The sequence below is a fragment of the Heteronotia binoei genome, chromosome 8 (genome assembly GCF_032191835.1).
Source record: "Heteronotia binoei isolate CCM8104 ecotype False Entrance Well chromosome 8, APGP_CSIRO_Hbin_v1, whole genome shotgun sequence".
Lineage (NCBI taxonomy): Eukaryota > Metazoa > Chordata > Lepidosauria > Squamata > Gekkonidae > Heteronotia > Heteronotia binoei.
The window spans coordinates 79,310,130-79,361,958 of NC_083230.1; the positions used below are offsets into that span (position 1 = coordinate 79,310,130).

General features: G+C 42.6%; 1 protein-coding gene across 1 annotated transcript; it reads right to left on the reverse strand.

The window, feature by feature from the left end:
* Positions 1-8,196: 8,196 nt before the first annotated feature.
* On the reverse strand, positions 8,197-28,055 carry LOC132576305 (cytochrome P450 2D14-like). The gene is made up of 9 exons (XM_060245332.1): positions 27,593-28,055; positions 27,105-27,276; positions 24,780-24,932; positions 21,251-21,411; positions 20,067-20,240; positions 19,675-19,816; positions 17,574-17,761; positions 16,622-16,763; positions 8,197-8,402 (listed from the first exon to the last, which is right to left on the reverse strand). The coding sequence occupies exons 1-9, from the start codon at positions 27,827-27,829 to the stop codon at positions 8,224-8,226; spliced, it is 1,548 nt and encodes a 515-aa protein (XP_060101315.1). The 5' UTR covers positions 27,830-28,055; the 3' UTR covers positions 8,197-8,223.
* Positions 28,056-51,829: the final 23,774 nt, after the last annotated feature.

Consider the following 51,829-nt stretch of genomic DNA (forward strand, 5'->3'; position numbering starts at 1 on the left):
GGGATATATTGACTTTCCTGTGATATCATCAGGTATTTTCATAACTGTTCATGTTGTATAGGCTTATTTTACTCCTTGAGGATGAAAGTTCTGAAGTGGTAGGGGAAGAACTGTGTCTCTTTTAGAGGCATTATGTCTAATATGAATTATCTCCAGAATTTCATATTTGCTTTTGAGACCAATGGCATTCTTCTGTTCGTAGAGAATTCACAAGTGCACATTGCCTACTTTGTTTATAGTCAAGGAATGTTCACATAGCTCTTGCTCCTGGGAATGGTACTGGCTTTTCAATACATCCAGTTCCTGTAGCCCATATGCACAGAGCATTATGGTGATAAGCATAGGGAAGGGATTCTTTTAAAAAGAAAACTTTTCCCATATCCACACAATCCATGAACTGTTATTTCCCCATTGCTGAAAGGTACAAGTAACAGAAGATGTATGCTTTCACATTCACAAATCACAAGCAAGCAGATTTTGAATACTGCTATATATTCATTGTTAAATATTCTGACCTTAAAAAGTTTACTGAATCAAAACCACTGCTTATGCACATTAAAATATTATCCACTGTGAAAAGACACAGAAAAGAAGCATTCGGAGTTAGAATAAGCATGCTGGTCAATGTAAATCAGCTTCTCATATATGCTAAGAGCACCTATAATCATCTTCATGAAAAGTTTCTGAGGACTGAACTATAGCCAATGTCAAAGATGTAAGATCAGAATCTCCTGTTTGTTTGTGGGTTTTTTCCCTGTTTAGGCCGAAAGCCCTGTTGCGTGGGGGGCTGTTTTATTATACAGATGGCCCAAGAGAATTTTGATTTAAAAAATCATTTATCTATCTCCCCTACTCTCAGCATTTCCATTCCAGCCTGGTGCATTAACAAAGAAAAAATGGTTCACATGCCAGAATAACAAATAGGATGGGGTAGGACTCAGTGCCGTGATCCCTGTATTATTTTTGTTTGTTTAATTGTAAGTATTTCTTTATGTAAAGAATTTTTAGGCTAACTCTGCGGAAATCTTGCCTGAAACAGTTTACAAAATAAAACATAAAACAAATTAAAAAATTAAAACTCGGTATGAAGAAACCAAACAGAGCATAAAAACATAGATAGAAACATAGATAATTATGGCTTGAAATGAATAAGTCCTCAGACTAACACACACTATTTAAATGGTGGTAAAACATTAGCCTCTTAATTAAAAGCCTGAGTAAACAAATGTTTTGGCCTAGTGCCTAAAAGAGAGTAGGCTAAGTGCCAAGTGAGCCTAAGGAGAAGAGCATTCCATACGTAAGGTGCTGCTGCTGAAAAAGCCATGTCTCTGGTTGCCACTCGCCTCAGTTCTAAAAGTGGAGGCACGAAGAGCAGGTCTTGTGAGATAGGTCAGAACTGGAGGGCAGGACGCTTTGACAGCAGGCAGTCCTTTAAGCATCCTGGCCTCAAGTCATTTAAATCAGCACTTTGTATTGAGCCAGGAAACAAATGGGTGGCGGTACAAATACAGTCCCAATATCCTGCAAATGGGAAGCAGCAGGGTGATACAGTCCCTGTATCCTGCCCCTAAGTAACCTGGCAGGCACACTGGAGTTTCAAAGATTGATCTATGCTCAGTGCATTACAGTAGTCTAACTTGGATGTAATCAGCATGGATCACCATGACCAGAGCATGCTATCTGAGGAACAGCTGAAGGTAATTAAAAAAAATCCCTCTCTATCACTTTCTCTACATGTGAGCAGGGCTTTTTTTGAGCAGGAACACACAGGAACGCAGTTCCAGCTGGCTTGGTGTCAGGGGGTGTGGTCTAATATGCAAATAAGTTCCTGCTGGGCTTTTTCTACACAACCCAGACTTACATCTTTCCAAGCCCTATTGACTTCAATGAACTAAGAAGGGTATAATTCTGCTTGAGATAGCACTGTTTTCCCCATACCTATATGGAGATGGAAAGGATTTTTTTTTTGCAAGAAAACGTGAGCACTACAACTTTTCTTTTGCTACTGAGGGATAAGATCATCATAATTATTACCAGTGAGGAATTTTAGAACTACATTTTAGACCAGTTGAAGTCTTCAGGCAGTCTTTCAACCATAGCCCCACAGCCCTGTAGTGTATTGCAGTGACTCAGGGCCAGCATCAGCATACGATGAAGTAGAGAGCACCCGGCAAGGCCCACTGCTACTGACCCCCACATGCATATCTCTGCCACCCACCTGTGCACCCTTCCCCTACCTGCTTCCTTGCAAGCACCCCACCTTCTGTGCTCCTAAATCTCTATGTTAGACAAGGGAAGGCTTGAACCATCAATAATAATATTATAATAATAATAAATTTTATTTATATCCCGCCCTCCCCACCTCGGCAGGCTCAGGGCGGCTAACAACATTTTATAAAAACATACAATAGTAGATAAAAACCTTTAGATTTAACAGTATAAAACATTAAAACATTAAACTTAATAACATTAAAACCAATTCAATAAGTACAGTTATTCAGCGGTATAGGTCTTCAAACCGCATTGGCGGATCTTTAATTACCGATCTTCTTAGCAGTCCAGGTGTGCAAGTTTAAAAAGGGTGGTCTTGCAGGCCCTGCGGAACTGATCAAGGTTCCGCAGGGCCCGCACCTCCTCGGGGAGTCGGTTCTATAGGGTAGGGGCCGCGATTGAAAATGCCCGTGCTCTAGTATTCTGGTATTTAATCTCCCTCCTCCTTAATCTCCATCAAGAAGCCATTTTTGGTAAAAACCACATTTCTAAAGAGACAAGAGTGAACATTTCCAATAAAATGTCAAAACTCAATTGCCAAGAGCAATATAAGTTATGTCCTGCATTCTAATCCCTATGTACAGCACAGCGCACGCTACAGGGGCGACCAGTGGAACCCCACTGGTCCCTGAATGTAGCTCGCTAATATGCACCGCCAATCAAGATCTGTGGCGGGAAGTTTAACTGACCAGGATTGGACCTGGCCTCACGGAGGGTTGTTCCGGGGCATGTATATAATCGGGACCCAGCCCGCCATTCTCCCTCTTGTGATGTACCCACTAATAAAGTATGTTGCCTTCAACACGTCTCGTCACTGAGTACATTACATAGGTATTGGCTGAGGTCCCAGATCAAGAAGACTGCTTGGACCAAAGTCTAGCTTTTGCAAATAAACCACTCAGAGCTATGCAAACAAATCAAATCACTGCCAAGATAGTAGTAAGATAAGTGGGGCTTTTTGAAACTGAAATGAGAGTGATAGTTTTATATACATATCTCTAATACATCTTAGGATTTCAACAAGCACCCTGAGGAAATGGACAGAGAAACAGAGGAAAGGAACCTCATCTCAGTCATCACAATTACTTAAGTATAATTTATAGCTTAATTTTCCTGACTTTAGAAGATAGACAGGCTCTTCAGGAAATAAAGACAGGTTAATGATTAGCAAGATGTGTGAAGATGAATTTACCTGAGTTGCAGGAATCAAGTCAAGAAAAGAAAACGTTGTTAGCTTAAACAGATTTCTAAATTTAAAAAGAGTTTTGAACAGGCACTTGGGAGGGCTTCTGTTCTCCATCCTGAAGTCCAAAAATTGTCCATCCCAAACATCTACAAGGCATTTTTGAACTAGAGCCTGCCCAGGGCTGGCCCTAGACTATCTGGCATCCTAGGCAAGACTAGCTTCTGGTGCCTCCCCTCCTGCTCTGATAGCACCACCAAGTCACATGGGAGCACCCAATTTGGCACCTTCAGGCCAGTTATAACTCTCTCAGAGCTGTTCTGCTCAAGAGCAGTTTCAGTTAGCTCTCTCTCAGCCCCATCTACCTCACTGGGTGTCTGTTGTGGAGAGGGGACGGGAAACGAGATCATATCTACTCTGAGACACCTTTGATTAGTGAAGGGTGGGGTATGAATCCAATATCTTCTTTTTCTCATCCTTCTCCATTGTTTCCAAAGGATTAAAGTCAAACCAGGGAATCTCTGCAGTAAAAACTGAAAGGGGCATTTTTCAGCCCAGCAGAACCAGTGCAATGTACAGAGTACCCAGCAGTTCCAGTGCGATCACAGAGTGCCCAGCAGAACTTAGTGTCATTGTGGCAATGCCAAATCAACAGGACTGATGCCAAGCATAGAATCACAGTCCTAGCAAGGTGGGGGGGATTGGAAGCCCAGCAGAACCAGTGCAATGTACAGTGCCCAACAAACCCAGTACCATTGTGGTAATGCTCGTTGATGTCAAGCACAGAATTGTAGTGTGGGATTATGTAGTAGGAATGATGTTTGCTTTGCTTGTACGCCACAAAGATAGGGGAAGATCATGTAATCAGCACACCAACCTGCCTCCCTATAATTCTGATGACAAAAGATCACAAGATCCTTACACCTGTGTTCAACCCGCATTTTTGCTTTCTTAGATAAATTTATTCTTGACAACTGCTGAGCTGGTATTAGACATGAGCTCATGGGCAGATGTCTTCCTGTTAGTGCTTTTGTCTGTTTGATGCTGTAAGCTGGTTTATTTTTGGCGCAACTGATGCAGAAATAAATAAACCCTTGCTCAGAGAGGCAAGGCAGACGCATTTTTCTCTGCAACACGCGTGTTGTGTGGTTCATTCCAACATTGTAGTCCACATGGCAGGGTGAAAGCCCAGCAGAACCAGTACACTGAACAGTACTCAGCAAACCCACGGCCACTGTGAATGCCAGATGATGCCAAGCACAGAATGACAGTCCAAGCAAGAGACGGGCTGGAAGCCCAGCAGAACCAGTGCAATGTACAGTGCCTATCAAACCCAGTGCCTTCTGTTCATAATATTAACAAAGGTTTGCTACTGTACTGCTCTTAAATATATTCTGTCACCAAGGAGGAAAGGGATGAACTTGGAAGGTGTTTTGAGGAGAGGTACTGGATATTATGCTGAAAATTTGGTGCCTCTACCTCAAAAAGCAGCCCCTCTAGAGCTCCAGATACCCACAGATCAATTCTTCATTGTACCTATGGGAACTTGTCTCCATAAGGAATAATGGAGTGCCCAGCAAGAAAGAAGACAGAAGGGGAAATCCTGCATGTGAAGGAGGGAAGAGGGTGAGATCACCATAGGTTCCCAGCCACATGGAGAGACTCCCTATGGGCAGACACTTGACTCCATATAGGCTGACGTGAATGTCCATAGGCTGGAGAGAAGCTTACAGCAGTGATCCCTCTTAGAATGATTACTCCCTTAGAAAACCAAAAAGGACTCTTGTTGCCCTTGTTCTTCTTGCTATGTCACCACTCTAGCAATTCTTCTCAGAAGTTACGTTCCTCATTTGACTTGATTTGAAGCCTGTCCACTTCTCCCATCCAATTTGGTGCAATTCTACCTCCATGTTTCTACCTTTAGAAGGCAGGAGCTAATGTTCTTGGTTTCTTATGACATTGACAATTATATAATTAGTAGGTCACAGCCAAAGTCAGCATCCTGTTTCAAAATCCTCCTTTTCAGTTTATCTTTGTGCAACATTTAGGACACAGTGGTGAAATGCTTGCATTCTTTTTGACTAATCTGTGTGTAATCTACACAGTCTCATAAACAACACCATGAGTAACATAATTTGCATTTTCTCTGTATAGATTATTTCGTCTTCTATGTTGTGGGTGAGGCAGATGATAATCTCCCACCAAAGAGGCATGGAAGCAGGACCATCTAGCTCTTATCTATCTGTTGCAGTTTTCTTCCACTGTTCCTCCAAGGAGCTTGGAACAGAGGATATGGAGTTCTCTCTCTGTTTAGCTTTTGCAACACCTCTGTGAGACAGTTCTGCTGAGAGAGTTATAGACCTCAGATCACTCACTGAGTTTTATGAATGAGTTGAAATTTGAATACCAGACTGTCTTTCCAAAAGATTCTTTCACTGAATTGACTGGAACAAATTGACCTTATGCTTTAAACCAGCATCCTGTTCAAAATACGCATAGTTCTATGCAATCATAATGTAGCCTAAAGCACATATGGGCTGGCTCCAAACTACATTTTCCATCGGTGAAATGATGCTCTCTGTTGTTGGAATTAAGGCAATTCCAAAAGAGGAGATACTCTTGCCAGACGTCCTAGGGGGCATGGAGCCAGAGAAAGGGGGCACAAAGATCCTGCCAAAAGTGAATTGGGAGGGAAACCAGAAGCTCCTTCTCCTCCCTTAGAATCATAGAGTTGGAAGGGATCACCAGGGTCATCTAGTCCAACCCCCTTCACCATGCAGAAAATTCACAAATACCTCCTCCCGTTGTGTCATTAAAGGTTACTGAAACTTGAATTGGAAATACCTCCTCCCACACAGTGACCCCTGCTCCATGCCCAGAAGATGGCAAACAAAGGATCCCTGGCCAAACTGGCCTGGAGAAAAATTGCTGCCTGACCTCAAAGCAGCGAACAGCATTTCCCTCGGTGTGTAAGAAAGGGCCACAAGAATGAAGCATTGATGCAACCCATCCTGCCCTCCTTCTCATGATCCGCCTAAATTCACAGAATCAGCAGTGATGTCAAATGGCCATCTAGCCTCTGGTTTTGTTGTTGTTCAGTCGCACAGTTGAGTCTGACTCTTTGCGGACCCATGGACCAAGTCACGCCAGGCCTCTTCCAAGCTTCTGTTTAAAAACCTCCAAAGAAGGAGAGCCCACCACCTCCCCAGGAAACTTGCTCCACTGAGGAACTGTCAGGAGGTTCTTCCTAATATTTAGTAAAAATTCTTATGATTTAATTTCAACCCATTGGTTCTTGTGTCACCTTCTGGGACCATAGAAAACAACTCTGCACTATCCTCTATATAACAGCCCTTCAAGTACTTGAAAAAAGTGATCATATCACCTCTCAGTTGTCTCACAGCACTCTTTCACATTGCCAAACAAACAAGAAGTTTTTAAGGTGCGTCCCCAATGAACATTTGTGAGTCTGGTTGTACACCCAAGTGGCAGTGGAGGGGAGGGGAGGGAATTAACAAACCATATAATTACATGTGGCACTATTTCACTTCCAGTAAAAAACAAACCCAAAAGTGACACTGGGTAAGTGATTGCTAGAATGTCTTTGGTTTTCCTAGAGCTACCCACACTTTCTGCCAATTGGCCAGCTTTTAGGCTCCACTTTTAGTATCTCATATTAAGACAGGATTGATTAAATGGAAATAAAACTTATCTCGACAAAAGTCAGTTTTCTATTTTTCTTTATTACACAATCTTGATCTCATCATGCCCACTGGAAGCTAAGATAGTGTCAGAGAAAAACCAGCCTTCAGCTGAGCCTTAGACTAATCATGACCTCTTTGAACTTAATCAAGATGAATTTGGAAACAAAAGATCCTGTTGTTTTCTACTAATACTCCTGGATCTTATATAGACAAGTGGAAATTCTTTGTATCCTCATAGAGGTTATAAATGAGCACAAAGAAATGCGTGCTCAGACTTTTGCAAGGGATTTGATTGATGTATTTCTGGATGAAGGAGAAAAGGTAGGAGGAGGGTTAAGAGAAACAGGAAAGATAGGAGAAGGTTTAGAGAATGCACACACATGTGACAGTTTTCCATCAAGAAGTAGTGATGTAAGAATCCCTGTCATCAGAAATCACACACAGAAACACACACACAAGCCCCCCCCCCCATATATTTTCAAGACATTTGGCTTATTGCTATACACAAAACAGTTATTTGGAACAAATTTCCAGACAAATGAAAGAGCACAGTATACAGGAAACAGAAACCAGCTGCTTGCTACTTATGACATATCATAGAAGTATATCTCCACCTGAGGGGTGAATCACACTCATCTCATTTCAAGTTTGGGGAGTTTCACTGTGCAATATTAGCAGCTAGGTTCAAAGACCTTATCTTCAATAAATTCTGTATCAAATTGCAACCACAGCTGCATTTTTAAGAGTATGTAATAAGAGTTCCTTTCATTTAGATGTCCTGATAATCTGAAATACTGGAAAGTAGTAAAAAAAATAATAATAACCATGCATGGTCTGAAACACAAGAGGGAAGGAGAATGGACTTTCATTCTTTCTCTAAAATTTGTGTTTCTTTCCATTCAGAAACTTATTAATGTTCTGGACATCCGTTTTATTCACTGATTAAATTTTCAGAATAAGAAAATTCAGACAAAATCTCATATAAATATTTTCCCCAAATTTCTCTGTTTTAGCAAGCTGCAGCTCATAGGCCAGAACACTGCGTAGCAGATATTGATGGAGATATTATCTGGGGATGGCACAAATGTGAAAAGGGGGTGGACTAACAGTGAGGGCAAAGAGCCTTTCTTCACTGGGCCTGGGATACTTCTCAGGGATGGAGAAAGTGAAATGTTGCATGAGGGTGGTGAAGAAGATGAAGAGCTCCATTCTAGCCATTGGTTCTCCAGGGCAGGAGTGGCGACCTGCAGGGAAGGGATACAGAGTAACTGTGAGACTTGGAGGAAGAGACCACAGAATCCAGCTCCACATATAATATTCAGTTCTCACTAGGGTTGCCTGTCTGAGCCAGGGGACTAGGGAAAAAGCATCCTTACTTCTCACACAGGTCTGATTCTTTTTTTTTTCTTTTAAAAATTCATTTATAACTCAAAATTACAATAATACAATTTCCGTCACAACACCATCATATTACGTAACTACAAATCTTTTCCCATTTGTCTCACACCCACTAAAAGAAGAAAAAGAGAAAAGAAAAGGAAAAAAGACAGAGAAGCGTAGGTGGATATAACACTTTTTAGCATATCAGCTAACTTACTTTATATATCATTATTTCATTTCAGATCTTAATTTCTTAAATTCCATTTAATCATTATTATTATTACCTATTACTCCCTTTTCTCCATCTTTATCAACTCTACTATTAATCCAGCTATAGAGCTTTTCCCATTTTTTATTTGCCTGTGCTTTAGATTTCCCGTTCATAATTGCAGTCAAAATATCAGCATCAGCTGCCTGAAATACCTTTTCTATCACTTCCTCCAGGCTTGGGCATTTCGTTTGCCTCCAGTATTTAGCATACAAGATTCTTGCAGCAGCAAGAGCATAACTTAACATATAAGTATCCTCTTTAGAGATCTCTTTTCTAACCATTGACAACAACATCACTTCCGGTTTGAAATAACAGTCAATTTTTCAAAACCCTTTCAAAAATTCATAAATTTCCACCCAATATTTTTTTGCCACTCTGCATGTCCACCATATATGAAAGAAAGAACCAATTTTTTGATCACACTTCCTGCATTTTGGAGAAAGACTAGGATTAATTTTTACCAGCTGGATGGGCATTATGTGCCATCTATGAAACATTTTAAAAAGATTCTCTCTAAAATTTACCACTTTAATTTTGTAATTTATTTGACAGATTCGTGACCACTGCTCTAACTCAATGGGCCTCCCCAAATTTTGTGCCCATTTTATCATCACTTCTTTGACAACCTCGTCCTCTAATTTCAACTGAATCAAATAATTATAAAAAATTTTAACTAACTTATTCTCTTTAGACATCAACAACTTGTCAAAATCAAAATTCCCTTTAGTGAAACCCTTACGTTTGTCTTTACTAAATTTTGCATTAATTTGCATATTTAACCACCAGTCCATTTTTTCCCCCAGTGACTCCATTTCCTCCTTTGTCCTTAAAGTATCATCCTCCTTCAGTAAATCTTGGTATCTCACAACTTTTGAGAAATCAAATAATTGTGGCTGCATGGAGGCTTTACCTGGATATATCCACCTAGGAGTCTTCTGGTATAACATTCTCTTAACTGTTAACCATGTGTAATAAATAGATTTACGAACTAGATGATTTGTAAAGTATTTTTGCTCTTTTTCAATGTACCACATGTTAGCATGCCATCCCGACTTAAGGTCATACCCTTCTAACACTAAGAGTCTTTTATTCTCTAAGCCTATCCAATCCTTCAACCATACCATAGCGTTAGCCATATAATATGTCTCCCAATCAGGGAGGGCCAGCCCACCATTTTCTTTTCTATCCCAAAGAATTTCCCATTTAATCCTTGGTTTCCTATCTAACCAGACAAAATGCATCACAATTTTATTCAGTTTGAGAAAGAAATCTTTTCTTAAACTTAAATTAACTGTCTGAAACAAAAACATAACTTTTGGGAGAACAGTCATCTTAATAACAGCTATCCATCCCATAAATGACAATTGCAGTCTTTCCCACTTTTTAAAGAGAATCTCAAGTTCTTTTAGCAATGTCTGATAACTATTTTCATAGATATCACTACATTTATTCGTTAAAGTTATCCCCAAATACTTTACTTTCTTTTCCCTTTTAAAACCAGCCTTTTTCCCCAAATCCTTTACCTCCTGTTCAGACATGTTCTTTGTCAATAATTTTGACTTCTGATCATTTATTTTCAAACCCGCTACCTGACCATATTCTCTTAAATCTTTTAAAACCTCTTCAGTGGATTCCATTGGATTTTGCAAAATCAATATCATGTCATCTGCATAGGCTAGTAACTTATAATCTTCTCCCCTTATTTTGAGACCTTTTATTTCTTGCTTCCCTCTTATAGTGTTATTCAGCATCTCTAATGATAAAATAAAGAGAAGCTGTGATAATGGACAACCTTGTCTGGTGCCTTTAAATAGATTGATTTCCTCTGTAGTTTCTCCATTTATTATTATTCTGGCTTTCTGATTTTTATATATTGCCTATATCATGCTTATAAATTCCTCTCCAAAATCCATTAACTTGAGTTGAAGTATCATAAAATTCCAACTCAAATTGTCGAAGGCCTTTTCGGCATCCAAAAGCACCAATGATAGTTGCTTGTCCGTGTTTACCTCAAAATATTCCAAAACGTCTATAATTGTTCTAATGTTATTTTTCATATGTCTTTTCGGTAAGAAGCCTGATTGGTCTGGATGAATCAGAACATTCAAGATCTTTTTCAATCTGTTAGCAAGAATGGCTGCGTAGATTTTATAGTCAACGTTAAGGAGGGATATAGGTTTCCTCCAGTTAAAACCTGGTATGCTAAAATCTGGGAGGTCTATGCTATGGACAAGATAGCAGATAGTTTATGCAATATAAACAATTCAGAAAGTAACGAATCTCTGATGTACAAGTGGCTTCCATTTCTTAAATTTTCTTTTGGTCCTGTAGATCAGATGCGTACATGTATACCTGGTAGATATTATGACATTATTAATTTGATGTAATTAATATATGGACAGAGTACTTATTTTTTAATTCAGCTGCCAATTATGTATGTGTGAGTGAATGTATGTATGTTTTGTTTTGTTTGTATTTTGTATATATATTTATATTTTGTTTTCTGTTGGTATGCTATACTTATACACAAAGAATGATTGCAGATACAGTCATTGATTGCTCTATTTGTATGTTTATTAAATTCAATAAAAAAGTTTTTGGACAAAAAAAAAATGGAGGGATATAGGTCTATAGTTCTTTATTTCTTCAGGATCACCATATTCTTTTAAGATAAGAGCTATGTTTGCTTGACTCCAGGATTCTGGAATCTCTGCAATAGACCAGACATGTTCTGCCATATTTTTAAATGGGCCTATTAAACAATCTTTTAAACCAATATAGTATTCTGCCGGGAGACCATCTGGTCCTGGCGACTTGTTTTTCTTTAGATTACTCCATACCTCGTTCAGCTCATACACTGTAATTGGACTATTCAAAATTTTCTTTTGATCCACGTTTAATGTTGGGAGAGCTCTTATTAATAAATACTCTTCTTGTTTCTTCTCCTCAATCTCCTGTTTATTATATAGTTGAGTATAAAAATCTTTAACTATTTGTTTCTTTTCAACCATCTGAAACATTCTCTTCCCCTCTTTATCCTTCAACACTTTTATTATCCTCTTTTCTCTTTCCTTCCTAATCCTGTAAGCAAGCCATCTTCCTGTTTTGTTTGCTTTTTCAAAAAACTGTTGTCTAGCAAATTGTATTTTCTTTTCCAGTTCTTCCAGGTAAATCAGATGTACTTTATGTTATAACATTCTGATTTCATTTCTGTACTCCTTCACACTTCGATTTTCCTTTAGTCGTTTTCCCCTCTGTTCTAACCTTTTTGTCAGTTCCTTCATATTTCTGTTTTTCTCACGATTCTCATAGGCTGTAAAATTTATAACCAAACCTCTATAGAAAGCTTTGCTTGTTTCCCATAATAGTTTTGGGATGTGTCTTTCTGTGTATTAATCTGAAAGAAAGACTTCATCTCTTGTGTTGCATATTGAGTGAACTTTTTGTTTTCTATTAATCTGGGGTTCATCCTCCATCCCATTTTTCTTCTTTCACCTTTAAATCCCAGCTGGATTGGATTGTGATCCGCAAATGTGTTTGGTAAAATTTCAACTTCTTTCAAATACTTCATTAATACTACTAACACCCAGCACATATCTATACGTGACCATGAATTGTGTCTATGTGAGAAAAATGTATAATCCCTTTTAACTGGATTAAATGTACGCCAAGCATCTACCCACACAAATTCTTCTGCCATTTTAAAGAAATTATCTGATAAAACATTACTTCTATTACCTTTATATTTTGGCTTTTTATGAGTTTTCCTATCCTTATCTGGACTATATACCACATTATAATCACCAATAATACACATATTATCATATTCCTGTCCATAATCACACAAAATCTGGTGAAGTTCTTTAAAAAAAATTCCCTGTTTTTCATTTGGAGCATAAATGTTTATTAATAAAAATTTCAGATTTTCTTTTACTATTTCAATTCCCTGATACCTGGCCTCTTCTGAAGAAAATAATAATTTAGCACTAATATCCTCCTTAACATAAGTTACCAGACCTCTCTTTTTTTCCTTTTCTCAGAAGTTATAATAGCCTTTCCTAATCTCTTATCTTCTAGGAGATGTTGATCTTTTTGCTTTATATGAGTCTCTTGAAGACAAATTATATCCATCTTTAACTTCTTCGGTTGCAGCAATACCCTTTTTCTTTTCCATGAACAATTTAATCCATTCACATTTATCGAAATTAGTTTCAGTTGATCAAGCATGTTAAGAACTATATTCCTCTATATTTTGTTTGTTGGTTTTTCTTTTTCTTCTGCTGTCTTGTTTCTACTTAGGTTGTTTCTTCATCATATGCCGCCTCACCCTCCTCCCAATCCGTTTTAGAGAGTTGATCAAAAACTTCCAAAGTTTTGTCCATTTGGTTTCTAGCCTCAGGCTCTTTTGTGTTCTTTTGTCCTTTTCTTCTTGACCAGCTTCTTGCCTGATTATTTAAAAAAATCTTCCATTTTTATAGTTGAGTCTAATCTATAACATGTATTCTGGAATGTAAAAAGTAATCCTTCTGGGATAAACCATTTATACATAATTTCTTTCTCCTGTAGCATAGATGCCAACATCTTGTATTCCTTTCTTTTTTGTCTTATCATCCATGGTATTTCCCTCATAATCTTAATTTGTAACCTGTTTATGATTAAAGGTTGCTCTTTTGTTTCCCTTCTCCTTTTACGCAAAAATTTGAGATGAACTTCTCTGGGCAAATCATTTTTCCTTGCATATAAAGTATTCACTCTATAGACATAATCTATTTCTCTTTCCACCTCTTGCATCTCCATCTTCAGCGTGTCCATTAAAGACTCTACTATTAGGGCCATCAAGTCCTCATTTTTCTCTTCCAGAATGTTTAAGAGTCTTAAAATATATTCTGCCTTGTCCATTGCAACCTTGGCCATTTTATCCGTTAGGTCTTTCTGTTTGGACTCCATTATTCCTATAAGTTCATCCGTTATGGATAATTTTTCTTCTATTGATTTTGTTGTCTTAACTAAATCCTTAATATCTTTTTTAGTTTCCTTCAGCCCATCAACACCTTCTAATTTATCTGCCAACTCACTCATTTGGTCACTCAAAGACCTTTGCAGTTGACTAATTGCTGTCATGAAAGTTGTTTGCAATTCCTTAACTGTATCCTGTGCTAACACCACACCTGCTGATTTAGGTTGTCCTGGTGAGAACTTTGTTTTCATTTGCTGAGTCATCCTACTCTTCCTTTTTTTTCCTTTTTATAATGAAATCCTGTCTGTATTTTTTTAAAAAAATTGAATCTAAATTATCCACTTAATTATTTTGTTTTCTTAATGAGACTATTCTGTTATATATATTCTTATATAATTTTTATTGTTTTCTAATTTTCGTACACCTGCCTCTTAGCCAGGTCTGTCAATCAATCAATCAATTAATTAATTCCAACATTCCAATCCATTAGTAACTTTCCCACCAGTTAATAAATTACCATCCAAATAATCAAGCCAACCAATTTCTTACATTAAACACATTAACTATGATTAACATAAACCAAATAGAATTAATTCTCCTTCTGTCCCACTTCCTTGACTCCCTGCCTTCTTCTTTCTTGCTTGCAGTCTTCAGATCACTTCCAAACTATTAGTCTATTAGGAACCAAGATCTTACAATCCGCACTAGAACAGCCTCCAATATCTTCCCTCCGCAGCACCAATGCACCTCCTCCTCCGACCACGTCATTGCTCCTTTCAATGGCCTGTTTTCTCTAACATAGTTCCTCACGCCCTGCACTGCACTCCATCTCCACTCGTTCCACACCGACTCCCTCCGTCACCAGCCAAAGCAGCAACTCATGACCACACCCAGTCCCTCCGATTCCATCACACACTCTGCCAGTGCGCCTTCCCCACAAGCCTGGACCTCCTCCAAAGACAAAAAAAACCTTAAATGAAGTTCTCCTTCACGGAAAAAAAAGGAAAGGAAAGAGATGAAAGCCAAGCCGCTGCAGCTTCACTCTGTCGAAAAACCGGAAGCAAAACGCCGTTCTCTCCACCACTCAATAATTAAGCCTTTACAGTCTCTTCATCTCCAGCTTGCTCCAACTTTATTTTTAGCCAAATATCTTTTGTTTTCAAAAGTAGAGAGTCTTATATAGTTTGTAATACCAAATAGAAGTTGTTTCAAATCGCCGCCTTCCACCCTCCTCTCTGTTCTTCGGTGGCAAGAGCTTTTTCGTCCAAAGACACCCAAAGGCTTTGGGACAAAGGTAAGAAGAAAAGAGTGCTGGGAAGACCAGAGTCCCCCCAACACCCTTCCCCAGACCCTTCTGTCAACCCTGCTCCTTAACTGGAGACTCGTTGGGACCCTAAAGCCCCCCAAAAAGCCTTTGTACAGCACGTCTCAGCAGAGAAAACTCCAGAGATGATGCTGTTTCGCTCTGCCGGAAACCGGAAGCCCCCACTTGGAGCTCTTCAGGACTGATTCTGATGCTGTGATGATGGATGGATGGATGGTAGACAGACAGACAAATAGATAGATAGATGGTGTCACGTTCTCAGGGTGCAGGCAGGCAGGAATCCAAAGCCAAGTCACCAATGCAAAATCACAAACCGGAATCAGAAGTCAGTGTCCAAAAGCCAAAAGGTCAGGGTGCCAAGGAAATCAAGCAGGTCAGGATCAGGAATCAGGAAGGACCGTGGATGCAAGCCAGAGAATAGACTTGTTGCTACCACAAGGTTACCAGGTCCTGGGTGGGAGCTATATGGGAGTCTCAATCAGCCTGCTCCCTGGGTGGCAGTGACTCTGCTAGAACTCAGAGCTGACAGATCTGAAGCATCGACGTGCCTCATGTCTTCACTCTGAAAGTTCTTTCCGGAGCCTGCTTTGAACTCTTGCGATGGGAGGAGGAGATCTTGGAGGAGATTGATCGTCAACAACTGACACTGGTGCCTGGAGAGTGATTGATGGGCCAGCTGCTGTTTGTTCAGCTGAGGAACTGGCTGGCAACTCTTCCAGGTCTGTAACCCTTCCAGCTCCTCCTCGTCAGGGCTCATGACAGATGGATGGATGATGACAGACAGACAGACAGACAGACAGATAGATAGATGGATGATAGATAGATAGATAGATAGATAGATAGATAGATAGATAGATAGATAGATAGATAGATAGATAGATAGATAGATAGATAGATAGATAGATAGATGATGCTGTTATACACACACACATAATGGAAGTCACCAAAATCACGTTTCCAAATTTTTAAACCTTTGCCTTATCATGTTATCATGGTCTGGTTGGGTTAGATTCAGTTTTTGGCACACACCAGAAAGCCACAGTTTAGGACCTAACTACAGTACATGTTACCCTGTTTCTGGTCTGCCTTAGTAGGGCTGTCAACTCTGGGTTGGGAAATTCCTGGAGATTTGGGGGATGGAGTCTAGGGAATGCAGAGTTTGGGAGGGGAAGGAGTTCAGAGGTGTATAATGCTACAGAGTCCACCCTCCAACCCAGCCATTTTCTCCCTGTAGTTTGGAGATCAGCTGTCATTCCAGGAGATCTCCAGGCCTGACCTGGAAGCTGGCAATCCTATCTGTCCAGGTATAGAGGCACGCTGAGTGTTCCATGCTGAAATTTAATTGTGAGATATATAGAGGATCTATTCAGACTGAGAGCATGGATGTGGGGAAGAGGTGGCTTATGCCTGTTAAGCTTTCCCAACCTGGAAATTCTCCAGGAAACCTGTTGAGGAAATGTATGCATACTGGTTTGCCACTTCTCAGGGCCTTTCCCAGTCTAGTGCCATTTTTCTACTCCCTTGGATTTACCTGCAGAGAAAGGCAGGAAGGCCTCTCGCTTAACGAACTGTCCATTGGCATCTAAGAAGTGCTCAGGGTAAAACTGGTGTGGCTTCTCCCACATGGCTTCATCCTTTAGCACTGAAGACAAGTGATTGAAGACTACAGTCCTCTAACAAGACAAAAAACAACAACAATCTTGATTAGAAAGGTTTCAGGTGAAACTTCTTTTCTCAATATGTGGAATGTATATAGAGGTCTGTGTGAAGTTTATAGACAGAAAATCCATGTTAAAGTCAAAGGGCAGGTAATTATATTAGCAAAGGACTGAGGAGGGGCATAAGCAGAACTTGTCCTTCCATAAGATAAGGAGAAGGCAGCCAACTCTTGCATTTCCAGCCTGGCAGCTCTAATTTACACTGAGATAATGTGCAAAGCCTCTAATTTAAGTCTGTTCCAAAGCAGAAGTTTTTATTTTGAACTGGCAAATGATAGCTTAGAAGCAGCATCACATAAGGCTTCTCCAGCACAAAATCTGGATTCTCTTTGTGATGCTAAAACATTACAAGCAGGTCCTGAAATTTATGAAGACAGTGTTTCTACCATTCTAAAGATTTCTTCATCAGCACTGAGATTTACAGGATTATGCTGTAAATGTGCTAAATCACGTTAACGAAATTGGTATTTTTTCTTTCAAAAATCATTTGCTCAAGAGATTGGTTCCTCCATTTTCACATCATGTGTCAAAAATGCATACAACTGTTTTTGGTATTGTATTGTTTATTTTTCTGCTGCTAAGCAGACAGATAATATATCCACAATATGAATTCTAACAACAGTCATGAGATCCAGTTAAATCAACTAGTACAATGCAAAGAATTGCTATTGATGAGGTCTCTCATAATGTCTTTTATGGGACCCATCAAACAGTGACTGAGCAACTCTGATTTTATTTCTTAGAAGTTTTTCCAAGGGATTGTACCTTGGGGATGACAAAGTTTCCAACTTCAACATCCTGCCGTGTTATATAAGGTAATGCAAAAGTTGCAATATCAGCACAACGTTGAATTTCATGGATCACAGCATTAGTATAAGGCATTTTGGGCTGATGCTCCATCATGGGTGATTTGTCCCTTCCAAGAACTTCCTCTATTTCTTCATGGACTCTTTCTGAAAATATTAATTAATTCATTATGAATTCATTGCATGTGTATCCTTTCCACACAACTCAAGATAGTGGTTTACTCCATCCTCCTGTTGTTCTTTATGTTATAAGCCCTCTGTTAAAAAGTTTATTTATTTGTTCAATTTCTGTTTTGCTCTACATCATCATTGTGGTGGTCAGAGCAGATTGCAACATAAATAAGCAATTTAACACAGTTTAAAACCATCCATACAAAGTCAAACAATTAACCACCTGACCTTATGGCAAGGAAACTGTTTCACTGTTCCCAGGGAGAGAGAGGAGGGGAAAAAGCAAAGGGCAGTATATAAATAAAACTCACTGGTCTCTTCCATATGCCTGGTGATACAGTTGTTTTATGGGCCATGCAGAATTGAGTTAGTTCTGTCCCTTCTCATAAAGAGCAGTGGAATCAGCAGTGAGAGCTGATGTTTCATTTGTTTGAGGAAACACCAAGTGAAAACTGATCTGCATCTCAAATCCACCATGAGCAAGTCTCATTTGCTGCTATTTTTAGCTTGAGTTCCAGGACCAGAATCAGGCCACTTCAACCCTGCCACAATCTGACTGGGAAAAATAATTTTGCACTCATCTTATGCCACTCTCACATCCATCTTCTCAGCGCAGCATCCTCCCAATTTCCCACTATTTGCGTTGGAGCTGCAGCAAACATCGCGGTTTTCACGCAGCAAATGGAAACTGGTTTTTAGCAGTTTCCATTTGCTGTGCGAAAACCGCGATGTTTGCTGCAGCCCCAACACTGAGAAGATAGATGTGAGAGCAGTGAGTGCGAAATTGTTCAGTTTTCCCTCAGCTCTGCACTCATGATAGTAACAGGCATTTAACTTTGAATCTCTAATTCAGCCAAGTGATCATGTTACCCTTTCCTCCTGAGGTAATGTCCCATCTGCTTGTTCGATAACATTATCTCTTTTTGTTCTGCCTAACAGAAAGTCCCTATGTGAAGATGTTTCTCACAGCCTTTCTACTACATCACCTTTGAGGACGGGGAAGAGTCAGTCTTTCTAGCTGAGTAATTAGCTAGCTTGCTTCCAGGTGGGTTAGATCCAGAGGAATGACTAGACTCAGAAAGAGAACCTTAGAAGGAGGAGGGAGGGAGGGGAAGGAAGGAAGGAAGGAAGGAAGGAAGGAAGGAAGGAAGGAAGGAAGGAAGGAAGGAAGGAAGGAAGGAAGGAAGGAAGGAAGGAAGGAAGGAAGGAAATTGGATCTATACCCTGCACTCCACTCTAACCTCAGAGCTGCTTACAATCTCCTTTACCTTCATCCCCAACAACAGACATCCTGTGAGGTGGGTGGGACTGAGAGAGTTCTCACAGAAGCTGTCCTTTCAAGGACAGCTGAGCAAAAGCTATGGCTAACCCAAGGCCATTCCAGCATCTATAAGTAGAGAAGTGGGGAATCAAGCCCAGTTTTCCCAGATAAGTCTACGCACTTAACCACTACACCAAACTGGCTCTCAGTTCAGGTTGCAACTGGCTTCTTATCTTTGCATACCTAAATGGACAATGAAATAGGAGATGAGATGCACCATGACTCAGACTCCCACATCTCAAGTTCATCTGAGTCACAATTTGCGCAATAAGACTATTTGGAGATATGTAAAGTACACGAGTGCAGACATCTGAAAACCTAACTGCCAGCAGTTGAGAGGGATGTTTGGGATGGTATGAAACAGAATGTGAATGTTACACACTGGAGAATGTAAATATAGCACCAGTTTGTTATTGCTGTTGTTTCTATCAACCCTGCCATGGGGATCCTGAAAAATAGTGGAAATAAATCTAAAGTTCCAGACTTGTATCTTCAGAGGAATGGAAAATGCTTCAAAACACAAACCCTTCAAGCAATGTCTACATTAGCCCTGATGCTCATCACTTACTTTGAACCTCTGGATGGAGGACCATTTTCAACAATCCCCAAAGTATGGTGGAAGCAGTGGTTTCAGTGCCAGCCGCAACCAAGTCATAAATAGTTTTAACAAGGTTCTGCTCATTAAAACTGGTTTTTGGATTCCCTTTGACCTGAAGGAAATTAACAGTTGGTCATTCCTATGGCAAGTAGGTCAATCAGTATTACATCATGTTTGAGTGATAACTTGTGAAATTAGCTGTAACTGTGTTTGTTACCAGTGGCATGCGAGATATATCTTTGAAAAGGATAATGAATCAATATAATTGGTGCTCATTGTTCTTAGACAGTCAAATTAGACAGTACAAACAGCCCATGGCTGCCACTATAAGAGAAGCTGTATTTTAGACTTCTCCTACCTACCTTTTCCATCTCCTCCAGAAATGCATCAATGAAATCTCTTTGAAAAGAAGGATCCCTGGTTTTCATATGTTCATTCACAAACTCTCTTACTATGGCAGTAATATCATTATACAATTTTCTAATTTTAAGGTGAGGTCCAGGAATAAAGGCAAGCCAGGATGCTGCAATGAAGAGCTGTTATATGAACAATAGAAACAGAAACAGAAAGACAAGTGGTAAAGGTATTTCCCCTGAAACAATACTATGATAAAAAAAAAACTAGCTTCCTTCACAAGCTGGTACGGGAAACTCCTCACCTCAACCCCAACTCCTTCCCTGTTCTGTGATTTGGTTGTCTGAGGACTGAAGCTATTCAATTTGTTCTAAAATACTATATCTCAGTTTAGAAAAAATGCTGATAGAAAGGGCCCCCTCATCAAACCCCACACTAAAACGGATCACTTTGAACTAGTAAGGTCATCAGAAGTTAAATTACAAAGAAGAAGGAGGAGCACCTTCACATTTCCTGACTGAAAGTGATACTGTTAATTTGTATGTGTAACAATTTGGTTTCAAAGTACACATGCTGCCTTTCACACCTCACAAAAATCAGAAGCAAGTTCCACTGATTTTAATAGGCTGAGATTAAACTCATGATTCTTTTGAACAGTGAGAACTTCTTTCTTGGGAGTGGAAGCAAGAGTCCACCCCAACGTATGACCCACTGGAGCCCAAAACAGCCCACCAGTCATGCATCATGTTGACTTGCCATGTACTTGACACACTCTGTGTCTCAGACATACAATATGACAGACGTTTCATTGATCCTCTCGTGGTATCTGCTGTCGGTGATGGGCTGAGTTCATCATGGTGCATCCCTGTCTGTGTCTGCATTGTCTGGTCTTTGCAAGGAACTGATGGTCTAGATATTGCTGAGTTTTGTACTATCTGCTACTCACTGGAGAAGTGCCTGATCCTGTTTTTAACTAAAAGCCCCGAAAGACCACTAACCTAACCCACATATCTATAGTGAAACCCAGCAAAATGATAATTGCCTGGTATGTTAACATTAGGGGAATAGGGGACAGCAATTAATCAGACTTTGCTCCTTTCATTCACCACTTTCAAGTTGGGCTCAGTGTCAGGTCGTACTGGTATTTAGGCAGTTTCTCTTCTTTATTGTCCAGTCAGACTTAAGAAGGTACCTGGGGCAAGTTTCTAGTTAATGTCTTCATGATCTCATCTGTCAAATGCATTATCTTCAGGAAGGTCTCATCATTGTATTCAAAGCGGTCACCAAACGTTAGGATGCAAATAATATTTCCAACTGCGTTGTTCACAAGATTTTGTGGGTTAAAGGAAGAGCCTGGAGCAGATACAACAACAACAACAACAACAATGACACTAGTACTATGTCATCCTACACATCCTACATGATGGGATTTCATATAGCCTGTGTAAATGATGCAGCTGTGCTGGGTGAGCCCAAACGGATGGGCCTGTCCCAGGGAAGGGGCACCTCCCCATAGACTTGTGTCTTGTGTAAACCTCTGCCAGCTGTATCTCACTATATTATGGAAAGCAACTCACATCCAACTGTGGATATGTCTGAATGATTCTACAGACAGTGCATGCTCCATTAGACTCCAGTCCCAAAACACGGGTAAAAGTAATAGGTCCCAGTTGTTTTGGGTTTGAAAACAAGAAACTGCAAGAACTGGCAAAGTTTGCTGGCAGCCATGCCTACTGCTTGGCTTCCTTTATTAAAGTAGTTATCAAGCTTTTATTTCCAGAGAACGCTTTTCCCATGGACTTCTCTGTTACAGAACTCTTTGCATAGCTGGGCATTTAGTTCACAACACATAGTTCACAATTAAGTCGGGCTTCACCACTGTCCTGTATCAACTGAGAATGCATCCAAAACATGGCTATTAGTCATGGTGAACAAATTGCCTTTCAGGGAATCTTTTACATGGCAGAAACAATGGTTTATAGCCCTTAATCCTTCATCTGCAACCTATCCCCCCCTCAGCTGTGTTCCCCCAGTTGACTAAGGCTAAATGGGAAATTTCTCTTTCTGCAGCACTAGCCTCAAGCATAGGATCAGGAATCAGATCTTTGCCACTGAGCCTAATACTGCACGTAATATTTAGTTGTTCCAACTTTTTATCCTACAAAGGCTGAACTAGTTGAAAGCCTGGGAGATTCATGAACAACAGTACAATCCGAAACAAATTTACACCCCTCTAAGCCCACTGATGTGCAGCTGCAGCTCAATTCAGACTGGGCCTGTAGCAATGGTGGGAAGGAGGTGGAGGGGCTGCTATTGCAGGACCCCTCTCGTCCTCAGCCCCCCATTCCCCTTGGCCACTTGAATGGCCAGTGGGGGGGAGATACAACTGCTTTCTCAACATTTCTTTTCATTTCTAAGGCAAAACTGGAAGTGGCATCATTGCATTGGGGTCAAGCTCTAGGACTCTTACAGCAACGCACCAATGACCTCACTTTTGATTTTGCACTGGAAGTGTCATAGCACACTGGCACTAAATTGATGAGATCATCTTCTCCCCCCACCCCCTCCAATCCTAAGTGGGTTTACTCAACAATGAATCAAATTTTATTCAAGGCAATAACTGCCAGGAAAGCTTTCTTAAGATGGCAGCCCCTCCCCCCACATGAATGTGCTTACTAAATTTGCTGATGACAAGCATGCTTTGTTACCTTGAGTAGTCAGAATGATGGGAGGGAGGCAGAAGAGTCTCTTTTATTAGATTCTAATGGGTTTGCAATCTGTGCTACTTCCAGCAAAGTCAAAGAAGGAAGCAGGCAGTTTGCCAGGACTAGGCAGGTGGAGCCAGAAAAAGCTTAGATTTCATAGGAGACCTGCAAGAACTGGCAGAGTTTGCTGGCAGCCATGCCTACTGCTTGGTTTCCTTTATTAATTAATTCCCCCTCAGGAAAGCTTGTCTCTCCTTAGAGGCATTGGAGGAGGGGATTAAAGTGGAGAGAAACAGTAGCAGTGATGAAGGAAACACGTACTACAATGCTGCCACTCCTTAAGAGTGTCAAGACATTAGTGTGCTTCATTTGAATCCCTGTTCTCTTTTCTATCCTCTTCACGTTTGAAAGAAATTTCTGGGTCAGTTCCTATCTCCTCATTCTTCTGCACATCTCTCTTCCTCTCCCTGGCTCCTGTTTGCTTTTCATGTTCTCACTTTTGTTTGTAATGTAGTTTTCATTGCAATAAGGTGTAGCTCATTTGGATCCTCATTTCCTTCTCTTTTAAAGAGAAAATATGCCTTTAGCCCTTTCTGTTGTGGTGATGAAGAAAAGTATACCCCATCAGCAACAAAAAGGGCTAGAGAGGCTAGGAATTCAGAGGAGCTAGTAAATCATGGCAATAGGTTGCCATGTTGCTATAAACTATAGCTCTCTAGCAGTTGACAATATCTTTCAAAAGTTCAACAAAAACCTCTTCATTTGGGGGGAGCAGGGCTTTTTAATAGAAAAAGCCAGCAGGGGCTCATTTGAATATTAGGCCACACCCCTGACATCATCCTTGTTTTGCGCAGGGCTTTTTTGTAGAAAAAGCCCAGCAGGAACTCATTTGCATATTAGGCCACACCCCTGACACCAAGCCAGCCAGAACTGTGTTCCTGTGCGTTCCTGCTCACAAAAAACACAGGGGGTGGGGGAATGGTAGCTGCAGGGGGCTGAGGCAAGAAGAGTGTGGGGAGGAAGGTGATGTGAATGTTCTGTTGCCTCTGTGAAGTCCTCTCCATTTGAAACAATAACAAGAGCAACACAGATAATCTTTGCCATGTGGAAACTGCCTAAACTTAAATCTCTTCTTTTCTTATTGTGTCAGTGAATGTTAATTCTAATCCTGCAAATAGGGAATGGTATACTATGTAGTATTTAATAACATTTTGCACTCCATCATAAAACATTATGATGATTTGTAGGCAAATAGTCATTTCTAATATGATGTGATCTCGTGCTAGGAAGCAGCTGACTCCTGGATGGATCACAAACATAAGATGATTATTTTTTGACTCACAGAGTTAATGCTCTGCATATGGAAAATAGGTAGCAGATGTGAAGTGGAGAAGGAAAAATTTATGCTATATGGGTTTCCCAGTTGTCTGCCCATGGTGAGCAACCTTCTGCCACATTGCTCTTTCCCTCATGCTTGCCCTGCAGAGCAGCAGGAGAAACAATAGGAGGGGGCAACAATGGGGCAGATACTGTGATGTCACTTCTGAGTATGCACCTGGAAGTGACATCATGGCATCTGCAATGCTCTAGGAACTTCCCCAAATCGCTGCACTCTTCTTTGCCACACCTTGGGGCTGATGAAATACACTGAATTCCAGAAGTCCCAACACACCCCTTTCAGGTGCAAGATATGCTAACTTGCAACATGTTGACAGTTTGAATTGAGACCAGCCCAGGTCTATAAACTTATTAAAGAAAGAAAACTCCAGGAATGTGACCTCTCAAAAGATCATAACACCTAAAAAAAAATCCTCCCTTCCATGGTTTCATTCAGTTACCTCTCTGCTATCAGGAGCATATGTATTGTTTTATCCTACCATCTTCTTCTTCTCAAGTCTGCCATTTTAAAAATATTCACACAACATATTTGATCTTAGGACCAAAATTTTAGTCACCATCTCTTGCTACTGAATGGCCACAAGGACCCTCCTTCTGGTGCCCAAGAATGAAGTGTACCTTCTTGTGATTTGAATTCAGAGCACAGAAACCCAGCTTCCTCAGACACCCGCTCTTCAAGTGTTTTCTTCCCCATCCCAAAGTTTTTCAGAGTGGAGACACAGAATTTCCTCTGCTCCTTCCAACCACTGCCGTATTTTGCCATGAGTATTCCTGAACAAGTTGGAAAAAAATTGTCAGTTCACTGTTTTCTTCACTTTTCCGAGCAAATATTCAAGAATTAAGCATGTGGTGGGTTTTTTTGTTGTTGCTTTTTAAATCTCAAACACATGACAGCTACAGTTTTAGACTAATTTGGGAAGGCAATGGCAAACCACCCCATAAAAAGTCTGCCAAGAAAACATTGTGATGTGACATCAACCCATGGGCCAGTAATGACTCAGTGCTTGCACAGGGGACTACCTTTACTTTTATTCTCATGGAAACTCCAGGAATTGCTTGGTTTAGCCCTGTAGGGGCAGAATCAGTAATAGAGGTTAACTACCAAGAAGTGGCTATTAGTTGGGAAGGGAAGCCAGTTGATATTTTCTAGGTTTTTATCACCTTGTATAAGGTAATTGGAAAACTATGAATGAGAAAAGTTAATTAGTAAAAGGGGAGATTAAGTTTAGTATAATGCTGTAAATTTAGTATATTGCTGTAATTATATTGTTATAGCAGGACTATGCATTGCAAGCCACAAAATACAGACTGGTTACTGTATTGTTCAGTTGGTTGGAACTGAACCCCCTTAGAAGAGAAATGTATGAGAAGAATCTAGCACCTTGGTCAATTTCAGGAACAGCTGGACTTGACTCACAGCTAAGTGTTTGCAAGAAAGAACATGAACTCAGGAAGACTATCTGTTGCAAGTTTCTGCTCAGTTATACCTATGTGTTAGATATTTAAATCTTTATGAGTAAAAAAAAATCACATAAAATTAATTTAGCTTGCAAGTTCTATTTCCAGTTTGACTCTACAGAACTCACATAGGCAAAGATTATACTAACTCTTTATTACTGTGGTTCCCAGTCAAGATCCTGTCAATCTGATGGCCATCAAGTGTCAATTTTCTGGATGATCAGTATATCTAACTTTGTAGGTTACAGTCCCTCATGCTCAGAAAAAAGTTACTAGATCACCAAGCTGCACATACTGATATTTGGCATTTATGACAAGGAAGGAAGGAAGTTGCATAAAGCCTGGTTTCCATGTATCTGTTACTGCATATTTTCCTGCCCTTCCTCCAAAGAATGTAAACTAAAGGCTCACAGCACACAAAAGTACAGAAAAAGAGCAAAAATGTTGTGTGAGAAGCTCCCCTTTACTATATGATACACCTGACACAGAGATTCTATACTCCCCACAAATAACATCTAAATTTACTTTACAGTATATTCACTCATAACATGCACTGGTAGACACAAAAGGTGCCCTGAATGCATTATCAATTACTTGACAATAGTTCTCAATGGATGAAGTCTTTGCAGCCCAGTAAAGTGCAATGAAATGAAATGATGCTCTGTATAAACACTCTATAAAACTGTAGAAAATGAATTCATAATCCAAATCCAATTCAAAAGAGATCTCGGTGACTTCTCATTTTGTGAAAAACACGTGAAAAAATGGTAATCAATGGTAATCTACACAGAACTGGCCACAAATGCCTTCATACAAGTGGGTGATATTTATGGTTCCCCCTCCTTCTATGTTATCCTCACAATAACCCTGTGAGGTAGAAGAGACTAAGAAGAGGGACTGGGGATTTGAACTCAGATGCTCATTTACATAAAGATGCATATCAGGTCTCTATAGTAACCATTAATATATGCCCAGTAATAAATTTTAAAAAAGGTAGTCCCCTGTGCAAGCACCAGTCGTTTTCAACTCTGGGGTGATGTTGCTTTCACGTTTTCATGGCAGACTTTTTACAGGGTGGTTTGCCATTGCCTTCCCCAGTCATCTACACATTCCCCCCAGCAAGCTGGGTACTCATTTTACCGACCTCGAAAGGATGGAAGGTTGAGTCAACCTGGAGCCGGCTACCTGAACCAGCTTCCTCTGGGATCAAACTCAGGTCATGAGCAGAGGGCTCCAACTGCAGTAGTGCAGCTTTACCACTCTGTGCCATGGGGTTCTTCCAGTAATAAATACAATTGTTTTATAAAGAATATATAATTCCTTTTATTAATTAATTCCTTTTATCTGCAGTGAATGAGGTTGGAAGAGACTAAGTGGATCTCAATACTGCTTCAATTAAATATTTAAGTCTAATTTTTCTCCCCTGTTATAGCCATAGTAATGCATGAAGACACTGCTAGCGCATGCTGTCACTGCATGACTCACCTTCACAATTTTTTGCAAAGCCTACAAGGCTAAACAGTGGAATATGTGGCCGGTTGGCAAAGTCCTCTGCTTTCTGTCCCAGAGCCTCTTTTATCACCTTGAATCCACTCAGTACGACAAAATTGTGCCATCCAACTTGGAATGAACAGACAGTTCCGTACTTTTCTGCCAACTATGATTTTAAAAAGAAGAAAATCCATTGCTATCCAGAGGACAGTACAATTAAAAAAAAATAGAAGCCCTTGCCACATCACCATATAATCCCTACATAAACATGTTTTATGAAACAGCCAGAAATCTGCTACTTGAAAGTGCAAATTGGGCTTTGTTTGGGAGACTGTTGAGTTTCATTGGAAACACAAATTTGCTGTCATTTCCCCCAGCATTGTAACACTTTTCAAAGGTTCAGTATCTTCTCAGGGACCAACTGTCAATCACTACCATTCAATAAGCTTAGTCCTACAAAATGGGTTTGGCCATGTACTTACACGTCGAAGAGAAATATGTGGATTTTTGAGATCCATTAACAACAAGTTCCCAAAGAATGGGAAAGGGATAGGTCCTGGTGGATGTCGACTGCTTCTTTTTCTGAGCATTACATAATCGAGCAGCAGGGCCAGCAGCAGGAGAAAGATGAATACTGCTGTGATGTTGTTCCAGCAGGATGCAGCCTGGGCCTGCAGCCAAGAGATGGAAGCTGGGATCACAGTCACTGGAGTCTCCATCCTCCCTTCCACTTGGTGTCTTCTAGACTAATTCTGGTTCCTGCAAGCCTGAGTCTTTACAACTTCTGAATCTTTATAATTTCTTCTGTTCCAGCAAAGTCTCCTGCCTCCTCTTCTCAGAATCAGATCCCTGTAAGAATGTGATCCACTATTAATATCTCTACATCAGGAGTTGTCCTTTTCCCCTGTAATTAAAAATGTTATGCAAGGGATTATAGCAATAAACTTGTGGCCCAACTACGCACACTTGGAAGATCCATGATGAGGATGATCTCCTGTGTTTTATTCTGAAAGCAAAAGCAACCATGGAGAGTGTGGATTTGGATTGGAGCTGCCCTAATCAGGGCGGGGGAGGGGGGAGCTCCAATCCAAATTTATCCTACTTTCTCTGTTACAGAACTCATAACACATACCACAAACCTACATATTTGACCCACTGGGGATAACAGGACTGTTTGGGGTAATTGCACTTGAGAAGAATGTTTGTTTCTTTTTTGACCAACAGGACTAGTTGTTTGTAATGAAGATCTTAAAACAGGAATATATAATCAGAATTGAATTGCAGGTTCCCATTGCAAAAGGATACTCAGGTCAGTTGTAAATGTCTTCTGTACAAGTATTGATATATGTTATATAGTTTATATATGTGTGTGTGTATGTATATATATATAGTTTATTCACAGCCTAAGCCAGCATTTAAAACAGTAAAATCATACAAAATTAAAACTGCATGATTATAAAATCGCATATAAAAAGGCATAAAATACTGTTGTAAAACTACAAATATAACAGAACATGGCAGTTACAGCAAACAGACTGACAAAGCAGTTTAACTATTTCCTGACTGAATTATTAGAGTTTTCCTCATTCTTGTGGCAAGCCAGCCAAATTTTGCTAATTTGTATGTAACCTCAGGGTTCTTATTGTCAAGAAGACTCTTAAGAAGTTGCAGTTTTTGACTACTGGTAAAAGGTATGGCCATGGAAAATGGAAGTACTTTGCAATGATCATTATAAGCCTCACAGTCAAATATGACATGGACTAAAGATTCGATACCATCATTGCAGCAGGAACATAATCATTCTTGGAACGGCACTTTTTTGTATCTCCCCTCCACTACCGCTGAAGGGAGAACATCCCACCTCATAAGAGTAAATGTTCTCCTATATTCATTATTTGTTGAGCGGTATAAGTAGGGCATCGGGGTCACCCTGTTGATTGGTTCTGTCAGAGTTCGCCATTTGATTGAGCTATTAAAGTCATTTTGTCTGACAATGTCCAATATTCTCTGCTTCACTATCTCCCTAGCATTATCATAAGTAAGAGAACTGAAGTATTGTTTTGAAAGGCCGTAATAATAAATTCTGTCCTCTATAGCCCTAATCCATTTTGGGGCCAGAATTAAACTGATCAAGCATTTAGGAAAAAACATAAGTTTCAACCAGAACTGGATGACCAGAATCCAAAAACTCACGTCTACATGCCAGTTTCTATCCTAATTAATGCGTTCGGAATGCCCTTGGATACCTGGAGGACTGTTCTTAAAATTTTTGATTGAACACTCTCCAGTTTTTTGCAATTTGTAGTGATATTGATTGGGGCACCAAATGTTAGCTGGCAGAGGGATTTAGCCTTAAACAATCTAAGGGCCACAATTATGCATTTACCCCCTTTGCCCCAGTAGAATTTTTGGATAGCCCCAGCACTCCTTTTGGCATTGGAAGTAATCATGTTTAGATCGGTGTTTCTTCTTCCATTCGCTTGAAACATGACCCCCAGGTACTTAAAGCAAGAAACTTGTTCAATGGGAATAGAATTTAGGTACCAATGGTGTGATCTAGGTGTCCTTTTGCCAAAGACCATTACTTTGGTTTTAGTGTAATTTAGTGTAAGAGCCCCATGGCACACAGTGGTAAAGCTGCAGTACTGCAGCTTGAATTCTCTGCTCACGACCTGAGTTCGATCCAGCAGAAGCTGGGTTCAGGTAGCCAGCTCAGGTTGACTCAGCCTTCCATCCTTCCAAGGTCGGTAAAATGAGTACCCAGCTTGCTGGGGGGAAAGCGTAGATGACTGGGGAAGGCAATGGCAAACCACCCCGTAAAAAGTCTGCCATGAAAATGTTGTGAAAGCAACATCACCCCAGAGTTGGAAACGACTGGTGCTTGCACAGGGGACTACCTTTACCTTTTTACCTCTAGGTTGTTTTCCAGGCAATATTGAGCAAAAGCTTTCAAGGCTCTTCTGAGGCCTAAGGGAGTCCTTAAAAGTTAAACAGCATCATCAGCATAAAGGAGCATCGCTATAAGTTTGTTACCTAGCTTTGGTGGGTGGCATTCCGGTTTATTTATATACAACGCCAAATCATTAGTGTAGAAGTTAAATAAGTAGGGGGTCAGGAGGCATCCTTGCTTAACCTCTTTGTTGGTAGAAATGGGATCTGTCAAATAGCCTTGATGGAAATATTTGACCCAGATGGTTGTTTGTTCATAAAAGGCCTGAATAAGAAATAACAACTGTCTGTCAATGTTGGTGATTCTTAATTTATCCCATAGGATGATCCTAGAGATGGAGTCAAAGGCTGACTTCAGGTCTAGAAATGCAGCATAAAATGGCACACTTGAGTTTGAGGAATATTTTACAATCAAGTGGTCCAACAGCATGCAGTGGTTCAATAAGGCATAACCTTCTCTGAAGCAAATCTGTTCCTCACATAGGCAAAAATCATTCTCAAGCCAGTCTACATTTCCACAGAAGGTGTCTAGCATATAGCTTGCTTGTTACACTTAACAGGCTGATTGGCCTATAGTTGTCTGGATCTTCTTTGCTACCTTTTTAATATATGGGGATGATGATAGCTACTCCCCAGTATAAATTTCTTAGTTATACCACATTTTTATTTTATTTTCTGTGGAATCTCCAGGTGGGGCCTGATCTCCCAGAATTACAACTGATCTTCAGATGACAGAGATCAGTTCCCCAGGCCACTTGGGAGGGTGGACTCTATGGCATTACACCCTACTAAAGTCCTTCCCCTCCACAAACCCCACCCTCCTCAGTCTCCACCCACAAAATATCCAAGAATTTCCCAACGCCGAGTTGGTAACCCTACTTCTAGACCAGTCTGCCAATCTGGGCAGTGGCATTAAGGCCAAGGTACAGTGGGGTGGCCCCTGCCATCACCACCCCAGCTTCTGACACCCTAGGCAACAGGGTCCCATGTGGTGGATCTGCTATTCTAGTAAAGTTGCTAATCTCCAGGAGGATCCTGGAATTATTCCAGAGTTAGAACTGATCTCTAGACAATAGCCATCAGTTTCCCTGGACAAAATGGCAGCTTCAGTGGGTGGACTGTATGGCATCCAATCCCTACTGAGCTCCCTCTCTTACCCAGACTACACTCCTAAATATCCTGGAAATTTGGCAACCCTTTGTCCTGAAGAAGAGCATTTCGCCTCCACACCTGTGCACTATTTACACATTTGCAAATAAAGTACTTAACAAAACAACGTGGTAACTATGCAGTAATCTCTCTCCTCAAAGGCAAATCAACCCAGCTAAGTGTTGTTGCCCCCAGAACATCTTATAACTTGGCAAAATGTGGAAAGCATATATATATATGTATATATATATATGTATGTATATATATATATATATATATATATATATATATATATATATATATATATATATATATATAGGCAGATGTCTCTACATAGGTGAACAGCAAATTAGTGTACAGTTTAAGATGTTTTGACATATGTAAAGACTAAATATTAACAACAAGGTAAGGTTATAGGTCACAATATGTTTGGATTTAATTACAGGGGGGAAACCAGTGGAGCAATAAATATGTAAAAGTAGGAAATTAATGTACAAAAGTATCTTTCTTAATTGTTCAGAGTAATTGAGTCTCTGCTGTTACACACCAGCTTCAGTTGGTGATCCTCTGGGGAGGCTCTGCTTAAATTTCCATCTGGCAAAAAAGCTAGTGTTGGTAAGGCAGTACCAGCTAGTACCATCACTGAAAAGCCCTGTGATTACTGGATTTTATCAGCTGGATGCTGCTTTGAAATTCTGAAAAACAGCTAATAAATCTAGAAAATAAAGTAAACAACCATGGTAGTAACAATGATGACTGGATATCTTTTCCTTCCGATCAGATAGGAGTAATAAAAGCCACAGTAGCTAAGGTCAACAGATGCCTCTGATAGCAAAGTTAATTAAAACTGTCACTTGCTGAGCAGGAATAAGCAGAAGTGAACTGGTATGGGAGTGAGCTTTCCCCTTCTTTACTGTTGATAAGAACATAAGAGAAGCCATGTTGGATCAGGCCAATGGCCCATCCAGTCTATATATATATATATATATATATATATATATATATATATATATATATATATATATATATATACATACACACAGACACACACACACACTGTGGCTAATAGCCACTGATGGACCTCTGCTCCATATTTTTATCTAACCCCCTCTTGAAGCTGGCTATGCTTGCAGCCGCCACCACCTCCTGTGGCAGTGAATTCCACATGTTAATCACCCTTTGGGTGAAGAAGTACTTCCTTTTATCCGTTTTAACCCGACTGCTCAGCAATTTCATCGAATGCCCACGAGTTCTTGTATTGTGAGAAAGGGAGAAAAGTACTTCTTTCTCTACTTTCTCCATCCCATGCATTATCTTGTAAACCTCTATCATGTCACCCTGCAGTCGACGTTTCTCCAAGCTAAAGAGCCCTAAGCATTTCAACCTTTCTTCATAGGGAAAATGTTCCAAACCTTTAATCATTCTAGTTACCCTTTTCTGCACTTTTTCCAATGCTATAATATCCTTTATGAGATGCAATGACCAGACTTGTACACAGTATTTCAAATGAGACCGCACCATCGATTTATACAGGGGCATTATGATACTGGCTGATTTGTTTTCAATTCCCTTCCTAATAATTCCCAGCATGGCGTTGGCCTTTTTTATTGCAATCGCACACTGTCTTGACATTTTCAGTGAGTTATCTACCATGACCCCAAGATCTCTCTCGGTCAGTCTCTGCCAGTTCACCCCCCATCAACTTGTATTTGTAGCTGGGATTTTTGGCCCCAATGTGCATTACACCCTCATCTGCCACGTTGACGCCCATTCACCCAGCCTCAACAGATCCCTTTGGAGTGCCTCACAATCCTCTCTGGTTCTCACCACCCTGAACAATTTAGTGTCATCTGCAAACTTGGCCACTTCACTGCTTACTCCCAACTCCAAATCATTTATGAACAAGTTAAAGAGCATGGGACCCAGTACTGAGCCCTGCGGCACCCCACTGCTTACCGTCCTCCCCTGCGAAGACTGCCCATTTATATTCACTCTCTGCTTCCTATTAATTAGCCAGTTTTTGATCCACAAGAGGACCTGTCCTTTTACTCCATGACTCTCAAGTTTACTAAGGAGCCTTTGATGAGGAACTTTATCAAAAGCTTTCTGGAAGTCAAGGTAAACAATATCTATTGGGTCTCCTTTGTCCACATGTTTGTTCACCCCCTCAAAGAAATGTAACAGGTTAGTGAGTCGAGATCTTCCCTTACAGAACCCATGCTGAGTCTTCCTCAATAACTTGAGTTCATCAGTGCACCTACTCATTCTGTCCTTGATAATAGTTTCTACCAACTTTCCCGGTATTGAAGTCAGACTGACTGGCCTGTAATTTCCCGGATCTCCTCTGGAACTCTTTTTAAAGATGGGGGTGACATTTGCTACCTTCCAGTCCTCAGGAACGGAGGCAGATTTCAATGAAAGATTACATATTTTTGTCAGAAGATCCACAAGTTCAACTTTGAGTTCTTTCAGAACTCTTGGATGTATGCCATCCGGACCTGGTGACTTATTTAGTTTTTAATTTGTCTATCAGCTGTAGGACCTCCTTTCTTGTCACCTCAATCTGACTCAGGTCTTTCAACACCCCTTCCAAAATAAGTGGTTCTGGAGCAGGCAAATACTTCTCATCTTCCACAGTGAAGACGGAGGCAAAAAATGCATTCAGCTTCTCAGCCATTTCCCTATCCTCCTTCAGTAATCCTTTTACCCCTTGTTCATCCAAGGGCCCCACTGCCTCCCTGGCTGGTTTCCTGCTTCTAATATATTTGAAGAAATCTTTATGTTTTTTGCAATATGTTCCTCATAGTCCCTTTTTGCCTGCTTGATCACAGTCTTGCATTTGATTTGCCACAGCCTGTGTTCCTTTTTATTACTCTCACTCGGACTAGCTTTCCACCGCTTAAAGGAGTCCTTCTTACCTTTTACAGCTTACTCTGCTATGAGTTCCCTTGCTGTGCTTTGTTTCTTTAAGCAGGGTTCCCACATCAGAGCCTAACAGGAGGAAAGGGTTCAAGCCCCAGAGTTAGAAATGGAATGAGATATTGTTTAACACCTGTGACCCATGCATTCCAGTTTGCTTAAAAATAGGTCCACCATGACATCACTTTCTTTATGCATGAACAACAAGAGTTACTCATCTTGTTCCTCTGCTAGGACTAATAGGACTGGGCGGATTTATCTTTCAAAAGAAGTGTACCTCCTTAGTGCTTTTATAAGGAATTATATAAATTGAGCAATCTCTCATCTGAATTAGCTGTCTTCTCTCGCATACAGAGGTGATCTTATTCTTCCTTCCCAATGACCTCTCACACTTTGGCTGAATTCAGATGGCCAATTTGAGCCAAAATAAGGATGTTCCCCAGGCGGATTAAAAAAGCAAGGTCAGACAGGCCCTGCTCCCACACTCACCCTGTCCTCAGATGTCTCTGAGATGGATCAAATAGCTACCACTGGGAAGTGATAGCAAATTCTTCTACCACACTCCATTCATCTTTCCAAACGTCTGACTGCAGAAGCATGCAAGCAAGGTGGCTTGGTGTGAACCAGCCAATCTGGTCTAGGTGCTCACCAGTATTCTTTTTTTAAAAACTGCCTAGAGTGCATGAGCATACATGCGCATGAGTGTATGGCCACTAAAAATGAAAGGGGGGAAAAAGAAACTGCAATAAGGAGGTGGCATGCAACAACTGTGTGAATGCACCAAAGTGCCTTCTGCATGATATATGATATATGGGAGCATCTAATTGGGATATGGCCACTCCAGTTTGGGGTGGCACAGTTTGGGACACCTCCAGTGCACCTGAACCTGCCTGTCTGGAAGGTAGCAAATGTCACCCCATCTTTAAAAAGGGTTCCAGATAGGGGTGTGCCAAAAAAAAAATCAGAATTAATCGGATTCGGAAATATACGGGGCCAACATATTCGGAATACCATATATTTCTGAATACCAGTATTCGGAACAGCCGTATATACAGGAGGTATACAGCTATTTCCGAATATACGCCCCCATTATACCCTATGGCCATTGAAATCAATGGCAAAATATGGTATATTGGAAGCCGCCTGGAGGGGAGGGGGTTTGAGGGAGAGCCCCCAAATTTGCAGGGGACCTGCAAGGGACTGTCCCCTACGAACCCCCCAAGTTCCAAAAAGATTGAGCCAGGGGTTCCCATTCCAGGGACACCCAAAGAGGGTGCCCCTATCCCACCATTATATCCTATGGGCCATTGAAATCAATGGCAACATAGGGCATAATCAGAGGCTACTGGGGGACAGGAGGTTTGAGGGAGAGCCCCCAAAACTGCATGGAACCTGCAATGGACTCTCCCCTACAAAACCCCCAAGTCCCAAAAAGATTGGGCCAGGGGGTCCCTGTCTTTGGGCACCCCAAAAGGCCCATTGCCACCAACACTGGGGAAAGCCCAATTAGCCACTTCCTCCGCTATAATTGCTGTGGGGAAAGTGGCTCTGGTCAGAGGGGGGTTTGAGGGAGAGGCCCCAGGGCAGCTTCAGGGGACTCCTCTGCATGCAAGCCCCCTGGCCCAAAAAGACTGCATCCATTTGTGGGCACCCCAAAAGGAACTTTGTTCCCAGTGGTGAGAAAAAAACAATTAGAGCCACTTCCCACACTGTAATTATCGTGGGAAAAGTGGCTCTGGGGAGCAGGGGGTTTTGAGGAGAGCCCTCCAAAGTGCTGTGCAGCTTCAGGGCACTGTCCCACACAAAACCCACAAGGCCCCCCAAAAAAATTGGACCAGGGAGTCCAATTCCTGGGGCACCCAATGCCAAACCTAACCACACCAGAGAATCTCTATAGGACCCAAATGCACTATATCCATCTATCTACTCTATGGACTCTGCTGGCCTGGAACCAATATAAACCCAGTTGCCAATGTCACTGCCACACAAAACACAATCAGACCTGCCTGCAGCAAACCCAGATGCTAGTTCTCCAGCCCTGCCCCAAACAACGCGGGGAGAGCTGGCCAAGCACAACAGGCATGCTGGTTCTGGGTATCTCACCCAGATGCCAGCTTCCCTGCCACAGAACGTGCAATCTACAGATGCCAGCTCTCCAGCCCTGCCCCAAACAACGCGGGGAGAATTGGCCAAGCACAACAAGCATGCTGGTTCTGGGTCTCTCACCCAGATGCCAGTTTCCCTGCCACAGAATGCGCAAACTACAGATGTCAGCTCTCCAGCCCTGCCCCAAACAACACAATTTTCAAACAAGAGAAGCGGTGGACCACACCTAGCTCTACATCATTCTGTATCTGACACAAAGCAAGAAGCATTTAGACTTACCTTGAGTGATGGATGGTTGGCTGGTCCAGGCTCTTTTGCGTTACCCAGGGTGCACCACGAGGAGGCGAGCCGGAGTTGCACCCCCAATGAGGAAGATCACTGGGAGGGCCTCAGATTGTGTGAGAGGAAGGGAACCATTCCTTCTCTCTCAGCTCAGCAGCAACACCCCACCTATCACTGTCCCATTAGAGGGACCTCAGCATTGGTATGGCTGCTGGCTGGCTGTCATCATCACTGGCACCTCCCTCTTTCTTCCTCCTGCCCCTGAAAAAAAACTGGGTTATCCTGGTTGGGCCTGTTGGGTACAGTTGGGGGCTGCAATGACTCTTTCAGTATTATTAGGCATGTGTGGATGGGGACTGGGGAAATTTGGATTGCTTTGCAGATTTTAAATCAGCATTCACTTTTGGTTTGGGGATGGATGAGGGGTGGTGGGGTGCACTGCCAATCAATTTGTGAGTGAGTTTTTGGGCTTTCTTTGGACTCTAGTCTATGTTTAGTGGGGGAGCGTTTTACAACCACTTTCCAAGCGCGGACCAAGAGAGGATACAGGCACAAGTAGGTGCTCACTTCATTCACTCTCAAAGTCTATGTTCGGGGAGCCGAACAGAGGCAAGTTGACCTTCAGGAAGACCAACTGCTCAACTGTCCAGGGTTGTAGGTGACGTCTATGTGGGCAGACAATGTCGCCCATATATGAAAAGACACACTCGCTCTGCACGCTCGTCAGTGGGCATGAGAGGAATGCCTTGGCCATGGAGGAAAAGGCCAGCCAGACCGCCTCCTTCGCGACCCAGTAATCCAAAGGAGACGTTTCTTGCGACTCGTTGGGCTCTGAAAGATAGTCTCTCATCATCGCAGCACCTGTCTCCGCTCTCAGGATCCTACCGCTCCCAGAGGGGCCAACGAGCCACCCGATGAGTGTCATCTCGGCACTATTCTTGGCGTGAGTCTGGTGGGAAACACTGCCTAGCCAGGGAGGTTGGGGATGAACAGCAGTGGAAGCAGCAGATGAACTGCTTCCACCCCTCTCCTCCTCAGCTACCGGCACTGGGCCCACCCTGACTCTGCAGCGCTCAACCTTCTGGGAGAGCTCATTGGCCCGCTCGGTGATAGTGCCCTTAAGGCGCAGGCCTAACCTGATCGCCATCATGTAGACCTTATTCTGGGTGAAAGTCTGAAAGTGGGCCTCAAGCCCTTCCTGCAGCCTAACAACCAGGGTGCGCACTGCTGGAAGAACGTCTGTACGGCCTTGAGCTGGCACTAGAAATGAGGACAGGTCCTCACAGGCCATGTGGACCATGAGGACGACCAGTGTGATGCTCGCCATATCAGATGAGAGCATTTCTGTGTGGGTCTTGAAGGGCCCAAGAATCTCCACAGTCTGAGAAATGACTACCCAATCCTCTTGGGTGAGACGGTTCTCATCCCAAAAGACCCTCATCTCAGAGACAAAGGCATCCAGGGCTGCTCTCTGCTCCACCATGTGCTCCAGCATGGCACAGGTGGAGTTCCAGTGTGTGTTGCCGTTACCCATCAGGATTCTCGACCACTGAAAATGGAAGCCCATGGGCGACCGACCTGGCAAGGTTCCAGGCGATCACCCTCCTGCTGTACCTGATTCCTCCTCTTGGCACAGGTGACACCCCCACCAAACATCTCAGGCAGAGATGCCTGGTGTCCCTGCCGTGTTGCGGAACTCTCCTGGAGCGCTCTGGAGGTAGTTGCGGTGGGACGGGCCTCCTGGCTGGGTGGTGTTGGCCGCTTGAGCACCCCAGCACCAGCCTGCTTCTCCTCCTTAAGAAGCACCACCTGGTAGTGCTTCCGCAGGTGGTTCCGCATCCCCCCGGGAGTCAGGTGGGCAGGGTCCTGCCCATGACTGATCTGGGCCCTGCTGGCACTGTACATAGCATGGATCCTCCATAAGTCAAAAATGCTTCCAGACTTCAGAGGTGTACGGATGCCCAAGCTGACCAGCAGCTTGGGTGTATGGAGCCACCTCCTGTGACATGCTCAGGGCAGACACATCGTGTCTCGGGGTGGCAGGAGGAGCTGGCCGCCGGGGGAAGTGGGCGGAGATGGAGGCACCTTGTGTGTCTTCATTTCTTCCCCCTCCACCCCATGAGGCCTCCCCTCCTGGCCATCCCCTGAAGGACTGCTGGGGCCTGAAGGAACCGAAGAAGGGGGCTGGTCCTCCTTAACCAGCTTCTCCTTTAGCTCCTGCACGACACTCTGCGCTCTCCTTGGGGTGATCGTTTTGGACAGAAAACTGTCCCAAAAGCTCATCTCCAAAGAGGGCTTTTCTTGCTGCCCTTCTTCCGGCTTCTGAGGCCGAGCGACATCAGCTGGAGGAAAGACTGCCCGAGCAGCAGACCCTTCTCAGTGCCAGCACCTAATGGTACCTCTGCTGGGGGTGCCCCAGCAGCCTCGATGAAGGACCCAAGGCGGGCCTTCTTCATCACACTCTGGCCAGAGGTCGGAATGCTGGAAGGCAGCTATGGAGTGGCCCTACACTCAGGTGGGGGAGAAACCTGGGTCCTCCCCTCCACCCCTCTAGTCTTCTCTTTGGCCTTGCCCCCAGGGCCCCTCTTCTGCTGCCTGTCACTCATGTCACCCTTGGCCAGTCTCACACAACCTGAACTGAGAGTGGTTTTTTTTACAAACCTAACTCACTACACTGTACCTTGAACCAACAGGTGCTCTGACTTCTTTTTAAAAACCTTCCGACCGAAACTTGTTTGTTTGTTTTTTTGGTCCCTAACCTGTCCTTCTTTGGGTTGGGATAGTAGTCTGGTAGAGTTTAGGAGACCAGGTGATCCCGCCTCTACCTGGCTACAATTTTTAAAAGTCTACCTTGAGATGAAGGCAATCCTTTTTATATCCTCCTAGTTAAACGTCTCCTAACTAAATCCTGGGACAAACCGGATTTCCTTGCAAACTAGAAATCAGGGGTCCCCTATAACTAGAGAGAAGCTGTGGTTTTTCCTATGGAAATCTAAGGATGCACCAGCTTTCAGTGGCTGAAAGCAAGATGCACTGCAACCCTAGTCTCTTTAAAAGGGAGCCTGATGTGGCCTAGTAGTCACACTGCCTTTTATGAGAAACCTAAAATCTTTTAAAATTGCTCCTATCTGGCCTAGTTGAATTTTGAAAGAAGATAAAGCCCTAAACTGGATCAGGTTTGTTTAAATTTCAAAAAACACAATCCCTAAAAACACCCTTATTAGTGGGGCAGCCTATTTAGTGGCCCTAACCAAACCGAAAGCACCCTCAGACTCCAAAAGTAACTCTATAAAAACATGAAAGTGACCCACCCCACACAGCCCACACACCAACCCCCTCACACCAACCAGAGGAAATAAAAAAACCCAAAACGTGACAGAAAGAAACTTAATTTTTAACACCACCACCCCCAAAACCAGAACCAGGAAAAGGGACAACAGGACAGAATGCAAAACCAACAACAACAGATCCAAACAAATGCAACTGAGAAAAGGCCAACCAACTCAACTGTTAAAAAACTGACCTTTTTAACAATAACAAACCTCAGGCCAAATCAGTCAACACCCCCCCACGCCCCAAAAACCAGAACCAGGAAAAGGGACAACAGGACAAGATGCAAAACCCACAGCAACAGAGCCAAACAAATCCAACTGAGAAAAGGCCAACAAACTCAACTGTTTAAAAACTGATGTTTTAACAATAAAAATTAGGCCAAACAGCCGCCCCCCCCCCCAAGAATCAGGACCAGAAGAGAAAAGGAACAACAGCAGCACAACACAGCAGCAACAAATCAATCACAGAATCCTTTTAAAACAGTAAAAAACTTGTCTTTTAACAATACAGGAACTTTACCTACCCCTCCCCACAAAAAAACCTTCACCCTAACCCCAAGAAATCCAAGCCACCCAAATCAGGAAAAGTAAAGGACATTGCACTTTTAAAAGTCCTCTCACTAAAGTAAGATATAGGCAAATTGGCAACTTCCCCACCCCAGGCCCCCACCCCCAGCAGAAACCCCTAACCCCAAATAAGCTACCCACCCACCCAAATCTGGATAGGTAAAGGGACTCTGAGTCTTAAAAAGTCCTTTTACATTTATCCTAACTAAAATAAAAACAAGAACCCCAAGACTGTCTTACCTTAGATGTCTTCTCTTCTCCAGTCAGGTCAGGCAAGGCTGAGAGAGAGCAGCAGCAGCTGAGGTGCAACACCAAGGGCCAGCGCAGCACAATCTCTCTCACACACCAACACAGCAGCAATGGAATGGAGTCCAGCCAGGCAGACTCCTTAAAAAGGTTCTCTGACCCTACACAGAGCAGTTTCAAAAAATACCACTGCTCTGTGATTGGCCAGAGGACAGTGTTTACTTGGATACCCAAGTAAACAAAAGAACAACAATGTTGCTGATGACTGGGGGATTTAGCCCAGCCATCAGCTACATAACAGACCTCCAAAGCATGCGTTTGCAATGCATTTTGCAAATGCATGCTTTGGATTGGCTGCTGGGGCTCCTCTCCCCCTCCCTCATCCCAGGGAGGCTATGGGAGAGGCGGGAAAAGGCTTCCAAAGGCAGGAAAGGAGGCAAGCAGCTTCCCTGAGGCTGCAGAAGCTCCTTTCCTGCCCTTTACATTGACTTCCGAATACTTCCGAATATTGGTTCGGAAGTATACAGGAGCCGTATACCGCTCCCGTATAATCCCTGCAAATTGGATTTGGAAGTATACGATGCCGTATACTTCCGAATCAGGGGGTATTCGGCAGTCTATTTGGTTCGGCTGAACTGAATGCACAGCCCTAGTTCCAGAGGAGATCCAGGAAATTTCAGACCAGTCAGTCTGACTTCAATACCAGGAAAGTTGGTAGAAACCATTATCAAAGAGAGAATGAGTAGGCACATTGATGAACAAAAGTTATTGAGGAAGACTCAGCATGGGTTCTGTAAGGGAAGATCTTGTCTTACTAACCTGTTAGACCATGATTAATTTCATCACACTTTAAGCCAAGCCTTAACTATCCGTTATTACAAAAGACTTCTCAATAGATCAATCATCTACAAGAAGATTCTGATGTGGTAACATTCTGACAAATAAAAAACTAATCTCCATAACAGCATTCCTCACCAATAGATCAGACTATCCTAATTAAACAAATCTGAATTACCTAACACAACCCCAGTTCAATGACAGCTTCCAAACACATCTTCATGCATGTTCATATGTGTGCGTTTAGGAAGGAGTTATGGCTCAGTGGAAGAGCATTTGCTTGGCATGCAAAAGGTCCCAGATTCAGTCCCCAGCATCTTCAGCTAAAAGGATCAGGTGGCAGGTGAAAGACCTGGGATGCTGGAGACTTGCTGAGTAGACAATATAAACCTTGAAAGACCAATGGTCTAATTCAGTATAACAAGACATTGGAAAATCACCTCCTTTGACACTTTGTTCAGGCTTCAACTGATCAGCGTGGTTGGAGAGAAGGCGTACAGCTGACCACTGGGTCAATGGCATGTACATGCATCCTGGTCAGGGGTGGAATTCTAGCAGGAGCTCCTTTGCATATTAGGTTACACACCCCTGATGTAACCAATCCTCCAAGAGCTTACAAGGCCCTTTTTTGTAAGCTCTTGGAGAATTGGCTACATCAGGGTTGTGTGGCCTAATATGCAAAGGAGCTCATGCTGGAATTCAACCCCTGTTCCTGGTCCTCTGCCCTGAGGTCATAGAAACTGGTTAGAAAACTGGCGACTTGATTGTTGTTTGATGTAAAAAGATCTGAGATAGAAATCCTGAAACAAAGTGTGATTTTGCTGGCAGATCTTTTTGTTTAGACTCCATTCTCCTGGATCTAAATCCTTTCTGCTCAGCTTCAGGCTTGGGACTGTATTCTATTTTCAGACCTACCGAATTTATGTCTGAACAGGATTTTGGACTTCCTGCTGCCTCCTTGCTGATTGATGTGCACCTTCACCATAGTATTGCACTAGCACATACTTGTTCCTTGATAGGTTCTGGAAGACAATCAGTGCTACTCTGATCACCCAAGTTTCAGTCAGTTCATACTGTTCATTTCCAACTGGCTCCATCTGCCTTGGACAATCTGTTCCTTGCAGTGTGTTTCTCTTCTGCTGGTGTCTGTAATTACCATCAGGGAAACTGACTCCCCTGGTCAGATTTAGTCATGAAGACCACTAGCTTAGTGACTTCATTGTGTTTGGAGAGGGGGGAGAAGATCAACGCTAGATCCATTCCAGTTTGGCTTCCTAGCCATGGGATAGAGACTGTGCTGATTGCCCTGACAGACAACCTCTGTAGACAGCTGGATCAAGTTGGGGTGGTGCCGCTGTTGTTGCTCGACCTCACAATGGTATTTGACACAGTCAACTACAATCTTATTACTCACCACCCTGCTGATGTGGGAATATGTGGGGTAGCCCTTCAGTGGCTTTCTTCCTTTCTCCACAGTTGGGGACAGAGGGTTGCTCAAGGTGAGGATGTGTCCACTAAGCATCACTTGACATGTGCAGTTCCACAGGGGGCACTCTTCTCCTTGATGTTGTGCTCCCTCACCCAGCTAGCAAGGTGTTTTGGGCTTGGTTGGGTGTCATCAATATGCCAATGACACCCAGCTATATCTGTTGTTGGGCAACCAGTCAGCCACTGTTCCACAAAATCTGGCCAAGAAAGAGCAGGTTGGAGATGAATCTGTCAAAGATGGAGGTTCTGTGGCTGGGAAGGACAGGATTGGGATCAGAGTGGCCAATCCCTTGAGACTGGCCTGGAAACTCCATAGGGTCCAGAATGTGGCTGCATGAGTCCTGATGGAAACACCACAGACAGCACGCATTCAACCAGTGTTGCACCAACTCAGATTCAAGGTTTTGGTTCTGACTTTTAAGGTCTTGAGTGGTTTGAGACCAATGTACTTGCAGGACCATCTCCTCTGGTATGTCCCTGGAAGACCCTTGTGCTCTACTGGTAACAATGCTCAGGTGATCCCTGGCCAAAGGGAGGTCTAACTGTTCTCAACCAGGGCCAGGGTCTTTTCGGTCCTGGCTGCAACCTAGTGAACTCTCTGCCAGATGACATCAGGTCCCTACAGGACCTCATGCATTTCTATAGGGCCTGTAAGGCAGATATGTTCCTCCAGGCTTTTGATTAAGGGCAGCAGCTGTTTATCATTGGCTGGCACCTCCCCCCCCCCCCCGAGAAGTTTCCTCCTCCAGTAGGACACTCTGGCAGTCCAGGATGTAGACAAACCTATAGTGTCATCTGAGTTTTAATATTTTAACTAACTTATGTGTTGCTTTTAATTATATAATGTTTTATTATATGCTGTACATTGCCCAGAGCCTGGTACAGGCCAGGATGGGGAAATTAATGAAGCTGAATATAACAACAATGACAACAATAATAATATCTAAACTTATCTGTGCTCCCTTTTGTGTATGTGCGTGTCCTTATTATAAGGAAGAAGAGTCCATTGTTAAGGCCTAGTGTGGAAGCGGATCTATTAACTACATCAGCTCCAATAATGTCAACCAGTGCCTGAGGTCCACCGACCTCTGATGGGTTTCTTTCATCCCTTCCAACAATTTTACCTGCTTCTTTGTAGGTAGAAACATTTTGACCATTTTCATCTGAATCCTAGCCTGCAAGTGAACTATGTCTCTGGAAGGTGTGAGATGATTTTTTTTTTTAACACATTGATCAGGTAGTCATGTGCCTGAAGAGACTGCATACTAGACTTGGTGTCCTACCTAACCTTCTCCTTGGCTCTGCGGAGGACACTGTTGAGATAAGGATAAAGGTGAACTCCTTGTTGTCATAGGTCGGCTGTTAGGGCCTTGGTAAACATCCTTGCAGATGATGACAGCCCAAAGGGTAAGGCCTTGTATTAGAAATGCTGGCCCTGAAAATCTAAAAGGGAAGAACTGTTTGGAAGTTTGAATATTTAGGTAAGCATCTTGAAGGACTAAGGATGTCATGCGATCATCCTGCTGAATACTCTGCAGAATGCAGTGAAATGATTCAAACTGGAACTTGTGCTTCTTTACCCAAGGCTTCAATTCTTTTTGATTTAGAATTGCGCTCTAATCCCTGGATCTTTTGGGGACTATGAATAGAATGGAATAAATCCCATGGAAATGCTGTTCTAAGGACACCAGTTTAACTGCCCCTATGTGCAGTTGTGAGTCATGATACAAGAAAGTGTCTCTGCTTTGTCTTGGGAAGTGGGGAAGCACAGAAGCAATGTGACGAGAAGGGAAATTCTATCCAGTGTCCTTTCCAGATGATGGAGAGTACCCACTGGTCAGTCATAGACTACATCCAGATGTGAGGAAACTGGTAGGGTTGACCCCGCAACCATATAGCCAGGTGACTGGTCTCTGTTTTGTTGGTTCATCTCTTATTTGTTAGGCAAAACTCTCTGCTGAAATCTGGACCTATAGCCAAAGATGCAGGAGCTCCAAAATTCTTTTGCTCCTTTTTTTGTCATCTTCTTATTATTATTCTGCAGATTAATCTGAAATTGAGAGAGAGTCCACCTTCCAATGCTTTAGCCATAGGTTCCTTCTAACCACTATATTGGTTGCCTGCGCTCCAGCACTGAACTGCATTGCCTCTTGGGATGTGTCTGCTGTAGATTTTGCACCCCTTTTAAAGTTAGGATTGATCTGTTAAGCATCAAGGGATAAACGTCTGGCCCCCGAAGGAAGTTATCAGTCTAAATCAGTGGTGTGAAAAGTCCATCCCATGGGCCTAATCTGTCCCCCAGAGGGCTCCAATAAGGCCCGCCAGCAACTGGCCATCGTCTGCTTCCTTTTCCGTTGCCTGTTTGCTTTGGTCACCATTTTTTATTTCTCCCCTGTGATGAGGCAGCTGAACAAAGCAACCTCTTGCTCTTTCCCTCTTTCCCCTCTCTCTTCTCAAAGGGAGGAGGAGCCTCAGCCAATGGAGGAGCTTGGCTCTGTAGCTCTGCAATATGATTGAGATAGCCTGGGGTGCCAGACTTTCTCAATTGTCTAGCAGAGCTACTGAGCCAAGCCTCTCTTCATCTATGTGGTACAAAAAATACAGGTGCTGATGTATGACTAGAAATAAGCTGCAACAATCTACCGGAAAATTATTCAACATTCACACTACACATGTGTGTACATACATATATATTTATACAAAGACAATAGATTAGGTAATTTTAGATTAGATTAGATAATTTTATTTATATACCGCCCTCCCCGCCGGGGCAGGCTCAGGGCGGCTAACAGTAACATTCCATTATACAGAGACAGGTTACATTCAACATTAAAAATTCTAATAGGTTTAAAATTAATTAATTTAATAAAAATGTTAATGCTATTGCTATTTGTTCTTTATTATGATGGCGGTCTCATTAGCAATTACTTTCCTCGTCAGCGAAAGCCAGTCGGAAGAGGAAAGTCTTGCAGGCCCTGAACAATAGGTTCAACAATTCACAAATCAGTACATTACGTGTTCATTTTCCTGGAATTCAGTTACTGGTCCTTTAATGCAATTCTAATGAGGGTACAAAGACAACATAAAATAATATTCATGAAGAAATCTAATGGGCTAGTATTGCCTCAGTAATATTTCAATGTTACACAGAACCCTTGATGATCCAAATTGCAGCAAAGGAGTCCAAGGTTCCAAAAGAGAGAATGTGGGACCATTTTCCTATGACTTCTCACAGTTTCAATCCTTCTTCAGCCAGATCTCTCATAAATACTGCTTCATGGAGCTAGTATAATATTTTAAAAATCATACAATTTGTCCACAACTCCCCAGAGTATACAGAAATAATTATAATACAACTTAAACACACCCAAAGTGAAAATTTTATATTCGGATCAATGCATACTGCTTTATCGTAAGCAGTATGCGTTGATCCGAATATAAAATTTTCACTTTAGGTGAGTTTAAGTTGTATTATACTTCTTCCTAGTTTAGAAATTTAACTCTGTCGCTCATATTTTAATGTTAGGCATCCAGAGAGACTGCAAAAATGATTCCCCACACACACACCTTTGTTCACTAAATCATTAAAGGGAAAAATGTTTTCAAAGCTTTAAGCTTCCCAACCAAGTCTCTCTCTCTCTTTACCTCCCATGTCAATTTCATTCCACTCTGACAATCCCCTGTGTAATGAACTTGATAACTTGAGTTCCAGGTTCTAATAAGATGGTTGAACTTTGGTTTAGAACTCTGAGTGTTCTTTGGATTCTGGCTTACTCAGAAGGGCTCTTTTTGAGCAGTTTTCATTCCCTGAGTTTCAACCTTGGGTGATGGTTCTGTCCTCTCTAGCTTTTTTTCTCACAGCTGAAACACAAATTAATTATTTGGTTCTGATTAGCTGTTGAGTGGCTGAGTGAGGCATCGTTTGCTGTAAGAGAGGACTTCTGAACACATATAGTAGCCTCATATTTCTATTATTTCATGCTGGCATGCCCCCATACTACACCAGTTGAGCTTGGATATACTTTGTAGGACAGGTGAGGATGACTAAAGAATGCTATTCTGGGATGCTTGAAGATAGCAAGTTCTAAAGTCTTAGGCAGATTTTTAGATAGCAACAGTAAGGTTTATTTGTGTTATATTTATTTCCTGTATTTGAGTGATTTATGCTATGCAACACTCCCTAAGCTAACAAACTTGGTTTAGATTTACTGAATTGAGCATGGATACATCTCAGAACAAACCTAGAAAGTGGAAAGCCAAGGCCTTGGAAAGTAAATTTTTCACTCTCATAACGGTGAAAAGGCGGTACATCCTGCCTGTCTGCCTGTTGGAGTGGCCAGAAGAGGAGGTTTGTGGCAGCTTGTCCTAATATCCCCCCTTTATTTTGTTTGCATACAACACTGAATTTTATTTTTATTTTTTTGCACTGGGGATGCTGCTGTTTGCCTCTCCTCCAATCCCTCATTCAAGTCAATACTAGCAGGGAATTAAACCTTGTGCAGCTCCTTTTAAACTTTTTCCATGTTGTGATCTGAGATTACCAATAATGATCTGAGACTAGCAATAGTCTCATATAGTTACAGCACAATCAGGAGGAGGGGGGCTGAAAGCGCTGTGGAAGCAGACTTACCGCTACATCAGTGGTAGGGAGACCTACTCTGGCGTATCCTCCATGCTGGCAGAAACGGGGCGTGCGCCACTCTCCAGCTGTCGCAGCATGCCACCACTGCTGAGCCGCACTTGGCGTGCAGCAGAGGCACAGGGCGGCACTTTGGCGCAGGAGGGGGCCGACCCAGGGGTGTGGCCACTGCTGGTCAGCTCCCAGAGAGCTTTCGATGTGGGAATGCCCCCCCCACCAGGCGCAAACCTGCGCCATGCAAAAATGCTGGCGTACCCCATAGGCACTAGTGGAAGCACAAAGCACACGCCAGCGGTGCCGGCGCAGCAGCGCACAAACCCGTTTGGGAGCTGTGTTATCACCCCACCAATCCCCTCCCGCTCCGGACTGGCCACAGCCCCCCTCCTACACCCAATCATTGCCCACCCCACAAAGGTTTCAACTCCTGCCACAAACAACTCCCCAGGGAGGCAGGGCGCGTGGCACAGCATTCTGCTCTGGAGGGCCGTGCTGTGTGGACTTAGTATGAGGAGGGATGCACTTGGTGGAGGAAACGGCACAGAGAAGGATGTTAGTAAAGTTAGAGCAGCTGGACTGGGGGGGAGGTAAGCAAAGTTTGGGCTGTCTGTTTAACCACTTTTGCTTCCCAGTCCTAACAGGTCTTGCTTCCAGAGCCCCCCGCATGGATGGGTAAGTTTGGCTAGGAGTCCCCACAGCTCCCAGCCCCCAAGACCGTCCAACGTGGTTGCGGCTTCAGCTAGGGTGCCAGCCACTGCACATGTGCATGTGGGGCTGCGCCCTGGCCATCCATTACACTGGCGGCCCCCCCACCCCGTGTCTTGGTCATCCCCGTGCTGGCGCGAAGGGAGTGTAACACATGTCCCAGCTTTCTGCAGCCCAGCCAGCAACTCGCCATCTAGGGCAGGTCCTGCCACTCGTGCCGGCCCCCGCTGCAGCTGCGAGTCAGCTGGCCCATTATGCAGGAAAGCTGGAATTGTGTGGAATGGCCCCATCAGAGGCAGCCGGGGCGCTCGCCCTGCTCCCTGCAGGCTCGCCCAGGGGTGGAGTCCTATGCCTGCAGCTGGCAAGGCTCCCCCACATCTCTCTGTCTTTCAGGTATGTGCGCTGCACTCCAGCTTCTGCAGCTGCCGGAGCACAGCCAGCCGGTCCCATCAGCCCAGCAGCTGTTGGTGCATCCTCCGGCAACAGCATCTCAGACTGCGGGAACCAGGAACCTCCATGCGTGAGCTTGCTCTCCCGGCTTGCAGATCAATAAACTTAGCCAAGCCCTTTTCTCTCACCATTATATAAGAAGTAATCTACTAAATGTATGGATAAAGTATAAGAAATATGGTGATGAGAGAGACCTTTGTGGATAGTGCCAGCCGAAGTGATAAAGATAACGGCTAAAACAGCCGAAGAAAAACGGCTATCATACAATCAGCTACTAAAAATACAAAGTGGAAAAATAGAACTGAAAACTGCAGAAGAACTGAGTTATAAGTATGATTGGTTTCAAATGCAACAAATAAAAAGTTTGGTGGAGAATGATATCAAAACTGAAGGAATAAGGAAGGAGCAAACAGAAATGGAAAGAGTTCTACTTGGAGATAATGAGAAATTAATTTCAAAAGTATACAAATTACTTTTACAATGGTCTACAGAAGATGAAGTAGTGAAATCTCAGATGATAAAATGGGCAATCAATGTAAATAAAGAAATAAAGATAGAATCTTGGGAATATTTGTGGAAAAATTCTATGAAGCTCGCAACATGTCATAGTATTAAAGAAAACTGCTTTAAGATGATGTATAGATGGTATATGACTCCAAAAAAATTAGCAAAGATGAACAACAAGATGCCAGATAGGTGTTGGAAATGTAAAAAGCATGAAGGTTCTTTCTACCATATGTGGTGGACTTGTGAAAGGGCTAAAATGTTTTGGCAAATGATTCAGCAAGAGATTTCTAAGATTTTGGGATATGAATTCAATAAAGTGGCAGAGACTTTTCTACTGGGATTACAAATGGAAAAATTTCCAAAAGAAGACAGATCTTTAATATGGTACTTGCTCTCAGCTGCTAGGACATTATATGCACAGCTGTGGAAGCAAGAAAAAATACCAGAGAAATGGGATTGGATTACAAAAGTTATGTCGTGGAGTGAAATGGACAAATTAACAAGAAAATTAAGAGACTATGATTTGGAACTTTTTAAGTTGGAGTGGAAGAAATTCAGAAGATACATAGAAAAAGAGTGGAAAATAAAAGGACATTGGACAATCTTTGATAATGATTAAGGTTTTTTAAAATAAGAAGATAACTGTTGGGGGTTTTTTTCTTTAATAGTTAAGTGTACCTTTAATATTTGTTTCCTTTAAGTAAATAACACTGGCGGGGGTCAAGCAACGGCGAGAGGGGAGGGGGAAAAGTAAGATATGGGGTGGAGAGTTTTTTCATTCATTTTAAGTTTTCATAAATTGTAGAGATAGTTTTGCTACCATATGTTACTAATAAAAATTGTTTATTACAAAAAAAAAAAAAACTTAGCCAAACATGCCCATCTCGTCTCCTATGTCTTTTACTTTTCCCACCTTGCCCCAGCCCCCTGTATCCCCCGCACACTCTGCTCATGGCCGTCCCAAGGGCATGGCTCTGTGGCCGGGGGGACTCTCAGGACACCCATTTAGTGCAATTGTGTGGAGATGCAGTGGGCAATAATGGGGGAGGGTGGGGGCTGATAGGCAGCGAGTGTATGGTCCACTAAGATCCTTAAAGAGCAAGCCTAAGGACACTTTCCTGGGAGTAAGCCCTATTGAATAGACCATAGCAGAATTCAGAGTAGACCTGTTTAGGATTGCTGTCTTAGATCCTTTTCACACATACTACTGCCAAGACAAGTCTCCCTCATCCTATAATTATGCACTGAATCCTTCCTACCTAAATGAAGACCTTTACACATTTATCCCTGTTAAAATTCATTTTATTGGTTTTAGCCCAGTTTTCCAGTTTGTCAAGTTCATCCTGTATCCTGCCCAGTGTTCCCTCTAAGCTGAATTAATGTGAGCTAGATCACAGATTTTTAGCCTCTGGCTCACACATTTTTGTGAAAAAATGGCCCCAGAGCAAACTAATTTAATGCCAGTAGCTCACAAAGTAGGATTTTTGCTCAAGAAACTCCACAGCTTAGAGGGAGTATTGATCTTGACTCTGTCTTGTACCGTATTTGCTAACTACCCTTCCCAATTTAGTATCATCTGCAAATCTAATAAGCATTTCCTCTATTCCTTCATCCAAATCATTTATAAAGATATTAAACAAAATGGGTCCCAGGACAGATCCTTAAGGCACTCTAGTTGTCACTCCTCTCAAATAGGAGGAGGTACCATTCACAAGCACTATTTGGGTGCAATCCATGAACCCATTACAGACGGGGACAGCCCTAGAACCTTTGGTGTCCTCGGCAGAACTCCATTCTGTCCTATGGGCCCATAAGATTGAATGGACACACATAGGATAGAATGGGGGCGGCGGGGAGAAAGCCCCTGCCTCCATGCCTCTCAAGAGACTCCCAAGAGGAGCAGGGGTGGGGAAGAGCCCCTGCCTCTGACCCTTTTGGCAGGTGCAGAGGGGGGGACGATAGATCTGGATAGAGCCAAGGCTGGAAACACAGGAGGAGAAAGCCCAGCCACCCCACAACTCTGAGGCAGTCCCGGGAGGCATGGGGGGGACAGATCCTCCTCCTATGTTTCCTGCCTCAGCTGGAAAAACAGGAAGAAAGCCCAGCCACCCTGCCCCTCTGGGGCAGTTCTGGGAGGCATGGGGGGGGATAGATCTTCCTCCTGTGTTTCTAGCCTCGGCTGGAAAAACAGGAAGAAGATCTATTTCCACCACCCCCCATGCCTCCTAGGACTGCCCCAGAGGCACAGGGTGGCTGGGCTTTCCTCTGGGGCAGTCCTGGGAGGCATCGGAAGGGGAGCTCTTCCTGAATTTCCAGCCTCAATTGGAAACACAGGAGGAAAGCTGCGCTCCACTGCCCACACACTCCCCCCCCCCCCGCAGGGTGTGTGGCAAAGTAGGGCGGGGAGGGCACCAGGGCAGCTGGCTTTGCACAGGCTGGCTGGTTTTGCCTCCCTTCCAATTCCAGAAGGGGAGGTGAAGCAAAGTTAGCAGGTCAGTGTGCAAACTGGGGCATTTGCCTAGGGCACTGGGAGTGGGGGGAGAACC

Excerpts from the sequence above, each read along its gene's own strand:
- LOC132576305 (XM_060245332.1), bottom strand. The coding sequence starts at position 27,829 with ATGGAGACTCCAGTGACTGTGATCCCAGCTTCCATCTCTTGGCTGCAG. Across the intron at positions 27,277-27,592 it reads CACATATTTCTCTTCGACGT|TTGGCAGAAAAGTACGGAAC; the intron begins GTAAGTACATGG and ends TTAAAATCATAG. Across the intron at positions 16,764-17,573 it reads GAAACTTTGTCATCCCCAAG|AGGACTGTAGTCTTCAATCA; the intron begins GTACAATCCCTT and ends TTGTCTTGTTAG.